At 36.8% G+C, this 72,089-nt stretch overlaps 1 protein-coding gene across 1 annotated transcript; it reads left to right on the plus strand.

Annotated features, from left to right (window-relative positions):
- Nucleotides 1-12,958: 12,958 nt before the first annotated feature.
- LOC115984719 (receptor protein-tyrosine kinase CEPR2-like) lies at nt 12,959-26,086 on the plus strand. Its single transcript, XM_031107735.1, has 5 exons — nt 12,959-13,215; nt 15,628-15,776; nt 16,095-16,412; nt 16,679-17,095; nt 26,061-26,086. Exons 1-5 carry the CDS (start codon nt 12,959-12,961, stop codon nt 26,084-26,086), a joined length of 1,167 nt encoding a protein of 388 aa, XP_030963595.1.
- The last annotated feature ends 46,003 nt before the right edge of the window (nt 26,087-72,089 follow it).

Here is a 72,089-nt window from a genome sequence, read left to right on the forward strand (position 1 = left end):
AGATTACAATGCTTAGATTTGGAAAATAACACACTTAGTGGCAAAATTCCAAGCAATTTATCTAGTTGCACCAACCTTGAAGAACTTATTGTCGATTACAACCTTCTGACTAGAGAAATCCCTGGAAAGCTTGGCACCTTGTCAAACCTCCAATCCTTTTTTATAAATAGAAATAATATGATAGGAGGTATCCCACCAATGGCGACACCACGTGCAACTCAGGGTGCTCCCAGGAACACCCTGACTTGAAAAAAAACCTGAAATTTTTAATTTTTAAATTTTTTATATTTGCTTTGTATTAGGAACACTCTCAATCATAAAATTAGGAACACCCTCAAATTATTAAAAAAAAAAAAAAAAACCCAAAAAAAAAGTTGAACTAAAATCTGGAAAAAAAAAAAAAAAAAAAAAATTGTGCCCACAGCAAGCCCAATAGATTACAGAGGTAGCAAACCCACGGATTCTAAAAAAAAAAAAAAAATAGAGCAACGCCTCAGTCCCTAAAGGTCTAAATCAGAAATCACTAAAGGCTTTATAAATTAAAAAAAAAAAAATCACTAAAGACCTAAAGCAAACCTAAAGACAGAACAACGCCTCAGTCCCTTAGAGCAACGCCGCTTGAGCCTCAAGCCAACAAACGGAGATCAGATTGGTCATGTCGCCAGTGGCGGAACCACGTTGGTGGGGCTGAGGGGTGAGGGGGGAGCCACATCAACGACAATAGATTCATCTAGCTTTTCATCCATCGCCGCAAGTCCGCTAGAATCTCATTCCAACATACCTAAAGCAATAGAGCAACATACGCATGATGCAACGGTGGCAACCATAACAAGTGAGTCTTCACACTTTTCTCAGTTTCTAGCATCCTAATCTGATCTGCTCTTTTTTTTTTTCCTCTGTTTTTCTTTTCATTACTTCTTTGGTTCTTCCGTTGTTTACGAAGTAGAGTACTAGAGTGTTATATTTTGCCCAACCAAGAAACACTTATCAATTGCATGTTGCCTCTACCACGTGTATGGTTGAACTTGAAGTCTTCAAAAGCAATTGATAATACCCACACAAGTGGTTAGATATGGGCCATATGATTTTTCCTTTTCATACTTATTTGTTGTTAAAGAATTTTATATTATATAACATTATGAATGAATATAATATCCTACAGTATATCATATCTAAAATAATACTAGAAAATTTAATTAGTTGTATTTAATAAGATTTTTTATACATTTAAATTTTATATGAGCATTTTAGACATTGAAATTTGAAAAACAATTTGTCTACTATTGGTATTTGCTGAATCTCAATCATTATACTTAGTGGGTTATAATTTAATTGATAATATGGGCAAAGATAATAATCATTAATTCATTCTTCAAAAGAAAGAAATATAATAACTCATAAAATAATACACTTTTAGGTTTTAATTGGGGAAGTAAATGCGCATGGGGAGTGTGCTAGTGTAACTAATAAACAATAATTTAATTAACCAATAATTAATTGGGGGAAGCAACTAATAAACAATAATTAATAATTTAATTAACCAATACATTATAAAAGACAAACAACAATTAATAATTTTATAATTAATGAAACAATAATATAACAAATTATAGTTTATAAAAGACAAACAAATTAATGAAACAACTGAACAACAATAATTAATAATTTTATTATTATTGTAACATTGATAATGAAACTATCATGCAACGATTTCAAAATATGAAAACTCATAAAAGGCAATTGTAAACTTTATGTATTTGCGTATTTTTTTATTGTTGTTGTTGTTGTTGTTGTTGTTGTCAATATACAAATTTTTCTTTTTATTAGATTGTGTAATTTATGCTTATTGAGAAACACCCTGAAAAAATTTTCTAGAGTCGCCATTGTATCCCACCTTCTTTTGCAAACTTGTCATCACTATATGCCTTTGTAACATCTGATAATAACTTGCACGGGATTACCCCTACTTTTTTTGATCAACTGACCAAACTTAAAGTATTTTTGTATGGTTGCAAATGGGTTGTCTGGTACAATTCCTCCCTCAATATTCAATCTTTCTTCACTAAAGGTATTTGATGTAGCAGACAACCAAATCCAAGGATATCTTCCATCTGACATAGGTATCACCCTACAAAATATCAAAAAAATTATTATTGCCAACAACCAATTTACTAGATCTATCCCTATTTCGATATCTAATGCCTCAAATCTAGAGAGACTTGAATTGAGTGAAAATAAACTTAGTGGAAAAGTTCCATCTTTGGAAAAGCTAAAAAGAATTTCATGGTTTTTCATTACTCTTAACAATCTTGGAAATGGAAGGGAAAACAACTTGAATTTTCTCTGTTCTTTGACAAATGCCACCTATTTGACTTTTTTGGCTATAAATGAAAATAAATTTGGGGGAGAGGTGCCTAAGTGCATTGGCAATTTTTCAACTACTCTTATTGAATTATTTCTAGAAAATAACAAATTATCTGGAAAGATTTCCACTGAAATAGGAAATTTGATCAATTTCGAGAGACTTGATATGTGGAACAACAACTTATTAGGTAAAATTCCCTCAGAAATCGGAAAGCTTCAGAAGTTATAAATTTTGGCTTTAAATACTAACAATCTCTATGGTTACATTCTGAAGAGTATAAAATTAGGGATGACAAATCCTTTTAAGTAAACCTGACGGCACTGGGTTAATGGGCTGTCAGAGATAAGGCAACAAATGGGGCATCAAATGGATGGGACACATGACGGATGGACTCCTCCCCATAATAGATGGATAGTCCCTCGATATTGATGGATTCAAGTCACATGGATAAAAGGTAGACGGATATCAAAGCCACATGGCACCTACATGGGTTTGAGTGGGCTCCAAGGAATTCTAAATGGAAATATCTTGTGCCCTATAAGTAACCCTAGTCAGTGAGATCCCAACATGGGAAGAATCTCATGATATACGCACATTTATAATGATCTTTCTTGTAAGGAAACACCTTCCCACGCAAGAAACGGAGGTCGGTTCTACACTACTATAAAAACCCAAAGCCCTCAGAAGACAAGGTACGCATAATTCATCCTAGCTCTGGCACTCTAGAGTTGTGAGAAGTTCTCTAACTTAACCTTTGGAGGGTCTTTGGCCGGTACCACACCGGTACTCTCCTAAGGTCTTCTTGTTCTGTATTGTGCAGGTGTTGTCTTGAGCACGTGAGGACCGTGTGACTTACTGACGATTTTCGACATCATCAATTGGAGGACCAGGAAGGAAGGACCAAGAAGGAACTAGCATCGCAAAAGGAACAGCAATGCCCCAAGCAGACAAGACCGACAAGATACCAGCCATCCATCCGCCATAGATACGGCTCTGCCTCACATAGCCGCGGAGATGCAGATGATGAAAGAATGGATGGACTTCATGATGAACGCACTTAGAGGACGGATGTCTAGTGACCTCGATGACCTGGTCCATCGAACTGATTCACCATTCACCGTATCCGTCACGTCGTTCCCCCTTCCACCAAAGTTTTGTATGCCTCAAGTGGAAAGTTACGACGGATCTAAGGACCCTCTAGATCACCTGGAGTCCTTTAAGACTTTAATGCACCTGCAAGGTGTGGCAGACGAGATTATGTGCAGGACCTTCCCCACTATGCTGAAGGGCCCTATAAGGAATTGATTTAGCAGATTGACGCCTAATTCCAATGGTACCATTAAGGAGATGAGCACCCAGTTTGCCTCACACTTTATCGGGGGGCACAGATATAAAAAGTCCACAGCATGCTTAATGAGCATTAAAAAACAGGAGGATGGGACGCTGAGGTCTTATATATCCCATTTTAACAAGGAAGCACTCTCAATCGATGAAGCTGATGACAAGATACTCATGGCCGCATTCACGAATGGGCTGCGGAAGGGTAAGTTTCTATTTTCCTTGTATAAGAATGACCTAAAAACCATGTCAGATGTGCTCTACAGGGCTACTAAGTACATGAACATGGAGGACGCATTGCTGGCTCGTGTAGAGAAGCCTAGAAAGAGAGAAAGACAGGAGGAAGCCTGATAGGATAGGGGGCAAAAGATGGTTAGGACTTGAGATAGAAGGAAAGACAGATGCCCCAAGCCTCCCACCGGAAGATTCATAAGCTTCACCCTCCTGAACACCCTGATTGACCAAGTCCTAATGCAAATCAAGGATGAAGGAGCCCTGACATTCCCAGGCAAGTTGAAGGGAGACCCTAGCAAGAGGTCTAAAGACAAGTACTGCCATTTCCACCGAGATCACGGCCACGATACATTTGAATGCTATGACTTAAAGTAGTAGATAGAAGCTCTCATCAAGTAAGGGAAGTTGCAGAGGTTCATCGGTAAGGAAGGGACGGAACAACCTCAAGGACAGCCTGCTCGGAGAGAAAACGAGCGCCCTAGGGCACCTTCAAGAGATATAAGGATGACTATAAGGGGCAATGCAACTTCCAGTTCTTCCAAGAAGGCACGCAAGACCTACCTACGGATGGTTCAAAACGTCCAGTTGACCGGGTACATCCCAAAGATGGCACGAAACAACAACCTTGTAATTGGGTTCATAAAGGAAGATGCCCAACATCTCCATCACCCACACGACAATGCACTTGTAGTAAGCATACATGTAGGGGATTACAACACACACCGAGTCCTTGTGGACAATGTGAGCTCTGCCAATATCCTATACTATCCGGTATTCCAGTAAATGAGGATAGGGAAAGAACGTTTGATTCCAACCAATGTACCACTCGTTGGATTTTTGAGGAACAAGGGTGCACCCCTAGGACCGGTCACCCTACCAATAACGATCGGTGATTATCCTTAGCAAATCACTAAGGATGTCATATTCCTAGTTGTTGATTGTTCATCTACATATAATACCATATTGGGTCACCCTACTTTGAATTCATGGAAGGTCGTAACCTCAACCTATCATTTGATGATAAAGTTTCCCACCAAGTACAGAGTAGAAGAAGTAAGGGGAGATCAAGTGGCGGCATGCGAATGCTACATGGCCATGCTAGAGATGGATGATCATTTGCAGACTATGTATATAGAAGAATAGCGAACAATAGCAGAACCGGTGGAAGGATTGGAAAAAGTACTCCTTGATGATTCTAGACCTGAACGAACGACCAGGATAGGCACTTTGGCTACCCAACCAGTGCCTCAAGCACTTACAATGTTTCTAAGAGAAAACTAGGACGTATTCTCCTAGAGCCATGAGGACATGCCCGAAATTGATCCATAAATCATAGTCCACAAATTGAATGTATCACCCTCTCTCTCTCTGCCATCCAGCTAAAGAAGCAGGTGTTCGCACAGGAGCGAGACAAAGTTATTGTGAAGGAGGTTTGCAAATTACAAGAAGTAGACTTTATACGAGAAATGTACTACCCCGACTGGCTGGCCAACATGATGATGGTCAAGAAAGCCAACGGAAAGTGGAGGATATGCATAGATTTCACGGACCTAAACAGGGCCTGTCCCAAGGACAGCTATCCTCTCTCGCGGATTGACATCTTGGTAGACTCAACAGTAAGACACCAGTTGTTAAGTTTCATGGATACATTCTCTAGTTACAACCAGATCAAACTGAATGAGACTGATCAAGAGAAGACTTCATTTGTCACCAGCCAAGGTCTCTTTTGCTACAAGGTGATGCCGTTCGGGCTTAAGAACGCGGGCGCCATGTACCAAAGGCTGATGAACAGAATGTTTGGGCATTTGATTGGAAGGAATGTGCAAGTTTACGTGGACGACATGCTGGTAAAAAGCATACGAGAGGATGACCACTTAAGCGACCTCCAAGAGACCTTCGACACCTTTCAGTCTTACAACAGGAAACTGAATCCAAGCAAGTGCGCATTCGAGGTGACAATTGGAAAGTTCATAGGATTCATGGTATCCTAAAGGGGAATTGAGGTCAACCCGGAAAAGATACAGGCCATAATGGAGTTAGCCACGCCAAAGAAGGTCAAAAAGGTACAAAGCCTGAACGGCAAGGTAGTTGCATTAAACAGGTTCATCTCAAGAGCAACAGATAAGTGCCTACCTTTCTTCCGCACATTGAAGAAGTCATTTGAATGGACGACTGAGTGCCAGCAAGCGTTTAAAGACCTGAAGGCATGTCTTACTTCTCCACCATTGCTAAGCCCGTCTAAGCCAGGGGAAGAAATATTCCTATACCTACCCATCTCTCTGACCGCTGTGAGTGCGACTTTGATCAGAGAAGAGGATGGGGTGTAGAAGCCCATGTACTTCACAAGCCAAGCACTCCAAGAAGCAGAAGAGAAGTACCCCCCAATGGAAAAGCTCGTTTTCGCGTTAGTAACTACGATGTGAAAGCTCAAAACGTATTTCCAGGCACATACTGTGGTTGTCTTTACAGATAAGCCCTTACATAGAGAAATGAGCAGCCCTGAAACCGCGAGACGGATGGCATTATAGGCAACCAAGTTGAGTGAAGTCGACATACAGTATCGACCACACACAGCTATAAAGGGGCAAGTAATGGCTAACTTCATCGCAGAATTCACTCTGGTAGGCCAAGAGGCAGAAGGGAGCCCACAATGGAGCATCCCCACAAACAAATCCTCCAATAGGCAAGCAGGTGGAGCAGGTGTGGTACTCCATAGCCCGGAAGGAGATAAGATCGAATGCATGGTCCATCTTGATTTTCCTACAACTAATAACGAAGCAGAGTACAAAGCCTTGATAGCGGGGTTGGATCTAGCCAAGGCGGCAGGAGCAGAAAATACGGTCATATATTGCGATTCCCAAGTAGTAACCAGTCAGGTTAATGGCGACTTTGAATGCAAGAACGAGCGGATGAAGAAGTACCTCGAGTAGGTGAAGGATCGAGTTTGTAACCTCTAAGTGAAGTTTGTTCAAATCCTAAGGGAGGAGAACGAACATGCCGATCGACTTGTTAAAACTTTTTCAACAGAGTACATGCTCATCCCCAGTCAGGTATTATCCTTTGTCCAAATTTCACCAGTAATAAATGGCGTCGGTGTGGAGGAGATTGGTTCTGGGTACTATTGGACAACACTAATAACCTCCTACCTAAAGGACAGTGTCTTACCTGACGACAAGGAGGCTGCAAGGAGATTGAAGGTTCAAGCAGCACGCTTCGTTCTGATTAAAGATGTTCTATATAAGAGGGGCTTCTCCCAACTGTGCCTGAGGTGCATTATCCCCGAGGAGGCAAACTATGTCATGAGTGGAGTCCACAAAGGAGTCTGCGGAAATCACTCTGGATCACGGTCATTGGTACTTAAATTAATCCAGGAGGGATACTACTGGCCAACCATGCAAAAGGATGCCCATGTATATGTCAAAGCTTGTGACAAGTTTTAGAGATTTGGCAATCTCATTAGGCAACCAACAGAAGAGCTCACCCCAATGATGGCCCCATGATTGTTCACTCAATGGGTGTTGGATATCATGGGCCCTTTCCCAATAGCGGTTAGATAGTTGAAGTTCCTAGTAGTCGGTATTGACTACTTCACTAAATGGGTAGAAGCTGAAGCCCTAACCACCATTACGGAGAAGAATGTGCAAAGCTTTGTATGGAAAAACATCATTTGTAGGTACGGTATACCTAGAGTGCTTGTCTCGGACAACGGAAAGCAGTTCGACAAGAAGGCATTCAGAGACTTTTGCTCGCAGCTAGGGATCAAAAACCATTACTCATCGCCTGCCCACCCTCAAACCAATGGACAAGTTAAGGTCACGAACCGATCCTTACTCAAAATCATCAAGACTCGGCTCAAGGGGGCGAAGTGTATATGGCCGAATAAACTACCAAGTGTTTTATGGGCATATAGGACAACGGTAAGAATGCTTACAGGGGAGACACTGTTTCGTCTAGCATACGAAAGTGAGGCGGTCATCTCAGCTGAAGTAGGACTTACAAGCTACAGGATAGGGAACCATGATAAAGGCAAGAATGACAAAGCTATACGCCTGCAGCTTGACCTGGTGGACGAAGTCAGAGCAACAGTTGAGCAAAGGTTAGCATGGTACCGAAACCTCATGGCCAAGCACTACAACTCCAAAGTCAGACACAGGGACTTCCAGGTTGGAGATCTTGTCTTGAGAAATGTAATAGGCGCCACAAAGGATGCCTCTCGAGGGAAGCTAGGACCTAACTGGGAAGGGTCGTACAAAATTGATTCATGGCATAGGAAGGGAACATACCACTTGGAGACATTGGATGGGCAAAAGTTACATCACCTATGGAACATAGAGCATCTAAAGAAGTACTACCAGTAGGCAACAACTTGAACAATAATACTCTCCTCATTTCCAGTTTATCGCTTTCTAGTTAAGTTTTTATTATTTATAGTTTCTTTTGAGCCCGAAGGGTAGGTTTTTTAAGAACAATTTTTACACATATATTTACCACAATAAGAGGAGTTATTCAAAAATATCGTGTATGCTATCTACATATCTACATATTCATTTTAAAGTCAAAAATGGATGGGTTCATCACAAAAGGGTGATTTAAAAATATTAAGTCCACATAGTGGACGAGCTCATCCTACAATGGGTGGTCTAAAGTTGTTAAGACAACACAGTGGACAGATTCGTCCTAAAAGGGGTGATTTGAAATTATTAGTCCACACAGTGGACGAATTCGTCCCAAATGGGGTGATTTGAAATTATTAGTCCACACAGTGGATGGATTCATCCCACAAGAGATGATTTGAAATTATTAAACCCAAAGTGGACGAGCTCATCCCAAAAGGATAATTAAAAGCATTGAGTCCAAAATAGTCAGGCCATCACAAAGGATGATTTGAAAATTATTAGGTCGATAAAGTGGACAAATTCAACCATGCGTTGAAATAACAAGTCCATGGAGGACGGTTTGAAAATTATAAATGGACGAACTCAACCACATGTTGAAATGACAAGTCCATAAGAGGACGGGTTCGTTCAAAAGGGTGATTTAAAAATTACATAGTCCATATAGCAACCATGTTCATCTTGAAAAAGAAGATGATATTTATCAAGTCCATGAAGTGGATAGATTCATCCCAATAGCTCAAGTTTGTCTGGACCACAAAGTGGACAGAATTAACTTATAGAGAGCTAATATTTGAATAAAAATATTTTCCTGGGCCACATAATGGACGAGTTCATCTTTGAGAAATAGCTCACATTAAAACCAGTCCATAAAATGGACGAGATTATCCAAATAAGATGACTCAAGCCCATCAGGCTCACAAGGTAGACAAGTTCAAATACATTTGCTTAAGTCACAAAGCAGACGGATTCGTCACCCTAACCAACAAGTTATGTTCATAGAGCCATAAATTGGACGGAGTCGTCCCAAGAATTAATCTACAGGTATCAAGTCCAAAAAGAGACGGATATCTTGAAAGGAAAATAACCAAAATATTTTAAAGGCCCAAAAAGGTAGAAGTTTACTTGCAAAAAACGACAGTTAAAATAAATACCGTTCTTCTCATAGATCTTTACATAATGAAAAAATAAAAAAGCTATTTAAAAAGAAAAAAACTACTACTAAACCGGAGGGGGGGGGGGGGAGGTTTCTTCATCCTTCTCCTCCATATCTGCACGTCTTCAGGTTGACAGGTATCACCCTTGATGGAATTGACTTGGCCTTCAATGGGAGCAGACTCTCCATCACCACAAAGGTTGTCAGCAAGGGCATCATTAGCAAATAATTCATCAGTGCTCTCGGAGTGGATGAGCTGAGCTGGGGTTTAAGCCTAGGCATCAATGGAGATATGTGACAGGTCCAGGTCTGGGAAAGAAGCTTTGACTTGACAGAGGCAGTCATCAAAGCCATCCTTATAAGTGCCACCGAGCTCCGTTAGGAACGCATCGGAGTCATGATACTCCCGCGTCACGTCTTCCTTGGCCTAACGGAGTTGATCCTTGATAGTTTTGATCTCTTTTTCCTTGTCTTCAAGGACCTACTACAGCACCTCCGTCTGCTTCTCCAACTCACCTCGGACTTGCTCCGACAAGGCAAGCTTCTTTTCTTGGAATGTCCTCTAGGCTTTCAACTCAGCCAGCTCATCCTCCGTCGACCTTACCTTCGCCCTGACACAGTCCAGTGTCATCTCGTGGTTTAGGCAACGGCCCATCAACCCTTCCATCATTAACATCGCCTGGAAACAAAAGAGGATTAGTAATAAGGTAAGTTGAAGGAAAGAGAAAGGTGACAGACACAGTTACCTACGCAATGCTAAAAAGACCCGTCTCACCCATAGTTTCAGTTGCATGGTTGCTTAAGTCCTCATAGTCGTTAATTGTGATGATGGATGAAAACTACTCCAGCGCATATTGGGAATCCTCGCGGAGGAGGATGGGTGGTTTTTCAGTGATGGGAACATGACCCGTCATAAGTCCTTTGCCCCTTCTTTAGCCAAGCAGAGTTGTCGTCTTCTTTGTTTCAGCCTTTAAACCGACGACAGACTTCGGGGAAAATTTGGGCTTTTTTGGAAGACGGTCAGTCTTCTCCGACAACTTCCTCTTGGTGGACAAGTTGGTCGGACCCTTTCCCTTAGAGAGTTGACCCCCTTCTTGTTTTTTCTTTGCAGCAGCTTGCTACTTGATGTAGGCCCTTCTCTTGCTTTCTTCCATTTCTGCACAAAGATGGACAGATATAAGGAGTTAGATAATTTAAAAGCAAAGAAAGAAACCAAAGTGTTGGGCGACAAGCTTACGCTTGCAAACTTGACTGTCATAGTGACGGGCAGTTACAATAGGTTCTGGGCCGTCACAATACCAGTAAAGAGTATCTAAAGTGACTAACTTAGCCCACGTCCGTTTTGACAGCTCGGTTTTGTTGAAAATTTTTTCCAAAAAACTTCATTGTTCAAGTGTGACTTGTGGACGGTCCTGAGCTACAATAGGAGACAATTAGAGTAATAAGTAAAGCTAACACAATTAAAAACCTAAATACAAACGGATGCATACCAGACGGGGGCATTATACCCCATGTTTTTTCGACGAGCATGCACTCTTGGTCACCAAGGTGACACATCCACTCGTCACCTTCCATAAAAAAAATAGCGACTCTTCTAGTTATTAGAGTCGGGGGTGTCACTCACAAGCCTTAGCAATGGGCTCCTTGGCACAAAACTATACATGCCTTTGGACTAAATGATCTCAGTCGGACGGTAATAGTGGAAAAACTCTTCCACTGTCAACCTACGCACCCCATCAAACATAGCTCCATATAAGACCTCCACGCCTAGGAAAACCCTCCAAGCATTTGGGGAGATTTGGGTGACGACTAACCCTAGGTATTGAAGGAGGCGACGATGGAGGGCACTCGGTGGGAATCTGAGCCCAGCTTTCAACATTTGCTCATAGACTCTAACATCTTCGACACCCTCATAGTAACACTTCTCTTATTTGTAGGGTAAACGGATGGGTATGTGGACGGGTGTCTGGTACTTTTCCTTAAGTGTATTGAAGTATGTTTGTTTGATGGTAGAAATGAAGTCATTAACCCTTCACAATGGAAGCATAATAAACTCCCTAAATCCATCAGGACCTATGACAGATTGGATTGGGGGTTCAGCACCATCTAGGCCATTAGTAGAATCACCCTTTGACCTATCTGTGTCCAAATCCTCATCCCTTGTGGAAGGTGAGGTGGTCAATGGATTCCTTTCGTCACTTGGGGTGCCAGGGTCATTCTGACCTGACAGGAACACCTCATCATAGCCTACCCCCTTGTGGACCCACGATTGTTCACTCAACGCACTAGACATCTATCACCTACAAGTGACGGGTAAACCCTAAGACACTGACGGATCTACATAGACGACGGGTGTGTAAAAAAACTAAAAGAATGACAAGGGAATTCAACAGAAGGTGAAAAATACTTACCAGTTGAAAATAAACAATAGGAGAAGTATAGATGACAAGCGCACCAAGTAGACTGTATGCTAGTTTGTCAAAGGAGACGACAGTGCTCTGTTTATGAATTCGCTGCAAAAATTAAAGAATGAGAAGCAAAAAAGCAGGTTTATATAGAGGGAATGGTACGGAAGACGAAGGGGCGCTTCGTTCCAAGAGATTAACCACTAAAGAAATGCCATGTACCCCTACGACATTAATGACCCTAGGCCAGCCTGATAATCTGTGCACGCTTCTCAAGAGACAAGTCAAACTGTCACTCCATGGGTCCGTCCAAAGGAGGTGATAGACCCATGGAGTGAGGGGGCAACTAAAGAGTATAAAATTAGGGATAACAGATCCATTTAAGTAAACCTGACGGCACTGGGTTAATAGGCTGTCGGAGATAAGGCAACAAATGGGGCATCGGATGGATGGGACACATGACGGATGGACTCCTCCCCATAATAGATGGATAGTCCCTTGATATGGACGGATTCAAGTCACATGGATACAAGGTAGACGGATATCAAAGCCACGTGGCACCTACATGGTTTTGAGTGGGCTCCAAGGAATTCTAAATGGAAATATCTTGTGCCCCCATGAGAAACCCTAGTCAGTGAGATCCCAAAGTGGGAAGAATCCCGTGATATACGCACATTTTTGATGAGCTTCCCTGTAAGGAAACACCTTCCCACATAAGAAACGGAGGTCGATTCTACACTACTATAAAAACCCAAGCCCTCAAAAAACAAGGTACGCATAATTCACCCCAGCTCTAGCACTCTAGAGTTATGAAAAGCTATCTAACTTAACCTTTGAAGGGTCTTTGACCGGTACCACATCAGTACTCTCCTAAAGTCTTCTTGTTCTATGTTGTGCAAGTGTTGTCTTGAACACGTGAGGACTGTGTGACTTATTGACAATTTTCGGCATCATCAGTTGGAGGACCAAGAAGGAAGGACCAAGAAGGAACCAAGAAGAGCTAGAAGGCAGCAATGCCCTAAGCAGACAAGAGCGACAGGATACCAGTTGTCCATCTGCCACAGATATGGCTCCGCCTCACATAGTCGCAGAGATGCAGATGATGAAAGAACGGGTGGACTTCAAGATGAACGAACTCAAAGGACGGGTGTCTAGCGACCTCGATGACCTGGTCCATCGAACTGATTCACCATTCACCGTATCCGTTACGTCGTTTCCCCTTCCACTAAAGTTCCATATTCCTCAAGTGGAAAGCTACGACGAATCTAAGGACCCCCTAGATCACTTGGAGTCCTTCAAGACTCTAACGCACTGCAAGGAATGGCAAACGAGATTATTTGCAGGGCCTTCCCTACTATGTTGAAGGGCCCCATAAGGATTTGGTTCAGCAGATTGACGCTAGATTCCATTGGTACCTTTAAGGAGTTGAATGCCCAATTCACCTTACACTTTATCGAGGGGGCACAGATATAAGAAGTCTACTGCATGCCTAATGAGCATTAAGCAACAGGAAGATGAGATGTTGAGGTCTTACATAGTGGACAGATTTGAAATTATTAGTCCACAGAATGGACGAATTCATCCCACTAGAGGTGATTTGAAATTATTAAACCCTAAGTGAACGGGCTCATCCCAAAAGGATAATTAAAAGCATTGAGTCCAAAATAGTCGGGCCATCACAAAGGATGATTTGAAAATTATTAGGTCCATAAAGTGGACAAATTCAACCACGCGTTGAAATAACAAGTCCATGAGAGGATGGTTTGAAAATTATAAATGGACAGACTCAACCACGCGTTGAAATGACAAGTCCATAAGAGGACGGTTTCGTTCAAAAGGGTGATTTAAAAATTACATAGTCCACATAGCAACCAGGTTCATCTTGAAAAAGAAGAATGATATTTATCAAGTCCATGAAGTGGATGGATTCATCCCAGTAGCTCAAGTTTGTCTGGACCACAAAGTGGACGAATTTAACTTGTAGAGAGCTAATATTTGAATAAAAACATTTTCCTAGGCCATATAGTGGACGGGCTCATCTTTGAGAAATAGCTCACGTTAAAACCAATCCATAAAATGGACAGGATTATCCAAATAAGATGACTCAAGCCCATCAGGCTCACAAGGTAGACAAGTTCAAATACATTTGCTTAAGTCACAAAGTAGACGGATTCGTCACCCTAACCAATGAGTTATGTTCATAGAGCCATAAATTGGACGGAGTCGTCCTAAGAATTAATTAACAGGTATCAAGTCTAGAAAGAGACGAATATCTTGAAAGGCAAATAACCAAAATATTTTAAAGGCCCAAAAGGGGAGAAATTTACATGCAAACAACACTGCAATAGATCCAATGTACAGCGGCGGTCCGAAAAAATGTCACAATATGCAACATATAGCGACAGTTTTTGCACACGCCACAATAGTACAGATTTCTTGTAGTGTGTGCCTCACAATGTTGCTTCAAGTTTTTGGACACTCGCCTTTTTGCCTTTTTGAAATGATTATGGGAATGCATGGACAAATTTCACATTTGACACATTTCCAAAACTTTATCGAACTTCAATTAAAAAAAAAAAAAAAAAACCAAATTGAATTTTAACAATTTCACATGAGTCGACCACATATATTTGAAAAAGTTGAAATTCGATAAAAAAAATTGACACATAAGTAAGGTGTGGATTTAAGTGTAAGTTGGGGTGTGTCCTCAGCATTACTTTGGAAAAATTTATATTGTATGTTAATGCAAATGTGTGTATGAATTTGATTGGGAAGCTTTTTAATTTTTTGAGAATCTTGATTGAAAAACTTAATGTACTACACTTGAGAAATTGTACCAATATTTTAACTATATTTCAACCATATACGTATATATAATATAAAAATTGCTTTAGTGGTCTATGAGTTCCTTTTATTCTTACTTAGACGTAGACCACTTCCCCCAGATAATAAAAAAATATTAATGGGGTATGAGGGAGTAAATATTAGCCAGCAATTAAGTCTTATTCAAATATCTTTCATATTGAATCAAGAAGATTTTCCTGCCATTAATTATTTGGTAACGGCATAACGGGACCATTGTGCATTACATGCTTTGATTACGATTTCCTAACCCCAAGTCCTTGAAGTCTTTTGGGTTGGGTCCGCACCGCACCAAATGCCGAAATGTTCGTTCGTCAAATCTTCACAGTTCACCCTCTTATAAATGTGCTTTTCCTTGAGTGCTAAGCAGTGAAATCAAAACCCTTTGTTTTGTTTCAACAAACCAATACCAACTCCTACCAACCGCAACCTTTCCATGGGGCTTTCCCAGTGGAATTCAGCTCCCCCATCCTCACACTCCTCATCCTTTTATATGCGTGCCTTTATTCTTCTCTGGTGGTGTGGCTTGTTAGTCACCTCTGTGGTTGGTGGGAATAATGAGACGGACCGGTTGGCGTTGCTTGAGTTCAAAGCCAAGACCATTGATGACCCTCTCTAGGTTATGAGCTCTTGGAATGAAGTCATCCACTTTTGCCAATGGCAAGGGGTCACCTGTGGTCGCTGACATCAAAGGGTCACTGCTTTAAACCTACGATCTCTAAAACTGGTAGGCTCTATATCACCACATGTAGGAAATTTAAGTTTTTTGAGAAATCTAACCATCCAAAACAACAGCTTTCATAATGAAATCCCTCTTGAAATTGGTCGTTTGTATAGAATGAAATTTTTACAATTGCAAAATAACACTCTCAGTGGAAAAATTCCTAGCAATTTGTCTGGTTGCACCAACCTCGAACTACTTTATGCCAGTCACAACCTTTTGATTGGAGAAATCCCTGCAAAACTTGGCACCTTGTCAAAGCTTCAAAACTTTCTTATTTTGAATAATGATCTGACAGGAAGTATGCCACCTTCATTAGGAAACTTATCATTTCTAGAATTCTTGTATATATCTGAAATTCATTTGGGTGGGATTATCCCTAATTCTTTTGGTCAATTTTCCAAGATTAAACTTTTTGGTGTATTCAAATAAGTTGTCCGGTACAATTCCTCCTTCAATCTTCAGTCTATCTTCATTAATAAAATTTCATGTGGGACTCAACCAAATCCAAGGGCATCTTCCGTCAGTATCACTCTACCAAATATCGAAATTTTAAGTATTGCCTACAACCAATTTACTGGATCTATCCCTATTTCAATATCTAATGCCTCAAATTTAGATACACTTGGATTGAACCATAATAAACTAAGTGGAAAAGTTCCTTCTTTGGAGAAGCTAAACAGACTTTCATTTTTTGCCATTACCAATAATATTGCCATTGATGTTGTTAATGCATTGGATTATCTTCATCATAATTGTCACACAACAATTGTTCACTGCGATCTCAAGCCTAGCAATATTCTTCTTGATGATGAAATGGTTGCACATGTAAGCGACTTTGGCTTGGCAAAATTGCTTTTTGATGCTACCCAATATTCTTCTATTAACCATTCAAGCTCTATCGGAGTAAGAGGAGCAGTTGGTTATACTCCTCCAGGTGAATACCATCATCCTGTATTAAATTTAATTGTTTTTGTCTTTCTCGTTGTCTATTATTGTGTTTTAAAACCTAAAAGGACAAATTTAACAAGGATGCATTGTTGCTAGAAGATATGATGTGTTATTTATCAAATTTCTCTTATTTCTTGGCTGATTACATGCCACTGAAAAACCTCATTTAATACCTGTTAGGTTATAAATCTTTTTCCTTCTTTTTCTGATACAAAATGGTCACATTTACATATATGTTATGTGTAATTGTAGAATATGGTGTGGGAAATGAGGTGTCTACATATGGTGACGTCTATAGTTACGGCATATTATTGCTGGAGATGTTCAGAGGAAAAAGACCTATTGATAACATTTTTCAAGATAGTTTTAACCTTTATGACTTTGTCAAAGCAGTTATGCCAGAAAAAATAATTGACATTATAGATCCTATCCTTCTTCAAAAAAGAGTATTGGGGAAGACAACGATGAATGACCTTCCTCACAATGAAGGTCAAAATGGAAGTCCAAAAAGTCAAGAATGTTTGATTTTGATACTTGGAATTGGAATTGCTTGCTCTGTGGAATTTTCAAGAGACAGGATGAAAATGAGTGGTGTTATCATTGAGCTTAATTCAATTCAACGAAAACTTCTTGCAACTAATATACGCAAACAAAAGCTTCAAGCCACAGGTAAATTATGCTTGCCTTGTAGATGTTATAAATTGGTTGCAATTAGAAAGTCACATCCTCTTAGGAATATATTTTATTCTAGCAAAGCGGAAAAGATTGTTGTGCCATTTGAAATTTGATAAGCTAGTTATGCTATACCAGCATATAACACATACAAGCGCATGAATGTATTTAAAATTAAACATAATTTTTATTATAAAAATATAAATAATTACTCAAATTATTGAAAAAAATAGCATGTGACATATGCATACATATAAATACATTTAAAATTAAACACAATTTTAAATCATAAAAATATAAATAATTAGTCAAATTAATTTTTTTTAAAGTAAACATAATTAATCACTTATTAAAATTCTTACCTAAATTTAATACTACTTATGATCATTTTTTTTCTAATTTTTATTAAGATAGAAAGTGTGGTGATCTTTGTTGTGTGGTGATTTTTATTGAGAATATGTGATTGGTTTTTTTTTTTTTAATTTATTTTATAGTTCATTAATATTAGATTCTTAGTATTTTGCATTCATTAACTCACTTGGCACAAAGATTAAAAAACTTAAATAGACACATGACTCAAACTTAAATGGATAATATAATGTGATCCCCATATAAATTTAGACATATGGCACAGAATTAGATTCTATTTGAACTTTCTCTGAGCTCATATCTGCTGGGAAATTTAGACCCCAGTTGATAGAATTAATAAGTTTTAAACTCAAGTTGTTAATTAGATCTATTATGAATAAACCTTGTTCAAATAAACAAACATCAATATCAAGTCAAAATCATGCACAACGAAATAGTAAATAAGACAAGATATGATGACCTAGGAAAACTAATGAAACAAACTAGTTTCACAGATAAAAACCTAGGGGGATATCTTCTCAAAAAGAAATCCACTATAGTAAAGAGAAATTTCAAATTTAGTACAAAACCTTTGTCTCTATACTCTACAATCTCAGTAAATGAACTTATAACAAAAACCTTCTACCACTTCAAAACCTCTGAACTCTCCAATATATGAACACTCCACCCATAATCACAATTGGACCTCTAACTGACTTCAAGAATCTCTTGAAGGTTTTCCCCATAGTAGTTTGTGGTAGTTGCTATGACTTCAGATTTTTCACCAATGGAATCTTTAGATCTACTTTGAAACTATTTGGTTTTATGAAATAGAGAAAACTTGGTTACAAAGAGGATTCTGGCATTTTACCCCTAATTTTGAAAAAAATTAGCAACATGCCCCTGTTTGCAAACTATATAGGAGCGTGCTCCTGTTTCAATACTCGATTATCCTAAAATCGAGTTCAATTAAATACTCGATTTGTAGAAAATCGAGTTATGCCCGATCAAACTTAAAAAAAATATAAAAAAAAAATTTCCATGGAACTTGAGTTTCAGGAAATCGAGTTCCATGCAAAAAAAAATTTTATAAGTGTGATTGCTCTATATTCAGGGAGCCATATAGTGGCGTTTTTAATCCCTATAGTGACGTTTTAAAGCCCTATAGCGGCGTTTTCCTGCAAATATTTTTAGAAGTGTGATTGGCCCATATTCACGGTGCCCTATAGTGGCGTTTTTAAGCCCTATAGTGACGTTTTAAGGCCCTATAGCGGCGTTTTTCTGCAAAATTTTTATAAGTGTAATCGCTTTGTTCTGGGTGCCCTATAGTGATTTTTTTAGGCCCTATAGTGACATTTTTAAGCCCTATAGTGACGTTTTAGAACCCTATAGCGGCGTTTTCCTGCAAAAAATTTTATAAGTCCCCATACCAAGTTCAAGGAGCCCTATAGTGGCGTTTTTAAGCCCTATAGTGACGTTTTAAAGCCCTATGGCGGCGTTTTGGAACTCGACTTCCCTAAAATCGAGTTCTACGCTTTTTTTTTTTTTTAGTTTTATTTGAAATAACTCGATTTTCTACGAATCGAGTATTTTAATGAAACTCGATTTTAAAGTAATCGAGTATCGAAACAGGGGCATATCCCTATATAGTTTCGAAAAAGGGGCATATTGCTAATTTTTTTCAAAATTAAGGGCAAAAGGCTAGAATCTCCTGGTTACAAAACCCTAGCCACATAAATGGAGTGTTTCTCTCTTTGAAAGGCCCTTTAATAGATGGCTTATGATGTCCTTTAAATACTAGTTCAAACGGATCTCAATTCAAGCTTTAAACAAAATAAGTTATGGGTTTTTTCGCGTTGCTAATTTTTGCTAATCCGCGAAGCTCGATAAATCAAGTTGTTATCGAGCTTGTGTCAAGGAGGAAGTAAGTTTCTAGCTTCTATCAAGAGGTATCGAGCTGCTATTGAGGTACATGCTAAAAAAGTATTAAAAATGTGTTTTTCTTGAACTTTTCTTGAGCAAAATTTGTTTCTTCAACTTGGTCTTCAATTACAACTTTAAGACACATCAAAACTCAATAATAAAAAATAAAAAAAACACATAATTTGGCATGGTTGACAATACCAAAACACATAACCCTAACAACATCAAATGTGCTAAAATGTTATTTTAATCCCCCAAAATACTAAAAACTCACAACATCAACGGTGTCAAACTTATAACTTTTAACACCTAGCTATAGTAAATTTTCATCTCTAACAGTTTATTGAAACTAAATGGTAAACACACAAAAATGTTATTTAAATGAAAATTAGAGAGAGACTTGAGTGGTAAAAAAAATTAATAAATAAAGAATTTTTAAATGATATCGTAAAAGAGTAGAGCATTTGATGTTGGCTATATTGTAAATTTGAGGATTAAAACAGATAAAATAGTTTTTTGAGTTATTAAAAGCTAAGTTTGTTAGCATGTTTGATATGAATACTTTACTCTTCTATAGCTCTATAAACTGTAATACCCAAACACTAGATTTTTTTTTTTTATTCTTTAAATAGCTTATTCAAAATCAAAAAAAAAAAAAAAAAAAAAAAATCCAAGGTGAAATGAACTCTATTTTTAATTTGTTGATTTCTTCCATTGAAGTTTTTGACATCACAAGAAATTGGCTCACATCTTTTTACTCTATAAATGTATCTATTGATGATATAAGGTTAAATTATTGCTAGTTATACTCAATTACTGACACAGCCATTTGAATGTTACAAAAGTAACCAATTTGTTAGAGTTTGCATGTTTTGTAGCCAATGCCATGCACGATATATATTTTGAATGATGAAATTTATTAAGAAGAGAGCTAAAGGAAAAAAAAAAAAAAAGCGGGGGGGTTTGGGAGTTGGGACCATCATTCTTGATCTGGGCCCAACAAACAGATTGGAGAAGAGCAGAGATGGAGGTTTGACCCGTCTAGTTACAAAATAGGGCCTACTGGGCTACTAAGTTATCAAACTACAGAGTGGAAAATCAGGTCGTTTTTCACTCTACCATTATCATTTTGACCCACTAGGCCTTTGGACTTGTGGCCGTGAGTTGGACAGATATTTTTTTAATTACTATTATTAATATTAAATTGAAAATTAGAACAACACAAACACAAATAAGAGCAAATTTATAACCAAATAATCATGATCATAACACCAAATTAACACAAACTATATGAGGAGAATTAGGGTTTGGGTTTTATTTAGGAAGATGGGTAAAAAATTAAATAACAAAATTGTATATTATATTTTTAAAATTTTAAATATATATACTAATTATAGGTGGTTCAAGTTAGATTAGGTAGATTTGTGAATTTTATAACCCAAACCCAATCCAACTAACTATAAAAACAAATTTCATAACCTAGCCCAACCCACCAACCTCTAAAAATCAACCCAACCCAACGGGTTAGGTTAGATCAGGTCGGTTTTGGCAGATTGGTAGGTTAGTTGCATACCCCTAATCAGACAATAATTAATCTTAAAATTGATCAACCTTTTTTTTTAATGTAATTGACTGAATTGGATAAAAGTAATTTGCAACTTTTTTTTAGTAGGATCATTCTCGTGATGTTTCAGTTTTTCCATTTGTGGGCTGAGTCCACAGCCACAATGCTAATAGTTAATACGGGCCCAATGGGCCAATATAAGATCCATTTCCGATTAAAAAGGATTTTCCACATTGGGTGCTATATGGGCAATTATCCATAACCTTTATGGGCTGAGTCAAGGTTGGGATTTCTTTGATAAAAAATGTGTTATATCATAAATGAGCAACCAATAATTCTAAGCAGAAACACATGGTATTCTATTTTTCTTTTTTCTTTTTTTGAGAATCACATGGTATTCTAATTTATAACTAACTATTCATGTAAATATTAAGCGATACTTTGGTATAATAAAAATCCGTAAAAGAAATAATATACTCATTATATTGTTTTTATTTGTTAAAGGTTTGTTTACACATGAATATGTTATTTATTGACTTTATTTAAAAAATTAAAATTACACTTATGATTCAAATTAAATCATTTTCGTAACTAGTACAGACATGTGAATTATGATATTTTGTAAATAGAGACTCATCATATTATCAAATTATAACATTTCTATATATATACACACACAAAATTTTAATAAAAAGTAATAAATTACCATATTAACAATTAGCTTCTTTTATCGTTTTTTTTTTTTTTTTTTTTCACTTTTGAAAGGAAATAATAATCATATTTTCCTAATAAAAAAAAAATCATATTTTCTCTCTCTTTGGGATGACAATTGGACAAAGTTGGGTGGGTTTTGAATCCACGAGGGGGATTAATTGCTGCATTGGTGGACAAAACAACTTTGTAAATTTTGAAATTTTACCTATTTTGCTCTCCCATTTTATACCAAGATGTAGATTTACAAATTTGAGAAAAACCATCAAAACACACACACACATACATATTAATTTTATATGAAAATTAATATCAAGTTTGTAGCATAGGATTTAAAAATAAATAAAAAATCATTATTTTCTTTAAAATGAGGTTTAATTTATCTAGGATAAGGCAATGCATACATTGTTAGCTAAAGTTGTAATCTAATTTTCAATTTTAATTTTGTTGTTAAGAATGAGATAAAGATTGTTTAGTATGTTACCATAAGAAAATTATAGAATATTCCGGAGTATAATAAATGTGTACTCACTCTTCTCATGCAAATGAGGGTTCATTAAATCCACTTCAGCCCATTTAGTCCATTATGCTCTCTCTCTCTCTCTCTCTCTCTCTCTCTCTCTCTCTCTCTCTCTCTCTCTCTCTCTCTCTCTCTCTCTCTCTCTCTCTCTCTCCATTTGTTTGACTTAATCTTTAGTTTGGAAGTAAGAATTTTATTTTATTTGAATTTGCTTATCAATTATTTGAGTAATATTAATTGTAATTATGTGATAAATTTTGATTATCATGGTAATCTTCCTAGGAGAATGAGAAATTTGAAACTTAAAAATTTTAGCTGTGCCAAAAAAAAAAAAGAAAATACTAGACTCATCACACGTGCTTTGCACATGCAATAATGGTTTTTATTTATTTTTGGTTTAATCTTATAATGTTGAAAAGTGATATATAAATAACTCTATGTATTTTTATTTTTATTATTTTAAAGAAAGAGGTAAGATAAGATGGAATAATATTTAAAAATGAGATAGAGAATTGTAAAATTTGAAACCTAATGGGACATTTGAATTTATTGATTGGGATAAAAATTGTGATAAGTAAAAAATTTTGAGATTTGAACAAAGAAAGATGATATATGTTACTGTGGATGGATGGAGATTTGTGATAACTGTATAGAGTTTGGATAACAAAAATTTTGGAACGTTTTAAAGAATTAAAAAAAAAAAAAAAAAACTATAGAAATTTCGGGATAAGAATGAGTAGTTTTACGTGAGGTAGTGTGGTTTTTTTTTTTTTGAAAAAAGTTTTTTTTTTTTTTTTGGTTAAACATAATTGAAGTATTTGAATTCAAATAAATAACAAATACAGATAGGAGTCAAACATTTGAATACATATGACTGGTGAGAATAATGTTTTATTTTTTTTCCTTTTGTACGTGAGATAGTATTACTATTTTAACCTTTTCTGTAAGAAAAAAAAATTAAAATAAAGGGTGTGTTATTTCAGAATACGTATGAGGATATTTTGGTACGCCAAAAATTGAAGACGAAACAGAGGAATCCTCTTATTAATCGTATAGATAATGCACAAGAACAACAGTTAGAAGAATATGGACAACTTTACCACAAAAAATAATAAAATAATATATTTGTAAAAATAGAGAAACAAAAATTACTTTTAAAAACTGTATAATTCTTAGGGAGAACAAATTATCTACAATAAAATTTAAAGAATAATTATATACTCCCACATAGGTCTGCCAACTAGTTTATCCTAAAAATTGAGTATGAAAAAATCTTAAGGTTATTCTAATGATCTTTAGCAATACTTAAGATATTTGTAGTCATTGTTATCCACTTGGATTAGTGCTTTTTTTTTTTTTTTTTTTTTAATGTGATTGCTACGACTTAAATAATACTCCCAAGTGCAGAATTGTCGTAAAGTAATAACTCGGTATGTCCGAGGTCGAATCCACAGGAAAAATGGAATTGATTAGCAAACCATAAGAGAATAAAACTAAAATAATAAAGTTTAATTGAAGAGATTTTTTTATGATTTAATAAAGTTAATTTAAATTGAGAGAAAATAACAATATATTAAGGTGCTAAGGTTTAGGAATCCACACACAACACATCTATTGGTAGTCTTAACAATATATATTTTATAACTTAACTAAAATTCATATGAAGGATGATCATAGTCGGATGATTTTACAATAAAAACTCAAGAATTATTCATCTAAGGTAGTTTCATGAAATTGATTGATTTTGGGCAAAACAAAACTAGTGAATTAGTTCGCAGGGAATACTAAGTATTTAGCATGCTCGAAGTCTATGATAAATCAAAGAATTATACAAAAATTAAAACTTTTCTAAATGAGTAAATCAATAAAAAAAATTAAAAAAAAAATAACATAAGCATTAAAACCATAAAATAATTGTTAAGAACATACTAATAAATAGTTGGGTTTCACCCCTTGCCTTAGCAAGACTTCTAGCAAGTTATAACACAAATAAAACTCTAAAAACTGTAAGGAAACTTTAAGAAAAATTAAATTAAGTTCTACGGCGGCCACCTCCTTTGAATTTGGCCCTAAAGAGCCTTTAATTAGATTAAGGAATCCTATTACAAGTTGAATTCTTGTTTGGAGAAAATTACAGCTTTTTAGGCTTCACTTAACCGACATTTTCAGCCCATTTAACATCAGAATTCAGATTTTTGGTAAACTATAAAGTTGTGGCCTTTTATTTTTAAGTTCCAGCCCAACTTGAATCATCTCGATTGGACATCTAAGCTGAAAGTTATGCTCCGAATACTAATTGGTGCACAGGCTAGAACCCTAATCCGAATTGGACTTGGGTTTTGTGAAAAATTTCCTTTGATTCCTTACTCCAATTGGACTTGAATTTAATTGGGTTGGTCGTCTTTGACTGCATCATGGCCTTTGTAAAATTAAGTCCATTAGTTTTCTTCTTTGCATAAATCCACTTATCTAATTTCATTATCCTACAAAAGACATATTCACACATTAAAATTCAATTAAGCACAAAATTGATTATTCAGCATTATTCCAAAACCAACTATAAAGTTTTGATTTCCAACTATATTGTGTTGGCTTTAATTCCACGCCAAATTTGATTGTAATTTCTTCAATCATTTTCTCTGTATGTATGTGGATTTATATGTAAGCGATAAGTGTAAGAGATTGGTAAAGAATCAAGCTTCAAATGATGAATCAGTGGATTTCGTGACTAGCTCGCAAGAAGCAACCCGTGAAAAGGCCACATGTGGAGCACATGACTGAAAGATGAAGAGTTGTGCCAGACTGTCAATTTCGTGAGTGTTTCACGAGAAGGGCCAACCCGCGAAGTACCCACCGAAGTTTCTGTTTGGCAAAAAGTTGTGATGCTTTACCAAATTCTTTACCCGGATTATAAATACCCTCATTACCCACAAATTGTAAAGAGTACTTTTCAAAGAGAAAACCCTACAAATACACTTGAGAGTTAGAGATTGTTATACCCACAATCATCTACACATTTCCTTGTGGTTTTCTTCAACTCCTACCTCTCCATCTCTAGATCCTTGAAAGTTTGTTAGCCGAAACACTTACCACACCCATTATGAGTTTCAAGTGAGATTTTGGTACTATTGGGAAGCATTGGAAGGAGCCATTCATTGGTGAATGCAATCGGGTTGAATTGCGGGATCCAAAAAAACTAGAGAAGACAAAACTCCGAGAAGTCCGTTGGTAGCAAGAGCTTGGAGGGCTCAAGTACATGGGGTAGACTAGGCTTGGAGGGTCTTTTGTTATTCGTGTACTCCAACTTTATTTTCTAGTGAATCGATTTCAACTTGGAGGGTCATGGAGAGGTTTTTTGCCGAGTTCTTCGGTTTCCTCTTAGATAATACGTCTCGGTGTTATGTTGTGTTTCCATCTCTCTTCCCTACTCTTTAAGTTTTCATTTTATTGTTGATGATGGATGAATAAGGCTTAGGGTGGCTTTATAGATTCATTGCGCTCATTACTCTAGTTATGCACTTAGCTTAAGTTAGAGTAAAAGAAATCTAGCCGTAATTTTTAATTAGGGGTCTGAACAAGCTCTTGGGTTTTAGCACAAATCTGAGCTTTCACCAACCATAAAATGCATGAATTTACTCAAAATAAGTATGATAATGCTTTCTAATAATGATATAAATATGCAAAATTAAGCTATCATCAGTGATCTTATAAAATTGTCATTTTAGAATTTGAAAATATGATTTTGGAAATTATAGTTAAGTGTTTTTCTCCATTGAGCATTTGGATTATTTTGGTCTAAAATTGATGTTTTTTTAGTGCAAATTATCAAAAAGGACTTAAGTCCAACACAATGGTTATCTTCATATTTCACTTTTAAATATGGTACATAATTGTAGGGTGTCTGAGGACCAAGGAGGGTTGAATATGAAGTAACACAAACGATTCCACCCACAAAGCATATTCAACCTGAGGACTTCATCAATCCAAGAAGGGAAGGAGATGCGAGATAATGTTGTATGAGGGCCCGCTTAGAGGAAGAAGTATCATGGAAAGGGGCCAAGGCGGTGGGAGGGAGCTTCCTGTAAAGGTTTACCTTCCATGTCCGCATTGAATGCACTGTAACAACCTTATCAGGTGCATTAATGAGGAAATGACACCTGAATAGTAGTTTTATAGCTAAGTAGCTCATTCTATCACCTTTAGTAGAACTTTGATGGGAACAAGTGTCCCAAGGAAAACTCTGAAGCATACAGGTGGAGGGTTAAGATGCAAAGAAAAAGAGTATATAAAGGAGAGAAACCTCCCAGTCAAAGGGGGGATTTTTCCAAACGAGTTAAACAGACAAGAAAGTGAACAGGGCTTGGCCTGAATTAGAAATTATAACAAATTTATATAAGAACCAAATCCTCAGACTTGCCTGAGGACAGCATTATTCTCAATTACTATTTGAACTGTTCTTCTCTATTTACATTTGATCCTTCGGCCTTAGACATGAACTTAATCTAACTCACATTAGAACTGTTTTCCCACTCTCTCTACAAATTCTATTGTTTGGGCTTATTTTCAAGGACGACACACCACTATTCTCAGTGGGCTTAGGTCGTCAATTTTCTAGCACCTACAATTGGCACCGTCTGTGAGAACTGCTTGTAGTTTTCCTAAGTTATGGCTAACCCAGAGCACAATAGGGAAGAATCTGTTGGTTCTCAACGTGAGGAAAATTTTGTTAATTTGGAACGAAGGAGGGATAGGGAGTATAATCCCATACCTAGTGTTAAAGTGGAAACACAACATACAGAGCGCACTGAAAAGAGTAATTCAAGAACTAGGAGCCATGTTTCGCATGAGCAGGAAACGTGGAACTTAAGGGTCGAGATTGATCATTTGCGTAGAAGGTTGCATCAAAGGGAACGTGACAGGAGAAATCCCACACCCCCATCAAGTGAAGGATCCGAGGAAAATAGGGACCAATCTTATTGGCAGAGATCCAGGACTCCTCCTAGTGAATCTTTCTCCACATCCTCACATTCGGATAAGCTAGAAAATCATAGGAACAAGCGAGGAGAAAGCTCATCCCATCGGAGTATGGGGAAAGATGCAAGGAGAAAGGCCCTTTGCTAAATTTCAAAATCACCCTTTGTAAGGAGAATTGACAAAGCCAAGCTCCCTCATTGCTTTACACAGCCTACATTCACCATTTACAATGGAAAACCAACCCTGTGGAGCACGTGAGCCATTTCAATCAGAGGATGGCTGTTCACTCCAAGTATGTGGCTCTTATGTGCAAAGTACTCCTTTCCAAGCTCGGGCCCGTGGCTATGCGATGGTTCGACGCATTAGAGGAAGGTTCAATAAGATCTTTTGAAGAGTTGACCTAAGCGTTTGGAGCAAGATTTGTAACGTGTAGTAGATATTGGGAAAAATTTAACGAAATAGATGGGGATTTCAAAGATAGGGATTTTGAAGATGTGGCTATAAGGAATTTTAAGGTAGGGCTTCCAACAGAGCATGATTTGAGGAAGTCATTGACAATGAAGCCTTCTCGTAGTATGCGCCAACTTATGGATTGCATTGATGAGCATAAACGGGTAGAGAAGGATTAGACCCAAGGAAAGGGAAAAGCCAAAGTCTTCCTCGAAAAGAGGGATCCTCAGGCAGGAGTATATAATCATAATCGCCCTAGAAGGGATTTTTCTAACCAATCATCAGGAGCAGGAGCGCAGATGTATAAGGAACCAGTTTATCAAATCCTCAAGAAGACATAGAATGAGCCATACTTCAAATAGCCCAATAAAATGGGTGGAGACCCATCCAAATGAAACCAAAGCCTCTATTGCCAACCGAGGGTTACAAAACTTTACGTGACCATTTGGGTTAATTGGTGAAGGCAGAGAAATTGAAGCAAATTCTGCATCAGCCCACAAGACAAGTAGGATAACCCAGGGCTGGATATCAAAGAAACGGGGCTCCTCAACCAGCCCTGGGCACAATTAACATGATTTTTGCCATACCCAGGGGCGATGCTGGCTCATACTCGGGGGTCATGTCCGTAGCTTCAAACTCAGACCTGGGGGATCAAGTGCAGGTGTCTACAAGGGCTAAAAGGGCAGCAATGCCAACTTTGGGCTTCTTAGAGGAAGATAAAGAGGGAACATTCCAACCTCATGATGATGCATTAGTGGTGATCCTTCAGATTGAGGGGTATGATGTGAAAAGAGTCCTTGTGGACCAGGGAAATGGTGCTGAGATCATGTACTCAGATTTGTATAGGGGGTTAATCCTCAAACCCGAAAGTCTAGAGAAATATGAGTCACCTTTAGTCAGATGTGATGGAAGAATGGTAATTCCCTGCGGAATGATCAGACTACCTGTGCAAGCTGGAGACGAGGAGGTACAAGTTAACTTTATTGTGGTAGAAGCTTATTCTCCTTATACTGCTATTTTAGCAAGGCCTTGGCTTTATGCTATGGGGGCAATGTCGTCTACCTTACACTTGAAGGTCAAGTACCCCACGTAGGGACGAGTTAGGGAGTTAAGTAATGGCAAGACAATGTTTGGTGGCTGCAGTTAGGCAGCATTCCCTAGATCAATCTCCAATTGGGAGGGAGCAGGTCCCATAGCAACTAAATGGTCCTAAAATTGAACTTGGGACCGAGTTAAAGGGATTGCTATCTGAGGAGTTGGAAAAGATTTTGATTGGTCAGGACAAGGAGAGGTACTTTCAAGCTAGGGCTCAGTTAACCCCTATAAAGAAAGCAAAACTGGTAGAGTTTTTGAGGAATAACGTGGATGTGTTCGCATGGAGTACTTATGATGTGTCAGGGATTGACCCTAAGTTTATATGTCATTGGTTGAATGTAAATCCTAGGGTAGTGCCAAGGAGACAACCACCCCGACGCTCTTCAAAAGAGCATGCCGAGGTAGTGAAGGAAGAGGTAAATAAACTTAAACAGGCTGGGGCAATCAAGGAAGTCTTTTATCTTAAATGGTTGGCTAATACTGTAATGGTGAAGAAGAAAAATGGGAAGTGGCGTGTGTGTGTAGATTTCATAGATCTGAATAAAGTTTGCCCAAAGGATCTCTTCCCTGTTCCTCAGATTAACCAGTTGGTGGATGCGACGCTTGGACATACTCGGCTAAGTTTTTTGGATGCCTTTCAGGGATACCATCAGATACCTCTAGCGTTGTTTGACCAAGAAAAAACTGCCTTTCGAACCCCTACGAGCAATTATCATTATCAAGTGATGCCTTTTGGTCTGAAGAATGCTGGGTCTATGTATCAAAGAATGGTGACACGAATATTTGAAGCACAGATTGGAAGGAATGTGGAAGCATACATTGATGACATGGTGGTAAAAAGCAAACAGGTCTCTGAACATTTGAAAGACCTAGAAGGTGTATTCTCGGTGCTGAAGAGACATAAATTGCGACTAAATGCATCTAAGTGCTCTTTCGGTGTCAATTGGGGAAATTCATGGGCTACATGATTATGCACCAGGGAATAGAGGTTAATCCTGATTAGATCAAGGCCATTAAGGACTTACATCATCCTTGGAACCCCAAGGAAGTACAAAAGATAACAGGGATGACAACTGCTTTGAATAGATTTATTTCTCAGTCAGCAGATTGATTTTGGCCATTCTTCCAGCTCCTTTATAAGTGGAAGAACTTTGAATGGACCAAGGAGTGTGTAGTAGCCTTTGAAGAATTGAAGCAATATTTGTCACATCCTCTTGTTCTCTCCTGACCCAAAAAGGAGGAATTACTGTTTGCTTACATAGTAGTCACAAATCACATAGTAAGCTTGGTTTTGGTTATAATGGAAAATGGAGTGCAAAAGCCTGTTTATTATGTCAACAAATCCATGCAAGAGGCAAAGACCCGTTACTTGCCCTTGGAGAAAGCGGTGTTGGCCATTATACATGCTAATAGGAAACTCCCTCATTATTTCCAGGCGCGTACTATTATGGTACTCACGCAACTCCCTTTGTAGACGTTGTTATGGAAGTCTGATTATACGGGTAGGATTGCTAAGTGGGGGACCATGCTCAGGGCCTTCAATGTTAAATACTTGCCTCATACTGCTATAAAGGGGCAAAGTTTTGGCAAACTTTGTTGCAAAGTTTACCGAGGATGTTGTGGAAGATGACAGGTCGAGTCCAAATGCTTTGGTGGCTTCAGCCTCTTCTACTGCAACTTGGGAGGTGTATACGGATGGAGCGGCTAACCAAAAAGGCTCCAGAGTAGGGATTATGTTGGTAATCCCCAAGAAACTAGTAGTGGAGAAGTTCTTGAGGTTAGGCTTCCCAGCTAAATAAGAAACTAAATATGAAGCCTTATTGGTTGAGATGGCAATGGTGAGCAAGATTGGAAGGGAAGTTATAGAAATTTACTTGGATTCTCATTTAGTGGTAGGGCAAGTCAATGGAGAGTTTAAGGCCAAAGATCAACGAATTCAAAGGTATCTCGTCAAGATCAGGAATGCCCAATCTTGTTTTAAAATTTTTTCCTTAAGGCAAATCCCAAGGGGACAGAACTCCTATGCAAATTTGCTGGCTATGTTGGCTATCTCTTCAAGATCAGGCCTACCTCGGGTCATAATTGTAGAGGATTTGGTAGCTCCTAGCCATGGTGATCAACTTTCGATCAGGGTGCATAATATACAAGTTGGGCCGAGTTGGATGGACCCTTTAGTTTCATTAATAAAGCAAGGTTATTTGCCTAAAAATAGAGGTGAAGCTGAGAAGATACGTAGGAAGGCCCCACATTATTGGCTGTCAGAGGAGCAAAAGTTGTATAAACATTCTCACTCGGGACTGTATCTTTTATGCGTTCATTCAAAGGCAGTGGAGCCCTTGTTGGAGGAATTGCGTGAGGGAATTTATGGAAGTCATACTGGAGGGAGGTCTTTATCTCATAGAGCCCTTACTTAGGGGTATTGGTGGCCAAGTTTGCAAAAAGTTGTCCAAGATTATGTTAAGAAGTGTGACCAGTGTCAAAGATACGCCCTGAATACTCATCAGCCTAGAGGGGTCTTAAATCCACTCTCTAGTCCTTAGCCATTTGCCCAGTGAAGTTTGGACACAGTAGGACCATTTCTCAGGGCTGCCGGAAACCGAAGATGGCTCCTTATCGGAGTTGACTATTTCACCAAGTGGGTGGAGGCCAAGCCTCTTTCTAATATTAGGGACGTGGATGCGAAGAGGTTTATTTGGAGAAAAAATGTTACAAGATTTGGGGTCCCCCATATGCTAATATCGGATAATGGGCTCCAATTTGACAGCAATGCCTTCAGAAGGTATTATGGGGAGTTGGGTATCAAAAATAGGTATTCTACCCCTGCTTATCTACAAGGAAATGGGCAGGCCAAAGAAATTAATAATGCCATCCTAAGGATTTGGTCTTAAGGAAAGTGGTGGGAGCAGAGAAGAATCCATCATGGGGAAAGCTAGGCCCCAATTGGGAAGGCCCATACAGAATAATATCAGCGGCAAGGATTTGGGCTTATTACTTAGAAGATTAAGATGAAAAAGTTGTTCTGCGTCCATGGAATGTAAATAACCTGCGTAGATAATATTATTAATAATACAATGGCTTGTACTTTTTTCTCATCTATTTTGTTGAATGATGATCAGTCTTAAGGTCATTTTTTCTCTTCCATTGAAATCCACCCTGATGTTAAGTGTTAAACAGAACCTTGATCATGTTTGACTCCTTGCGTCATAGAACTTGGGTAAATTAACCCTTATGAGAAATTAGTTAAATGTTAAACAGAACTTTGGTCTTGTTCGACTCCTCAAGTCACAAGCCTTGGGTAAATTAACCCTTATGAGAAATTAGTTAAGTGTTAAATAGAACCTCGATCTTGTTTGACTCCTCGGATCACAGGCTTTGGGTAAATTAACTCTTATGGGAAATGTGGTTAAATATTAGATGGTGTCTCGGTCTTATTCGACTCCTCGAATCTTAGGCCTTGAATAATTTAACTTTTATGTGGACAAAGGCCAAGGGTCAGGTGAATCTTAGTTTTATCGGACTCCTCGGTTTGGGAGTCCTGGGTAGATTCAAAGGTTGAGCAAACTTAACCTAAAAGCAAGTGGGATTAAAACCCAAAATTTCTAAGTAAGAATTTATCCGATCTTGATGGATGTGCAGAAAGAGTTAAAACAAAAGGAGTTTAAAGTATTTAAGGATACTTGCGAATATCATAAGAGTACCAGAAATTACTTGGTGAGATAAAAACGAAAATTATGAAAATGAGGAGAAGATAAAGGTGAAATATATTCATTTAGGTTCAGGTACAGATTACAAAAAGGGGCTATCAGTTAAACTGAACCCATGTTAGAGACTAATCTATACTCCTTGTTGGAAGAAGTCAAGCGATGACCTCCAACTCTTTGTCTTTTTTCTTCTTCTTCAATTGTTCAACTTCAACCACCTCTTCCGATTCTAACTCCATTATGGGCGTAGGAGCTGGCTACTCTTTGTCTTTTCTGGAGGCGGGCATTGTAGTTGAAGTTGTGGTGGACTTGGGTATCGAAGAGGTAGAGCTTGGGTTAGAAGGAGGAGGGGCAGTGCTTGGAGCAAGACAAAGAGCGAGGGGATAATATACCTTGTTAGCCCCCCTCAAGTCAGAGTCTGCCTTAACTCCTGCAGTGTTAAGGGCTTCGCTCCAGACTTCTGCCCAAAAAGCGGAAGCAACATCCCTGAGCTAGGCAGTCTTTGTCATCTTGGCATCATAGGCAGCCTACTTAGCCTTTGCCCTCTTGGCATCTTTATCTTCTAGCTGTTTTTGCTGCTGCTTGGTTTTCTTTATGGCCAAGGCCAATTGCATTTCTGACTTTTTTAAGGAGACACGCAACTCCTTGGCCTATTTTTCAAACCCTGCCAGGGCAGCTTCAGCACTTTTGCGCCCTTTTTCAACTTCGGCTAAGTGAAAAAGGGCCTCTTTGAGTCTTTTCTCGAAATTAGCAAGGGCTTTCTCAGACTGGGTAAGCTTACCTTTAGCCTCACAGGACTTGGACAGAGCATGATCCATATACTCCTCAACAATGAAAGACGCTTGCACCGCCTATAAAAAATGGTACCAATGATTAATCAAGCAAGAAACAAAAAAGGGCGGTAAAACAAGAAGATAGAATCTCACCTTTGCAAGGTCTCTCTTTAATGAGAGGAACACCTCACGTTTCCTCAGCCCTTAAAGCTCTCGCATATCCTCAGGAAGGAGAAGAGCCTTCTCCAAGCACTCAGAAACCAGCCCCGACCTTCCTTTCTGGGATCCCTAAGGGATGCTTCAGAGGTCACGGGGTCTTTCGAGCTGATTACAAAAGCGGGATTCCATATGGTTAGCTTGGGACGTTGCTCTCCTTCAGTGCCTTTGCCGATCCCAAGAGTAGCACCTTTCTTTTGGTGAGCCCTTGTAGTTCTGGGCTCTTTAGCAAGCGGTTGTTAAGTGGCATGGGAGATCTCTCCTTCTTTGGAGCCCTCAGCTGCCTTTCCTCTCTTCCTTTTCTTTTTAGCCACATCTACAGTTGTGGCATGAGTTGGAGCAGGTGTTAGTGGCTAAAGAATTATAGGCACTATGGGAGAGTCACCCCCGGCATGAGTGGTGAGCAGTACCAGTAAATCGGGAATTTTCTCTTCCAGAACCAGGGCTTTTGGGATGTTTGATGCTTCTCAACTAGTACTAACTTGAGTGATAGCAAGGTGATAGTGAGTGGGGGCTAGGGAGTCTTCGGGGTCTTTTTGATAAAAGACTTCGAAATCTTTGTCCAAATCCTCTTGAGTAGGTTCGGGTGTGCATTCCTCCTACTCATCATCAAAAGGAATAGGTTGATCCTAGGAATAGAGCAGCTTGGCTGAAAGCAGCACTGGCAATTGGACATCTTGGGTACTGAAAGGAGGAGGCTTAGTCAAAAATCCAGGAACAACTACCTCGATTAAGGCTAGCCTTGAGTCCTTTGCCCTAATTATATGCTTGGGACATTGGAAACGATTGAAGATGGGCTTGAATCTAAGGATCACGAGTACTACTTGAAGTTGCCCATCTTGGTAGAGAAAATCTCTGACTTGAGAATTCGGTTAAGATTGGCAAAATTCACCAAACTTTTATTTGAAGCAGTGTGGAAGTCGTCTACAAAAGAATAAAGAAGTTATAAATCACAAAATCGTTTATTAAAAAAAATAAAAACAACAACAACAACAACAATGACAGATTATGGGAAGAGGTATGCCCTAAATTATTCTAAAGACATTGGGAACCCCACTTGGTTCCCCATCTTGGGTAGGGCAATGCAACTCATCATGCCATTCACCCGAGACAATGAGGAAATCTTTGTCCATGCCCTTATTCGACTAAAGTATACAAGAAATCAGCCTAACAAAGGGAACTTTACACTTAAAATAATAGCATGTCTCTTTTCCCTTTTGGCTATTGTATACCTAGTTTACGTCATGTCACATAAGGTTGGTTCCCATTTTTTGGTATATCATGTCTACACTACTGAGGACCCTAAAAAGGTTAGGAGAGCATTGGGTTGGGGATAGTCTAAAGTTAATAAGAAAATCCTTGACCTTACCCTTGGTAATTTCCATCCCACCTTCTATAAAGGTGATCATAGGAATAACCATTGTTTCTAGTGGTTTATTTATGACTAACCATTCTCCTAACTCATAGTGTTAGAGTTCAACATCATCAGGGATCCTATATTTAGCCCTAAAGGCAGCCATACCTTCGGGGCTGTCAACAAGTCTAATGAATCTACCCATAAGTTCCTACAGGGTCAAAATAAAAAAAATTTAAAAAAAATTATATATATATATATATATATATATTTCTTTATGGCATGGGATGGAGAACCAAACGCACCTATAAGCACTGGAAAGTGTTTTCCTCAGATCGCTACTTCAGTGAAAAATATTAGAAGGCAAGTAAATGGGAAAAGGTTGTTCCCATCCCCTCCTTATATAGGAGTAAAAAATGAGCAGTAAATTTATCACTCATAAATTACGGAAAATAAAGACCGTAGGATCCCCATCGTACCGTAGAATGTTGGGGGACAAGCAGCCGCTTGGTGCAATAACTGCAGGATCATGGATACCGAAGCATTAGGGATGTGCAAAAGATAGGTGAAGCAACATATTCACGTGGGAATGTATTTGGCATGTATTGCACCACCTGTGGTAGCTAAAACCTTCCTTTATCCATAATAGCAAGGTTTTAGGGGGCTAATGTAGAGTGTCCGAGGACCAAGGAGGGTTGAATATGAAGTAACACACATGATTCCACCAGCAAAGCATATTCGACCCGAGGACTTCATCAATCTGAGAAGGGAAGGCGATGTGAGATAATGTTGTATGAGGGCCCACTTAGAGGAAGAAGTATCGTGGAAAGGGGCCAAGGCGGTGGGAGGGAGCTTCCTGTAAAGGTTTACCTTCCACGTCCACATTGAATGCATTGCAACAACCTTATCAGCTACATTAATGAGGAAATGACACCTGAACAATAGTTTCACAGCTAAGTAGCTCCTTCTACCACCTTCAGTAGAACTTTTATGGGACAAGTGTCCTAAGGAAAGCCTTGAAGCATACAGGTGGAGAGCTAGGATGTAAAGAAAAAGAGTATATAAAGGAGGGAAACCTCCCAGTTAGAGGGGGATTTTTCCAAAAGACTTAAACAAACAAGAAAGTGAACAAGGCGTGACTTGAATTAGAACTTGTAACAAATTTATATAAGAACCAAATCCTTGGACTTGCTTGAGGACAACATTATTCTCATCTACTACTTGAACTATTCTTCTCTATTTACTTTTGATCCTTCGGCCTTAGACCTGAACTTAATCTAACTCACATCAGAACTGTTTTCCCACTCTTTCTACAAATTCTATTGTATGGGCTTAATTTGAAGGACAGGGCACCACTATTCTTAGTGGGCTTGGGCCACCAATTTTCTAGCACCTACAATAATAACTTCTCCACCCACAAAGTTGTTCACAAATTGGCTCCCTATTAGAGAAAGGCACCCAAAATTTTTGACCACGAGTAATATTTTTTTATCTAAAGAAATATGAGTAGTATATTTTTTCTTTCACTCTTATACATCTCAAAAATTAAGTGATGTTAGAAATATTACAAATTTTATTACATAAGTCGTACAAATTGATATGTTACCAATCACAAGAAATAATACAAATTTATCATATTGTTGAGATACCACCAATTAAATTCATTGCACATCAATTTGTAAGTTTTTTATACTAAAATTTTTAATAGTTCAAGCATTATTCCAAAAAAAAAAAAAATATATATATATATATATATGGATGAAAAATGGTAAAATTACTACAAAAATATTACATACTAATGTAACAAGAATATGATTAGCACCACTTAAACAATATAATAAATAAATATTTTAATCGCCTTTTTCTTATTGGTGACATGTGGGTTTGTAAGGCTTATATAGTAATATTTCTAATATTTATAGTATCGCTAAAGTGAATTACTCATATTAAAAGTAAAAATAATGGTTTAGGTGATATTTAAATATAAAAAGCCTCATTTTAAAATTATCATCTTAAGCCTCAGATTGTATTAAGTTGACCCTATAAATCACAATAATATTACGTCCTGAATACGTAACATCTAAACCACTAAACCATAAATAAAAGAAGTGGAAAATTTAAAATCTAAAGAAATTGAAAAGTTGAGAGAGAAAGAGATGATGATTTGCCAAGGTGATAATTTATCTGAAAGCATGTGAAGTAATTGGCTTGAAGGGAGCAATGGGGAGAATGGGGAAGGGTAAAAATTGAAAGAAAGTCTAAAAGAGGAATGTGGAAAATAACGCCTAAATAGTTTGAAAATGGAATTTGTGACATTAAATCTCAACTAAAACTCCAAGCAAAAAAAATGCAATTTCCCCTAATTAAGGTCACCAAATAAAGGAACTAGTAAATTTCTTCTTCAAATTCTAGCATCTAACTAAATTATGTTTCCAAATATTGCTTCACACAAATACACTTGAAGATCCACCTCACTCTCTTCCATCTCATTTCACCATCCCAACTATACGAATTGAATTACAGTGCAATAGTTAAGGTTATTACATAGTGCACTAGATCCAAATCCAAATCTATTAACATGGGCTCGTGTGGCTATGAATTGCCAAGTCAATTAACCAAATACAATGTGAGAAGGATTTCCCCAACTGACCCAACTATGCAGCAAAGTTAGAAGAGAATTCCAAAACCTAACAGTGTAGCTGTATCAAAGAAAATAGAAAAGAGAGGCAGTCGCTTCTAGTCTTGTGTTTCCTTGTGAGAGAGTGTTAGAGTATAATTGGGATTTGGATTTCTAGAGTGTTATTGTACACTATTGTATCACCCTATTTTTATAATGAAATGTTTCCATCGTCACTGTGGAAATAAGAAGTTTGCCGAACCCCGTAAATTCTTGTGTTCTTGTGTGCTTGTGATTTATTTTCCATTTATTTCTTGTGATTGATTTGAGTCCTCAAATGCTATTTGCAAAAAAAAATCCAAATCCAAATCCAAAGGTCATGTGGAGAAAAATCTTGGTAGTTGTGTGAAGCTGGAATATATAACCATAAGACGAAACCTCTTCCCAGCGATCGTTCCTCCATCTTTAGAATCATTAAGAGGTCTTGAATTCCTAGATCTTTCTAACAATAATTTGTCTGGCCAAATTCCAAAATTTTTAGGGCACTTTGTCTTCTTACAATTTCTGAATCTATCTTACAACCATTTTAAGGGTGAGGTGCCAAGGGAGGGAGTTTTCAAGAACATGAGTGCAACTGCAATTAAGGGAAATGAGAAGCTTTGTGGGGGCATACCTACGTTTCAACTTCTTAAATGCAAATACAAGAAATCCAAGAGGAGGAAGTTGACCCTTACCTTGAAGTTAATAATCTTTATATATTTTGGGCTTCTTGGAGTACCTTTGATTTTTTTCACTTCTACTTCTTTATTCTTTAAGAAATAAAAGAAAAGAAAAAAACATCAAATGATTCAAGAGATTTTTTTCCAAATATATCTTACCAAAGTATTCTAAACCCAACCAATGAGTTCTCTTCTACCAATCTAATTTGTTTGGGTAGCTTTGGGTCTGTGTATAAAGGAATTCTTCATCAAGGTAAACATATAGTTGCTATCAAGGTGATCAACTTTTCGCGTCATGGAGCTACCAAAAGTTTCGTAACTGAGTGTAAGGCTTTATGAAATATTGGGCTTCAATATCTTGTAAAGGTGCTTACATCATGTTCTGGTATTGACTATTAAGGTAATGATTTTAAAGTTTTGGTATATGAGTTCATGGTAAATGGCAACCTAGATGAATGGTTGCATCCAACTTCAAGAATAAATGAGATGCTTGAGGAACCAAGGAGTTTAAGTCTTCTTCAAAGGTTGAATATTTCCATTGATGTTGCTAATGCATTGGATTATCTTCATCATCATTGCCAAACACCAGTTATTCACTGCAACCTTAAGCCTAGCAATGTTCTTGTTGATGATGAAATGATTGGACACGTAGTTGACTTTGGCTTGGCAAGATTTCTTTTTGATTCAACCCAAGATTCTCCTATTAACCATTCAAGCTCCGTTGGAGTAAGAGGAACTATTGGTTATACTCTTCCAGGTGAATATCATTATCCTTTATTAAATTTAATTGTTTTTCCTTTCCCATATATTTTTACTTTATTTTAAAACCTAAAAGCGCAAGTTTAAAAGATTGTACTCTAGGTAGAAGATAGAGTGTTACATATAAAAAAAATTATTGATTTATCTTTATTATTTCCTTCCATATGGTATGGGAAATGAGGTGTCAGCATATGGTGATGTCTATAGTTTTGGCATATTATTATTGGAGATATTCACAGGGAAAAGGCCTACTGATAAAATATTTCAAGAGAGCTTAAACCTTCATGACTTTGTTAAAGCATCTTTGCCTGAAAGACTACTTGACATTGTAGATCCTATTCTTCTTCAGAAAAGAGAAGTGGGGGAGATAAGGATGAATGACATTATGGGCAATGAAGGTCCCAATGGAATTCCAAAAAGTCAAGAATGCTTGATTTTGATACTTGGAATTGGGGTTGCTTGTTCTGAGGAATTTTCAAGAGAAAGGATGAACATGAGTGCTGTCATTACTGAGCTTAATTCAATTCGACGAAAGCTTCTTGGAACTCATATACGCTAACAAATGCTTCAAGTCACAGGTATATTATGCTTGCCTTGGTAGATGTTGTAGCATATCCTCCCACACCACCTGATCTAATTTGATAAGGCTACTCCAAATGTTTAAATTACAATTAGAAAGTCCCATCCTCTTAGGATTACTTTTTATTCTAGCAATGTTGAAAAGATTGGTGCCACTTGAAATTTGATAAGCTCATTATGTTATATTTGGTATCCAAGTAAGTCCATTACTCTTATATAGAACCCCTTTCCTTCTCCCCTCTGTGTGTGTGTGTGTTTGTTTCTCAAAAAAAAAAATAATGGATAATTGTCTCACATTGCTTAAGAGAGTGTGTTGTGTGTAGTATAACTTGCCCCATCCTCCCTTAAAAGTTACCATGGCTTTTGAGTAGAGTTGTGGTGTGCCTTTGTGTTAGAACCTCTTTTCCTCGCCCTTGTGTGTGTGTTTGTTTCTTAAAAAAAAAAAAAAAAAAAACAAAACAAAACAAAACAAGTTTTTTCCAAAGTGAAATGAAGGCTATTTTTAACTTGTTGATTTCTGCCATTAAAGTTATTGGGATCACAAGAAATTGGCTCACATCTTATTGCTCTTGATAAATGTCTCTATTGATGACATAAGGTTAAATTATTTCTAGTTATACTTAATTATTGACAAACATTTGAAGGTTACAAAAGTGACGGTTACTCTATAAGTATAAATGGATATATGCTTACGAAGGAACAACGATCTAGGGAATTTCTACTTGCTGCAAAATTTCTCACCCCTCGGGTCCTAAATAGGGAAGCAATGGCTTAAACTTTCAAGCAATTGTGCAGGTCAACTAATGGATTTAAAATCCGAAACCAAGGTGACAATATGGTGCAATTTGTTTTCGATAATCCTAATGATGTTGATAGAATTATCTTGAATCAACCTTGGAGCTTTGACAAACACATTGTTTTGCTGCAAAGGTATACTACGGACGACCCAATCTGTGAGTTAGATTTCACAAAAACTTTGTTTTGGGTACAAGTTCATAATATCCCAATCCAATACATGACGATGGAAGTAGCAGAGAATATCTGTTAAACACACTACAACAAAATGTATTTTTAGCGATGAAAATTAGTGAGGAAATATTTTTCATCGCTAAAAATACAGATTTAGGGACGAAATATGAATTTCGTCGCTAATAATGGAAAAAAATTATAACATTTAGCGACAAAAAATAATTTTCGTCGCTATTGTAATCTGAAAAATGGGCACCAGCAGGGAAACCTTTGCCATGAACTTAATTAATCTATAGCGACGAATTATTTCATCGCTAAAAGTTGAAATTTTTAGTGAAGAAATATTTCGTCACTATAGGTATTGTTGTGGATAATATTAGCGACGAAAATTATTTTGTCACTATAAGGTGGAATTAGCGACGGAATAAAATCGTCGCTAAAAATAAATCACAAGTTTTCATTTCATTGTTGTAGAGACGAAATTAAAATCCGTCACTAAAAATCTTAACAAAGTCTGGGTTCTTTAGTGATGAAACTCCTTTTTCGTCGCTAAAAACATAAAAACCATATCGTTTGCGATGAAGAAATGGGCATTAGTGATGGAAGTACTTCGTTGACAAAGATGTGGATATAAATAGCCACATTTCATTACCCACCTACCTGTATCATTTCAGTCAAAAGAAAAAATACCCAGCCAACTCTTCTAGAGTTTTCCCAAACCAAAAAAATACCCACCGTCGTTGATTTGAAGAAACCAACTATCGCTGATGTGAAGACCATCACCAATTTGAAGAAACCAACCATCGCCAATGTGAAGACCATCATTGATTTGAAGAAACCAACCGTCGCCAACCATCCCTTCGCCTTTCGAGCTCCGACCATTCGCCTTCTAAGCCCCAACCGTTTGCATTCCGAGCTTCGACCATTTGCTTTCTGAGCTCTGACCCTTCGCCTTCCCCGAGCTTCATCCCTTCGCCTTCCTTGAGCTCTGACGACCCTTCGCCTTCCTTCGCGCGGGCAACCCTTCGCCTCCCTTTGCACTGGCGTCCCTTCGCCTCCCTTCGCATTGGCGAACCCAACCCAACTTGTAAACCTCACTCTTGGTACACTATTCTTTGTGGGTCTTTCTCTAATTTCTGTTTTGTTTATGAATTTTTTATTGTTCTTTTCTGGGTTTCAATGTTGCAGACGTTGATAAGTTTTACTAGCAATGCAATTTCAGTGCGTATTTTTTTTTTGTTCTTTCTATATTTTTGTTTTTCTAAACAAAAACAAAAACAAAACAAAAAATGTTTTTTAATATTATGTGACATGGGTTTGTGGTGAATTTTATTATGAGTCTACAATTGATGACTTACTTGGTGTTGACTATACTTTTTGATTGTATAACTTGTGGGTTGTTATATGTATTTGTAATTTTTGAGAGTTTGTCAAAAATTCTTTATTTTTTAAGAAGGTTCTTAACCTTTGCTGCATGTTATTCTTGTTTTCAACAGTTGATACCATATACATGTCCTCTTTACTATTGTTTTGGTTTTGTATTACTTTCTACTTATGTTTGCTTTAGTGACAAGAAGTCACAACTTGTTATTTAGGGAAAGGCCAATCTAAATTCAAGATTTCAAGGGCCGAGGTACCTTGATAAATTTACCCTGTTTGGCCTATGGTACATTGGATATCATGGTTTCCTGTCCATAGCTTTGGCTTGATGAATAATTGTGAAACACTTTGAGTCTACTAAGGGATATCAAGGATTATCAGTGCATTCTTGTTGTTTCTAGTGTGGAGATAAAGAAGACCTAATAGTGCTTTTCAATATATGCATATCTTCATTTGTAGCATAGATGGCTTATGTGTTTATATTTTGGAGGTACCAATTTTGTTAACTACTTTTGAGTTTAGTCTTTCGAGAGAGCCAAACCCAACACTTTGTTTTGAAAAAGACACAAGTGAAGTGATCTCAAATGTTGTTGTGAACAAGAACTGGACACTGGTCATATATAATCATAAAGGTAAGATTATTCATGGGTCTTTTTTTTTTTTTTTTCTTTTGTATGTGGGCTAAAGCTAACTAAAAGTTATCTTTCTTTTATCTCCAGCTCTCTTTCTCTTTTGTGGTTGAAGAAATTGTGAGGAACAAGGTGAAGAACACAAGTTGACTTTGGACTTTTTTAGAAAGTTGTAAACTTAGCTTGAGCGAAGTAAGTAAATTCAAGTAAAAAACTTATAAAACTTTATACTTGTGATATTGGAAATTGAATTTGTGGTGAGTTGTTGTGTTGGAGCAAGCGGGTGGCTTGCATGATGTTATAAGGTGACTTAAATACATATTGGGAGTGTTTTTTATTTTTTGCAAATGTGAATGAGTATTTTTTATTAGATGTAATGAATAGTATTTTATTTTATTTAAATACTTGTAAAACTCTATACTTGTGATGTTGGAAATTGATTTTGTGGTGGGTTGTTGTGTTGGAGCAAGTGGGTGGCTTGCATGGTGTTATAAGATGGCTTAAACTAATATTAGGAGTGTTTTTCATTCCTTGCAAATGTGAATGAGTATTTTTTATTAGATATAATGAATAGTATTTTATTTTATTTAAATACTTGTAAAACTCTATACTTGTGATGTTGGAAATTGATTTTGTGGTGGGTTGTTGTGTTGGAGCAAGCGGGTGGCTTGCATGGTGTTATAAGGTGGCTTAAACTAATATTAGGAGTCTTTTTCATTCCTTGCAAATGTGAATGAGTATTTTTTATTAGATATAATGAATAGTATTTTATTTGATTTAAATACTTGTAAAACTCTATACTTGTGATGTTGGAAATTGGTTTTGTGATGGGTTGTTGTGTTGGAGCAAGCGGGTGGCTTGCATGGTGTTATAAGGTGGTTTAAACTAATATTAGGAGTGTTTTTCATTTTTTGCAAATGTAAATGAGTATTGTTGATTAAATGTGATGAATAATATTTTATTTGATTTAAACACTTGTAAAACTCTATACTTGTGATGTTGGAAATTGGTTTTATGGTGATATGTTGTATTAGAGAAAGCGGGTGGCTTGCATGGTGTTATAAGTGATTTAAACTAATATTGGGAGTGTTTAAGTATTAATATAGACCTGTGCATTCATGAATGTGATAAAACTTTATCTAAGTCATTTATAGAATTAGATGTTAGAATACATTATGCATGAGTTGTCCTTATTTTACTAAAATAGTATTCAACTTGCAATTGTAATCAAACATGGATAAAAGTTGGATGACAATAGGTAAAACACCTGATGGCAGATTAAGTCGTCCATATATTGAAGGGGTCAATGCATTTATTAATTTTGCAAAGGCGGTTGTGGACTTGAGTGGTAATATTCCGTGCTCGTGTATTCACTGTGTGAATTGCTATCGACAATCTCTTCATACTATGCGTATCCAATTGGTTCACTGTGGGATTATGCAAATTGATATAATCATGGAGAATCTCGTGTATTGAACGAGAACATTCATGATAATGAAATGTCGGATTATGATCATATGGATGATATCGATGCCTTGGTAGGTGACCGAATTAGGGGGGAACCAAGAAATGCAACCGAAAATGAGGAAATGCATAATTTTGACAAATTTGAGGAAGATGCAAAGCGTGAGTTATATCCGGGTTGCACTGATTATAGTATCTTGAAGTTTGTTATTGAGATATTGAATGTAAAAGTAATGACCAACTTAAGTAATAAAGGACTTGATATGATGCTAGAATTGTTGACAAAGGTTTTACCGAAAGGTAACTTGGTTCCAAGGTCAACTTATGAAGCAAAGAAGATATTACGTGACTTGGGCATGTCATACGAGCATATAGATGCATGCAAAAATGATTGTGCACTATTTTGGAAGGAAAATGAAAATCTTGATAAATGTCCAGTGTGTGAAGCACCTAGGTACAAAGGTAAGAAGATTCCTCATAAGGTATTGCATTACTTCCCACTAACACCAAGATTGAGGAGATTGTACATGTCAGGCCAAAGAGCTAAGGACATGAGATGGTATATAGACAAACGTGTGGATGATGGGATAATGAGGCATCCAGTTGATAGTGAGGAGTGTAAGGAGTTTGTTTTAGATGAAGTAAATGTTTATTGTTTTGATCATAATCTAATAAATATCTTGAATGTTCTTTATTAGGAAAAATCAAGAAAGAACTCTGAAAATAGAAACAAAACTTCAGGCAAACATAGATGCGAGACAAAGACACTTGCTATTAGGGTTAATGAGGAGGTGCGTGTTTTTTCATTTTCTTAAACCTTAGTATATTACATGTTGTGATTAATTAACTATATCTATCTAACACTCGAATGTTAATTAATCAGACAAATAATAATGGCAGTCAAGTTCCTGAATTGGCAAAAATCTACAAAGATGTTCATTGCAATCCAAATACAAAGAGGTGGATACACCATGAGGATGAAGCGACATATGTATATGTATCATTCCATCCTTATCATGCTTGTAAAGCTATAACATATGTAGTATTAATGTTGTGATTGTTTGTTTTTTTCTCTTTCAAATGGTAGGAAACTATTCTCAAAGTGCAAGAGGATCATTGTCAAGATCCTAATGCAATTCCCCTTACACAAGAGGAGATCTCAAACTTGGTTTTTAAGAAAAAGTCCAGTATTGTAAAAGGACTTGGTATGAGACCTTCCTCTTCTCTAGTAACCACTGCCTCATCTAAGGATGAAGGGGAGCGAGCTAGGGAGCAAGAGGCACGAGCTAAGCAAGAAGAGGTCCAAAAGAATATTCTTAATTTTTTTAGGAGCAAAAGTTATGATGACGCTCTTACCTATGGGGGTGGTTCATCTTCAAGTTAAAACACTTATTGGTTAGTACTTTATCTTCAAGTTAAAAAAATTCATTTTTTATGTATTATTTGAAACTAATTGTATTATATTACACTTGAAAATTTATATTTGCTTTCTACAACTTATACTTTAGGAGTTGTGATTTTAATTCATTGGTGTGGCTACTCTTAATGCATTGTTAGAAATGTTTCTTATAATATAGTTAATGTTTTTACTTTATGATTTTAATGTAGTAGTGTTTTTATATTTGTGCAGATTTCTTATTGGTGGCTTTAGGGGATTTACTTTTGGCATCACTTGAAGACATATGAGGACATCTTCCTTTGGTTCTAATTATATTATGCTACGCTTTTTGTATTGTTATAAAATATCTTGAGTTATTGTATGTGTTACAAACAATTATTGTATGGAAGGAGTTTGAATTGGATACTTGTTTTATTTTTTACTTGTGGAAGTTATGGATCGATTTTTTATAAATGTGTTGTTGAAATAAATGTGTTAATCAAATGTGAGGTTTTAATAATGTAATGACAGGTTACAGGTTAATATCAATGCCATGAAAATAATAAAAACAGAAAATAAGTTTTAGCGACGAATTTTTTCGTAACAAATATAGCAACAAAAAATTGTTGTAGTGACGAAATATTTCGTCGCTAAATGTAGTAGAATTTTGTAAGAGATGGTTTTAGTGACGAAAATTTTCATCACTATATGTGCCTGTATTTTCTTAAAAATAGTTTTAGTGATGAATTTTTTCGTCACTATATGTACTCAATAATAGTTTTAGTGACGAAATATTTTCGTCGCTAAATACTGTTTTTAGCGACGAAATATTTTCGTCACTAAATATGATTTAATAAACTGAAATGGTTTTAGTGACGAAATATTTTTGTCACTGAATACTATTTTTAGCGACGAAACGTTTTCATCGCTAAAAGTATTTTTTTAAAAATCAAATCGGACTTTTAGTGATGAAAGTTTTCGTCGCTAGGATTTTTAGCGATGGGGCTACAGCGACGAAACAAGTTTCATTGCTAAAAGTCCGATTTCATCGCTAAAGGTCCTTAGTGACAAAAAACTGGACTTTTATGACGAATTTTTTTGTCACTGAAAATACATTTTGTTGTAGTGACAGTTAAGGAAGTCCAAAAATCGTCAAAAGCAGTCAATGAAGAGGGTGGCTATTTTGTGCATGTTAGAGTTAAGGTGGATATTACAATGCCCTTGTGCCAAGGAAGGATTATCACTTTGGAGAATGATGAGAAGAAGTGGGTGCAATTTAAGTATGAACGTTTGCCAAATATTTGTTTTTGGTGTGGCTGCCTGAATCATAGTGACAAGAACTGTGAACTATGGCTGTGAAGCAAAGGGACTCGAACCCCGGACCAACAACAATTCAATTCAAGCTTGAAGGCATCCCCATTCAAGCCAAATGCAAATGAAGTCATTGTTGTGCCTGGTTTTTACGAAAGGAATTTTCCATTCACACGGAAAGCCTTTCGCGATGCAAGGTGGAAATCGGCAGCAAAGGAATTAGGTGTGGAGGTCCGTCAGGCAGCAGATTTTCAGGCGAACATGGAAACAGAGAGAACTGAGGAGAAAGACAAAATTAATGACAATAATGTGGCAGTTACAACTGAGATTGAAGAGGGTAACACGTTACAAATGGGTGAGGATATTGAATTGGGCAATATGAGTAGTCTAGTGATTGAGATTGACTCAAACTCTCCAGTTGTAACATAGGTGTCGGCTGATTTAATGGGGAGTCATAATGGGATGGAGATTAATGAGGAAGGAGTTACTCCTCATATGGCAATAATCACAGAAAATTTATTTGATATCCAAATAAATCAAATTGATGCAGATTTGGGAATATTTGACAATAATCACAATTCAAGGGGAGAAACAGATAGGGCTTTCAATGCAATTACCAATTCTGATGTAACTCAACTTCAACCAACCTCTCAAAGGCCCACACACAAGCCATGTGATCCTTTAATGAAACACTCAAATACTTTAGCCAAGGAAAAAAACCCAATCAACCCTACTCCCACGCACCCACTTAGAACCTAGAAAAAAAGAACTCAAAAAAAACTATGCAGCAAACCGTATGGGGGAAGAAGCAGACCGATGAAAAGAGAGAAAGGACTGATAATCCAGAGTTACCAACAAAATGTAGATTGGTTTCAAAGGATGGGGAAAGTAGTGCAATCTCAATGGTGAAGGCTATTAATCAGCCCCGCCAATCGCAATGAGTTGCCTAGTGTGGAATTGTCGTGGGCTTGGGAACCCATGTACAGAGAATGAGCTTGCAGAGTTGGTGCAGGCAAAAGATCCCTCTGTCGTGTTCTTAGCCGAGACATAGGCAGATGAAGCAACGCTAAAGAGTGTGTTGAGAAAGATTAAATTTGAAAATATGTTCATTACTCCTAGACATAATAGGGGAGGTGGATTGGTGTTGTTGTGGAGAGATTCAATTGATGTTACAGTGGAAGGCTTAGGTAGAGATTACATCGATGCAATTATCAACAAAAATAAAGAGGATGAATGGCGATTCACTGGATTTTATGGTGAATCGGAGACACAATGCAGAATTGAATCGTGGAATTTACTTCGAAGCTTGGAACAAAAATTCCAAATCCCATGGCTCTGTGCCGGAGATTTCAATGAGTTGACAAGAAGTGATGAAAAAGTTGGGGGAAATAGAAGAAGTCATAATCAGATGCAATTATTCCAAGATGCAATAGATGAATGTGGATTCATTGATCTAGGATTCACGAGCTCAAAATTTACTTGGAGAAAACAATATGCTAATGGTCAATCAATTTGGGAGAGATTGGATAGAGCTTTGTGCATGGGTAAGTGGCTGCAACAGTTTAGTTCAACTAGAGTTTTCCATCTTAATTGTTGTTCTTCTGACCACAATCCTCTCTAGATTGTTCCTAATGGTATGGATCCTCCTCCTTTGTCTAGACCATTCAGGTTTGAGGAGATGTGTTATCTAATGAGGGATGTGGGCGTATTGTTAAAGCTGTATGGCGTGATTAGGTACAATGTGATGCTAGACACCAAGTTAGTGGCGACTCTAGGAATTTTGTCCAAGGTGTTCCTGGACAAACCAGAATAGTAACCTATCCTATTCGACTTTGAACAAATTTCTAGTCATTTCGGTCTATTTAGGGTGTTTCGGGACATTTCAGTAAATACTGATTTGGCCGGCATGAAGTTTTGCTTAAAAAAAAAAAAAAAAATGTTCTTAAAACCAAAACAAATTTGCATTCTTTACACCGAAAAACCTCAAAAGGAAAAAAAAAAATGAAAAGAAAATAAATGAACAAAGGTACCTATGCAATAAACTATAAGTTCATTTGAAATATTAATAAAATTATTAATTATATTTGTTTAGTTGTTTTATTAATTTGTTTGTCTTTTATAAACTATAATTTATTGTATTGTTGTTTTATTAATTATAAAATTATTAATTGTTATTTAACCTAACATAATTTAATTTGTTTGTCTTTCATAATGTATTATTTAATTAAATTATTAATTATTAGTGTTTAGTTGCTTCATTATTTTTTTTTTTAATATCTCACCCCACACCACATGGTCCCATGGCCCCATGGCCCCATCTACACAAGATTCACACAAGAGGAGCCAATCGGATAAATTCACAAATCACATTACACTAAAAGACAAACTCACCAACACCACCAACACAGTGACACACGGATAAAGTCAAAAAAGAAAAGGGGGGGGGGGTGGGGGGGAAATAAATTGAATAATTATAAAGACTTAAAGATTAAAGAGAGAGAATCAGACTTAAAGACTAAAGACTAAAAGACTTGAATAATTATAAGAGCTCTCTCTCAGATCACAGTGGCACTGATAGGCCATAAACTAAATGACTCCTTGTGATAGAAATTAATTAATTAATTAGTCAAGTTATTAATTAATTAATTTATCATGCAAACATGTGGTAGCACAAACAAATCACCAATAAACTAATAATGTAGCGGAAAATAAATAACACAGTGATTTGTTTACGAATAGGGAAAACCTAATGGCAAAAACCCCACCGGGTGATTTTCAGGTCACCACTCCCGAAACTCCACTATTATCACAACAAGTGTTTACAAGTAAAGGAATCCAAGTACCTTACCAACCTACAGTTGAACCCTTACCCCAATACCTAATTGGACTTATTCTGTAGTGACAGTTCTCCTTTCTAATGCACAACTCCTAAGTACGTAACTAACCAATTGCGCAGATCCCAGTACGCGACTTACTCCTTTACACGAATCCCAGTACATGACTAACTCCACAGCAACCCTTTGATTGTTGTAGTTGATTTGCAGCAGCTTCACATAGAAACACCAATAAGATCTTTAATGTTGGTGCAAGAGACTTTGCTTGGTTATAGAACCCAAAGGCGTACAAAAAACGCAGCAAGAACTCTTTCTTTTGTAGGAGGAGGCTAGGGTTTCAAAAAGAAAACCTTATTAAGCTCTCTAGGGTTAGGTTTTTCTTTTTCCACCTTCTTTAAATAGGAGTTTAATGGGCTCTCCTATTCCAAATAGGTTTACACAAACCTTGGGCTTTCCTAGTCCTGTAAGAATTATACAAATCCATAAACAAATAGCCTTTTAGAATAAAACGTTTTTGGCTATAATCTGAAAACCTGTAAGCTTGATCGATCGAGGTATCTATCGAGATTTAATGAATCTCGACAGATCAAGCTTCTGTCGAGCAGGTATCGAGAATTACAGATTTGCATTTTTCTTGAGCAGTTCTTGAGTAGTCTTCATGTCTTCAATTTAACCACTTCTAATGATCATCTTGAACCTACTTAGATTTACCCAAATACAAGTAAAGTGTGTTTTGTCAAAGGATATGTCAATTACATAAAAATATGTTCCCAACAAGCACAACCCACTCCGCAGCAAAACCCAAAGATTAAGAGAGAAGTAAAGTGTAAAATACCTTGAGGGAGGCCTGAAGGGTGGCTTTGTGGGCCGCGGCAGCACGGCGAGGCGTTGGAGGCGAGGAAGGACTCGAGGCCAAGCATCAGTGTCGCAAGCTCTAATCCGATCGGACTGATCTCCGATCTCTGATGCCCGATCCAAGCTTAGTTGCTCAAGTTTCAAGTGGAGCCGTGGGGGCGCTGTCGCCGCGTCATGCCTGCTTGATGATGAGGTTTTAGGCAGTCCAGCGGAGGCGTTGTTGAGGATTTTTTTTTTTTTTTTTTTTTCTTTAGGTGGTTTCTAATTTTAATCGGCGAACGCGTATTCGTATTGGGTTTTTGTTGTTTGGATTTTTTTTTTTTTGGGAGAATACGTTTAGGTTGGGCCTGTTGGGTATTTAGTTAATAATGTATTTTGATTTAAAAATCTAGTTGGGGTTGGTTTTGTTTAGGACTGATGTTGGGCTTGCTTTGTAACCATTTTTTTTTTTTTCAAATTCTTTGTTACAATTTTTTTTTTTTTTTTTTAAGATTTTAGTTCAAAATTTGTTTGTCATAAAAATTTTAAGGGTGTTCCTGATTTTACTAAGGGTGTTCTTTTTTCTTTTTCTTTTTTTTTATGGGTAAACAAATAATAAAATTTAAATATATATAAATATATATATAATTTTTTATTTTTTTCAGGTCAGGGTGTTCCTGGGAACACCCTAAACCCAACGTGGCATCGCCATTGCACAAGTAATGAGAAAGGTGGATAAATGTGGATCCGAATTAACCCTCTAGAGTCACAGACACTTTGGGAATGTGAGAAGAGAACTAAAAGAGAAGAAAAAATTGTTGGAGAAGGTTGAACAAGTGGCAGTACACACGGGTAACAATTATCGGGTTAGAGAATTGAAGAAAGAAGTGACGAAGTTGATGATTAAGGAGAATATGATGTGGAGACAACGGGCAAAAAATTTGGGCTGGTTGGAGGTGATAAAAATACGAAGTATTTTCATAGCAGGGCAACTCAAAGACATAGGCGAAATAGAATTTCAAGGGTGCTTGACTCGAATGGTGTTTGGGTTACACAGCAAGAACAACTAGCAGATACTTTTATTGGGTTTTATCAAGATTTGTTCACATCCTCAAATCCGGTGATACTTGAGGATGCCTTGAATTCGGTACCAAACTTCCTTACCGTGGAGATGAATGCCTTATTGTCTCAGGATTTCATGGAATGGGAAGTGGAAACAGCTTTGAAACAAATGGCACCTTTGAAAGCTCCAGGACCCGATGGTATGCCCCTCCCTTTTCTATCAAAATTACTAGAATTTGGTAGGATCTGATGTCACTCATACTAATTTATCTTACTTAAATTCAGCCACCCTTCTCCACCCCATTAACCATACCTTCATCACCCTAATCCCAAAAATAAAAAACCCACAGTTTGTTAATGATTTTAGACCTATTAGCTTATGCAATGTTCTTTACAAAAAATTTTCTAAGGTATTAGATAATAGGTTGAAAAAAATTCTGCCCCAAATCATTACAGAACACCAAAGTGACTTCACAAAAAACCACTTGATTTCTGATAATATACTTGTTGCTTTTGAAGCTCTCCATAGTATGAAAAATCACAAAATTGGCAAAATTGGTTACATGGCCCTTAAACTTGATATGAGCAAAACATATGATAGGGTGGAGTGGTCTTTTTTGGAGGAAATTATGAGGAGGTTGGGGCTTGAGGAAAGATGGATAAATCTAATGATGCTATGTGTCAAAATAGTGTCCTATTCAATTCTTGTTAATGGGGAGCCAAAAGGTCTATTCCAGCCTTCTAGGGGTATTCGCTAATCTTTTATCCCCATTCCTTTTCCTATTGTGTATTGAAGGGTTACATAGCCTCATTTCCAAAGTGGAGAGTGATGGAGATATTAAGGGTTACTCCCTTAGTAGAAGAAGCCCAAGACTAACCCATTTGCTTTTTGCAGATGATAGTGTGCTCTTTTGCAGGTCAAATACAGAGGAGTGTCATAAGGTGTTGGAGATATTGGCTACTTATGAAAGTGTTTTGGGGTAGCAAATAAATCGAATGAAAACATCTTTGTTCTTTAGCGAGTCCACTACCGAGAGAAAAAAAAAAAAAAAAACAAAAACAAAAATCAAGGAAGCTCTTGGTTTACCAGAAATTTTGCACTATGACACATACTTGGGGCTGCCTTCACTTATTGGAAGACACAAGAAAGCCAGTTTTGATTATATAAAAGAGATAGTGTGGAGAAAACTACAAGGTTGGGAAGAAAAATTACTATCACAAGCAGGTAGAGAAGTCTTGATTAAGGTAGTTGTGCAAGCAATTCCAACTTATACAATGAGTTGTTTCATGCTTCCACAAGGCCTTTGTCATGAAATTGAGGGGCTTATTTGTAAGTTTTGGTAGGGGCAAAGGGGAGATCGATGGAAAATTCATTGGGTGAAGTGGGGTGTTATGTGTGATCCAAAGTCTGAAGGTGGAATGGGTTTCAAAGAATTATCTCTTTTCAGCAAGGCTTTACTAGCAAAACAAACATGGCGCTTGCTGCAAAATAAGAATTCCTTGTTCTATGGAGTTTTTAAAACAAGGTTTTTCCTAGATTGTTTCATTATGGAAGCAAAAGGCCATGGAGGTTCCTACGCTTGGAAGAGTATTTTGAAAAGGAGGAGTGTTATTGAAAGAGGAGCAAAATGGAGAGTTGGGAATGGTGAGTCAATAAAAATTTGGGGTGCAAACTGGCTGCCTACTACAAGCAGTTTTGGTGTTCACGGTCCCTTAAAGGCAGAATTCCAAGATGCCAAAGTAAGTTCACTAATTGACCCAGTTTCTCGTTCTTGGAATTCTCATGTTCTTGCTTCTGCCCTCAGTCCCACGGATGTAGAGCTGGTTCAGAAAATTTCCTTAAGCCGTGGCCAGGCCGAGGATGCTTTATTCTAGCCCTATGTACAATCGGGTCAGTACACAGCCAAATCCGGCTATTTTTTCCTCAAATCTGAGTCGCAGAGTACGCCCACAACTGATAACATTCCACCCATTCAGCCAAAACCACCATGGAAACAGATTTGGAGCCTTTCATTGCCAAGCAAAATCAAAAATTTCTTATGGCAAGCATGTCGCAATGCACTGCCAACGAAGGAAAATCTTGTGAGACATTGTGTTATATGTAACTGGCCCAACCTGCTCTTTCTGCACTACTCAAGCCGAGGATGTATTGCATGCTGTTTGGAGTTGTCCGAATGTATCACAGGTTTAGGATGGAGATCCTCAATGGCAGTCCCGACGAGGTTCAACGCACTCAAGCTTCTCTCAATTGCTGTCCACAGTACTGGAGTCCGATTGTGATACTGAGATGTTTGCAATGATAGCCTGGACTTTATGGTTTCAGCGCAACAAGTCAAGCTGCTCACCACCTGGGATCCCACTTGAGCAGGTGCTACAACGTGCCTATGATGGCCTTCAGGAGTTTCGGACAGCCAACCAACCAGCACGGCAACAGCGACCAAGGCAGGAGGCTCGCTGATCTGCTCCGCAAGCTGGGTTCTACAAGATAAATTTCGATGGAGCGTTGTTCACTTCTTTGGACAGAGCTGGTATAGGGGTCATAATACGGGATTGCAATGGCTTGGTAATGGCATCCTTGTCTCAACCAATTCCTCTTCCACTCACTGCATTGGAGACAGAAACAATTGCAGCAGCAAGAGCCCTGGAATTCGCACTAGAACTGGGACTGAACTCGGTTTTTTTGGAGGGTGACTGAAATACTCATGAAGTCATTGATGGAGGATTTGCTATCCGTAGCTTCATCTTTTGAATCAAGAAGTGAAAGTTATTGCGGAATCTTTTCAATGTATTAGGTTTTCTCATGTTCATACGGAGGGAAATAAAGTAGCTCACAACCTAGCTAGACATGTACGCCATGTCCCTGGTTTTTCTATATTGATGGAAGACGTCCCATCATATACCTTAGTTGCTTATGAGGCAGATTTGCCTATTTCTTAATATAAATTTTAAAGTCTTCTTTCTCAAAAAAAAAAAAAAAAAAAAAAATTAGACTACAATAGAATTCTATCCCACATAAAAAATAATTTTAAATAAAATCTAATTATATGGTAACTAGTTCCACAAATGCTAAATGAGTTAGGATTTGTTAATCCTACAAATGGGCATTCTTGCATCATGAATTTTCTTACTAGTAAAACATAAATGAAAGCTTAATTTACACATTAAGTCATTACTAGAATTACCTCCAAATTGATTTGCAGAAAATTTCCACCAATTCACTATGCATAGTTCATATGATCATCATGTGCTTTTACTCGCATGATCAAATTAATAATTATGTAACTAGTTTAAATAATTTAGTGACTCATGTGATTTAATGCACATATGAATTCCCACATAATGGTTTTGTAGGAGATTTGTTTTACAAGATTTGAAGTAAAATTTTGTCCTTAATTTAATAATAATGTTTTTATAATATTCTAAGAAATGTCTCATTCAACGTAATGTCATTATTTAAAACCCAAAGCTTATTATTCTAATATATTGAAATTATCTTTCATCACCACAGGTGCACAAGAATGATGACTTCTTATAAAGGTCTTCATCACGATAAGGTAAGCTTCCCCTGTTCCCCATAGCCATAGCTATCATGTATCTTTTTTGTTTTGTTTTTGTTTTTGCTTTTTTTCTTTCTTCCCCTTTTCCCTCCTGTATTAAGAATTTTGTAGCCAATGCCACGCACACAATGGGCTACTAATAAGTTACCAAGTCTTGGAGTTGACGCAAAAGCAAAAGAACATGCATCGAGCTACAAAGAGGAGAATCATGTTGTTCTTCACTCTTCCATTATCATTTGGGTGTTGTTGCTCTTAAAGTATTTGTTAAAGGAAAATATTAACAAATGTCCCTAGTGAACTATTTTAGAAAAAAATTTAATGTTTTGATAACTTTTTCAATTTAACTAAAAGTAATATAAAAACTTTTTAAAAATTTTTTATTAACAATTGCCCTAAGAGCATCTGTTAACATGTCCCTTTGTTAAAAACTATTTTAGGAAAATTTTAATACCATTTTTTATGAAAAATATAAAAAACTGTAAAAAAAGTCAATTATTTTTTTTGTTTCACATAAAAAGTTTTTAAAAATAGTTAATTACCAAATACCCTAAGTTCATCTATTAACCTTTCCTTTATCATTTCGACCCACTGTACCATTGTGATGTTGCAAGGCCTTTGAATGGTGTGCTTCGCTAGCTAGTATAGCTCAATTTGTTTTTTCCAAAAAAAGAAAAAGAAAAAGGAAAAAAGAAAAACCTCAATTTGTGACCTTTGTATTTCAATTTTCAGTAACTGAGATCTATTTCACACTACTCTCAGACAATAATTAATCTTAAAACTGATCAAACTTTTTTTTTATTAATAAAACTGATTGAATAGAATAAAAGCAATTTGCTACTATTTAGGTTCATTCTCGTGATGTATCACTTTTTACATTTGTGGGCTGAGTCCACAGCCATAATTGCGGATAATTAAAGCGGGCCCAATATAAGATCCACTTCCGATTAAAAGGATTGTGCACATTGGGTGTGCTATAGGCAATCACTCTCCATAACCTTTATGGGCTGAGTTGAGGTTGGGATTTCTTTGATCAAAAATCAAAAGAGTAGGACTTATATGTTGTTATATCATAAATGAACAACCAGTAATTCTAAGCAGAAACACAAATTTGATGTTGTCTTGTGCCAAACACAAACATGCCGTAAAAGGAAAAAAGGAGTTGACTCTCCCTAGTAGGAGTTTTTTTTCTTTGGACCGCTGGGTTCTAGGTCTTTCTAGAGCTTCTGTCTCTTATTCTCTCTAGATTGGGTTCCAGCTCCCTCTCTCGGCGCACGTTTTTTCGATTTTTCCGCTAGCGATCACAAGAGCTTCTATTGGCTGCCTTGCCCTGTGTGTGGGATCTCTGTGTGGGTTCCCCGTGCCCATTCTGTGGGTTCCCGTTGTTAATAGAGGTCGCCGCCTCAAGGTCTCTAGACGCCGATCTTCTTCATCGTAGCTCTATTGATTTGTCTGCCGTTGGGTGAGCTCCTTGGAACTCTTCTTGGCTGCCTTGCCCAGTGTGTGGGCTTTCGCTGTGTGGGCTTCCCGTACCCTTTGTGTGGGTTTTTCGCTGTTGATTGAGGTCGTCGCCTCATGGTTTTTAGGCGCCGATCTTCTTCACCGTAGCTCTGAAGATTTGGCCGCTGTTGGGTGAGCTTTTGCTTCGTGGACCAACCTTTTTCTTGAGCGAGCTCTCTGCAATAGCGGGAGCTTCTATATCATTTCATTAGCACCTCATCTTGGCTACAGGTAATTCAGTCTCTTAAGAGTCTCTGTTTTGGGCATCTTTGTGTTGGAATATTTGAACCTTTGAAGTGAAGCTGAATTATGAGTATATTAAGTTTTAATCGCTGTGGACTTGGGGTCAAAAGTGCTATTTGAAGAGTTGTCTAGGTTGATTAGAGATATCGACGATGGCTGCTTTGCAGCATCGCCGAGAGTAATGAACTCTCTAAGCTGGAATTGCTGGGGGCTCAGGAACCCCCGGTCAGTCAGAGCGCTGCACGATTTGGTGCGTCGCTGGAAGCCCAAAATTGTCTTCCTCATGGAGACAAAGTCGAAAATAAAGCAGATGGAGAAAATAAAAAACTGGATTGGATTTGCAAATGGCCTTATTGTCCCCAGCAAAGGCCATAGTGGTGGAGTGGCTATGTTTTGGACCAGGGATGTAAACTTGAATATCAACAGCTATTCAGGGAACCACATTAACGCCATTGTCAGGGAGACTGAGGAAAACTTCCAATGGAGGATTACTGGCTTCTATGGTCACCCCGATACTCATCGAAGGTACGAGTCTTGGCAACTTCTTGCTTTCTTGCATAGTCAATTTCTACTTCCATGGCTATGTTTGGGTGATTTTAATGAAATATTATCTATAAATGAAAAAAATGGGGGAATTTCTCGTCCCCAACATCAAATGGAAGGCTTTAGGAATGCTGTGAATTTTTGTGGTTTTATGGATTTGGGTTATAGTGGTGTTGATTTCACTTGGTGCAATATGCAAGAGGGTGAGAATAGAATTCAATTAAGACTTGACAGAGCCTTTGCTAACACTGAGTGGATTGGGAAATTTGATGGGATGAGATTTTACCACATTGTGGACTCAACTTCTGATCATTGTGCTTTGTTTCTTACTGATTCCCCCCCCCCCCCAAACGCGTATCCAATGCTAAACGATTCCACTTTGAAGCCTTATGGGCGAAGAATGAGGAATGCAGGAACATTATTGAATCCTCTTGGGGGATGGGGGTGGATTTAAGCACACCAGAAGGTATTATGGAGAATTCAAAGCGTTGTGCCTCTGAATTATCTAGCTGGAGTTCATCGGTCTATGGCCTTATCCCAAAGAAAATCCAATTAAAGTGAAATGCCTTAAGTGCCCTTACACAGCAAGATAAAAATGGTGAGCTGAGTTCTGAGATTAGAAACCTGAGAAGGGAGTTGAATGGGCTTTTGGAGGACGAGGAGCTATATTGGGGTCAAAGAGCCAAGGCACATTGGTTAAAGGAAGGTGATAGGAACACAAAATTCTTCCACGCCAATGCTTCAGATAGGTGTAAACAAAACACAATCCTGGGATTATGGGATGAACATGGCAGGTGGTGTGTGGAGAAGGAATCTATTGCCCGAGCAGCCGTAGACTATTTTGAAAACATTTACTCCACTGCTTTCCCCACTAGGGTTGAGGAGGTCGTTGATGCTATCCCCCCTAAGGTGACCGAGGAGATGAATGAAAGCTTATCTCTTGCTTTTACTAGAGAGGAAGTGGCTACAGCTCTCAAGCAAATTCATCCTACCAAAGCTCCCAGACCTGACGGTATGTCCGCTATTTTTAACCAAAAATATAGGAATATTGTAGGAAATAGCATTACTAATATGGTCCTGAATGTCCTTAACAACAATCTGCCCATGAATGAAATTAATAAAACTAATATTTCCCTCATCCCAAAAACAAGCAACCCAAAGAAAATGACTGAATTTAGACCCATTAGTCTTTGCAACGTTATCTACAAGCTTATCTCCAAAACTTTGGCCAACAGACTCAAAAACCTTCTCCCAGATATCATCTCTGAGAACCAAAGTGCTTTTACTCCAGACCGCCTCATTACGGACAACGTGTTAGTGGCTTTTGAATTAATGCACTACCTAAACCACAAAACAGCGGGAAAAGAGGGTTATATGGCTGTTAAGCTTGATATGAGTAAGGCTTTTAACAGGGTAGAATGGGTTTTTATTAAAAGGGTCATGGAAAAGCTTGGTTTCTGTTCTAAATGGGTGAATTTCATTATGCAATGCATTACATCAGTCTCCTATTCAGTCCTAATAAATGGGGCGGCTTATGGGAACATCACTCCATCTAGGGGCCTACGCCAAGGCGACCCCCTCTCCCCGAGCCTTTTCCTTCTTTGTGCTGAGGGACTCTCGGCCATCATTCACAAGGCAGCAAGAAATCACTCCCTTAATGGCATTTCTATTTCCCGTAATTGCTCAAACATTACCCATCTCTTCTTCATGGATGATAGCATCCTTTTTTGGGTTACCAAGTTCGAGCTTCAAACATGGCCAAGGTTGCCCAGAAGCTTGAATTGCTCGAGGATTTGATGGGAAATGCTTAAGGTGATGGCCTCTCTCATCTTGCCACTAAGACTATCCATTACAACCCTTCTAATCTTAATGCCAGAGAGAGTGTAGTGACGATGAGAGAGGTTGGGTGGTTTTTTTTTTTTTTTTTTTTTTTTTTTTTTTTTTTTTTTTTTTTTAATACGGGTTGGGTTTGGATAATATCCATACCCTACCTGAATAATTCAGGTAATATCCATACCCTACCCAATTAGGCTCTACCCATGAAGAACCGGGTATTACCCGAAACATTTGGATTGGGTAGGGTTGGATATCCATTACCTAATGGGTATGGTCATCCCTAGTCTTGATCATATTACAGGTAATTACTAATTAAAGCCAAAATCATGATATTTTTTTTGGAAAAATTACATTTTACCACTCTAAATTATACTCTATATTACAATTTGCACTCTAAACTTTTCGGATGCACATTTTACACCCTAAACTATGACCCTTGTTATACTTTGTACCTCGACATTAAATTTGTCGTTAACTTGGATGGAAATTAAAATTTTAGAGTGCAAATTGTAATCATGAGTATAGTTTCGGGTGTTAAAATATATTTTGTTTTTTGTTTTTAAAGCATTGAAAGTAAGGGCAATTAGGTTTTTAATGGTAAACCTGATGTTAGGGTGTAAAATGTAACAAAGATCATAGTTTAGAGTGTGAAACGTGCATTCAAAATGTTTATGGTATAAAGTGTGATCAGGAGTATAGTTTAGAATACAAAATTTGAGTGTTCATGTTTCAGTGAAATTGGAGGCTCGCAAAATATGGCAAAGATTGAAGTCCATGCAACTAAAATGCAGTAAAAATATCTTTTAGGGATGGACAAAATAATACAGTCACAAAACAATAAAATAATAATAATTTCCGATGTCAAAATTCCGCACTCGTCACTGACAACTGCAAGGCAACCAATTCTGACTTCTAGTCCTTGGCCACAGAAAACTTAACCTGTTCTGATTTGATAAACTTTACCTGCAATGGCTTCCATCAATAATAAAATGGTGCCGGTGAATTTGAAATTGGAGTCCGTATGAGTCCATAAAGATGAGTGTCAAATGGAAGAAAATGTGGCGCAATCTACATCTACTTAAGGCAGCACAGTGGCCATGTTTCAACCATGTATTTTCAACTAACATTATTTAAATTTTTTTTTTCATATTCAATCAAGAAGATTTTTCATTAACGGGTCCAATGACGGTTACATTCGTTGATTAAAATAACCCAAAGTCCTCACCTTCTTATCTTTTGGGTTGGGTCCGAACTACATGCAGAAAGTTGGTTCTGCTTCAATCTTCAACAATTCTTATATAAACTAGTCACTAACCCGTGCGATGCACAGGAAATGTATTGAGTACAATATATAATTTAATATTTGTTTATTTTACTACAACATCAAAATTGAATTTGTAAAATAAAATCATATAGCTACATTATTATTATTATTATCAACTTAACAGTATTTTAATATATGATACCAACATGCTTCAAGAAAATGTCCAACACTGAAAACAATTTCAAAAACAAACTCAACTAAACAGTTTGATGAATAAATATATTACAATCTATAATATAAGCCAAGAAATAAACTTTGAAACCAATATGAACAAAATCTACGTCAAACAAAACCATTTCGATCATTAAGAATATGACTCACTAAAGTCATGAAAAACACAGGATTCATTACAAAAAAAAAAAAAAAAAAAAAAAGCATCTTTAGTCTTTATAGATTTTGCTTAAGTACGCAGATACGATGATACATACTCACACAAAAATCATTAAAGAATGAATCAAAGAACATACACAACATGTACATACGCTATGAAAGTAAAAATAAGAAAAACAAAAGAGACGTAAACACGGACAATTAAAGAAAAAATATAGGAAAAAAAAGTTAGGAATGGAAATATAAGATAAAGATGGGTTACCCTCAAAAAGAATAATCCATGGATATTCATTGAAATCTTCTAGATAATTTCTGATAATAGAAAAAATAAAACCCAAAAGTTATGATGTTAAAACTTCCAAAAGGCCAAAAAAAAATTTAAAAAAAAAATCAGAAGATTCAAAGCTTCAAAAGTATTGAAATAAAACAATATATATATATATATATATATAATTACGCAATAGAGAAATACAATAGAAAGAAGGGAATCCATGATTATAGCTTTTCTACTATTGAAATTCGCTAGACAATTAAATGTATTGCAAAAAATGAACTTAAAAATTCATATGTAAACCAAACAATTAGAAGATTTTGAGCCAAGAATTTATTAAAACAAAACACAAATTATGTGACTACACAATGGAGAAATATAATAAACAAAAAAAACATGTCTACACAACATAGAAATATTAGAGAAATATGAGTTACCTTTTAAATATTAAAATTCAAAATATTAAAACTTTTAAAAGGTTAAAAAAATTTGAAGATTTAATTAAAAGATTCAGGCCCAGCAATTAAATAAACAAAACAAAAATTGACAAACTTATAAGAAAAAACAACAAATCTATAATTTTTATTGAACAAATCAAATAACCCTAACCTTGATGCATTGACCGAAGAAGGAGAGGAGTCCAATACATAAGTGGAATATGTGAATTGTGAAGCATGAGCCGCCCTCAAAAAAATCTTGAAGAAAAATAAGTTTTAAGGAGAAAATTGTGTTGCGGCAAAAGAAGATAATAGTAGATCTAATCATAAAATCTAAAATAAAAATAATTTAAAATAAAAATAATAAAAAAATAGTGGTGACCAACGGCCATACATATAAATATAAGATATTGACCAACCTTTATAAAAAGATATCAGTTTCAATATTCACTTTGTGGTGAGGGTCCTCAAACATCATCTTCTTTGCGAATAGTTTTTGGGGCTTAGGTTTTCTACGCAAGCAATTCTTAAATAGGAGAGAATAGAGGTGGTGGGAGAGTGTCCTTATTTGACTAGAAGTTTAATTTGCATTGGAAAAAGAAAACAGTGATGAGGTGGAAAATTTAATTTAATTTAAATATTGTGCTGACGTGGAAAATTGTGGGAGCTTTAAAAGCTTCGGTTATATATATATATATATATATATATATATGTATGTATGTATATATAGATGTGCTTTTCCTTATGAGCACTAAGCAACGAAATCAAACCCTCTCTGTTTTGTTTCTACATACCATATTGGATATGGGGCTTTCCCACTGGAGTTCAGCTCCACCATCTTCTTCTTCTTGCATGCTTGTCTTTATCCTTCTCTTGTGCTGTGGCTTCTCAGTCACATTGGCGAGGGGTTACTTGTGGTCGTCGACATGAAAGGTTCACCACGATAAATTTGCCATCTTTGAAACTGTTAGGCTCCATATCACTGTATTTTGGTAATTTAAGCTTTTAAGGAATCTCACATTGCAAAACAATAGCTTTCATTTTGAAATCCCTCTAGAAATTGGCCACTACGCAAATTGCAATTCTTAGGATTGCATAATAACACACTTAGCAGCAAAATTTCAAGCAATTTATCTGGTTGCACCAACCTCAACGGCCTTAATGTCGGTTACAACTTTCTAACTGGAGAAATCCCTGCAACGCCTGGCACCCTGTCAAAGCTCTGGTTTTTTGCTATTTACTACAATAATCTAACAGGAAGTATCCCACCTTCTTTTGGAAATCTATCATTTCTAGAAGTGTTTTCTTTGACTTCTAATAACTTGGATGGAACTATCCCGGACTCTTTTAGCAAATTAACCAAGCTTTTTTATTTTAATGTGCAAACAAGTAGCTTGTCTGGTACAATTCCTCCCTCCATCTTCAATTTGTCTTTAATAATAGAATTTCATATAGGCGGCAACCAAATCCAAGGGCATCTTCCATCAGGCATAGGTATCACTCTACCAAATATCTTTTTTTTTTTCATTTACCAAAACCAATTCATTGGATCTATCCTTGTGTCAATATCGAATGCCTTAAATCTAGGTTTTCTTGATTTGAATGCAAATAAACTAAGTGGAAAAATTCCTTCTTTGGAGAAACTAAATAGAATGTCATTTTTTGTCATTACCTTTAACAATTTTTTTTTGGTAGTGCACTTACAGACTATTGACGCTACTGACCCACTCAATACCCACTACTGGCGGGACCATTGACCATTACATGCTTTGATTACAATTCGATTCCCCAAGTCCATCTAGTCTGGGTCGGCACTACAAGCAAAAGTCTTCTTCGATCCTATGTATTCTTAACCTTCGTATAAATGTGCTTTTCCTAGAGCGCTAATTAGCGAAATCAAACCCTCTGATTTGTTTCGAATAAACAACACCCACTTGTTAACACACTTCTACCAACTTCTTCTTCAACCATATTGCATATGGGTCTTTCCCACTGGAGTTCACCTCCACCGTCCTCGTCTTTTTGCATTCATGTTTTTATGTTTCTCTGGTGTTGTGGCTTGTTAGTCACCTCTATGGCTGGCGGGAATAATGAGACGGATCACTTGGCATTGCTTGAATTCAAAGCCAAGATCACTCATGACCCTTTCGGTGTTATGACATCTTGGAATCACAACATCCACTTTTGCCGATGGAAAGGAGTTACTTGTGGTTGCCGACATCAAAGAGTTATCATGTTGGACCTGCGATCTCTGAAATTGATAGGTTCCATATCACCCCATGTTGGAAATTTAAGTTTTTTGAGGAATCTATCCATCGGAAACTACAACTTTCATAATGAAATCCCTCCAGAAATTGGCCATTTACACAGATTGAAATCCTTAAGAGTTGGAAAATAATACACTTAGTGGCAAAATTCCAAGCAATTTATCCAGTTGCACCAACCTCAAAAGGCCTTTATTTTTCTCGCAACCTTCTCACTGGAGAAATCCCTGCAATGCTTGGCGCCTTATCAAAGCTCTCAATTTTTGCTATTCGCAACAATAATCTGACAGGAAGTATCCCACCTTTTTTTGGAAACTTATCGTTACTAGGAAAGTTTTCCGTAAATTTTAATAACTTAGGTGGGAGTATCCCAAAATCTTTTGGCCAATTGACCAAGTTTAAAATGTTTGATGCGAGTTCAAATAGGTTGTCTAGTACAATTCCTCCCTTAATCTTTAATCTGTCTTCATTAGAAATAATTGATGTAGGATTCAACTACCAAATCCAAGGGCATCTTCTGTCGGACATAGGTATCACACTACCTAATATTTGATTTTTTTCCACTGCCTACAATCAATTTACTGGAGCTATCCCTGTTTCAATATCTAATGCTACAAATCTAGATACACTTCAACTGAATGATAATAAGGTAAGTGGAAAAGTCCCTTCTTTAGAGAAACTAAATAGAATTCTTTTTTTGGTCATCACCGTCTTGGTAATGGAGGAGAAAATGACCTGTGTTTTCTTTGTTCTTTAACAAATGCCACCAACCTGAGTATATTGAATGTAAATTCCAATAACTTTGGGGGAGAATTACCCAAGTGCATAGGCAATTTCTCAACTATTCTTTACAGCTTGCTTTTAGATAATAATAAAATATTTGGAGAAATTCCTATTGAAATAGGAAATTTGATAAGTTTGGAGAGCCTAGAAATGTGGATGAACAAATCATCTGGTAATATTCCCTCTAAAATTGGAAAGCTTCAAAAATTACAATATTTGGATTTATATCATAATAATTTCTCTGGAAATATACCATCTTCTTTTGGAAATTTAACTATTGTGACAAACTTGTATGTGGAAGAGAATAATCTTCAAGGTAGTATCCCTTTAAGTCTATGCAAGTGGAGAAATTTGGTAGAGTTGTTTCTTAATAACAACAATCTCAGTGGTTTGATATCCCCACAAGTCATTAGTCTTTCATTCTCACCAATTTTTCTAGGTTTGTCTAGCAACCGATTTACTGGTGTCCTTCCAATGGAAATAGGAAATTTCAAAAATCTAGAATTGTCACGCCCCAAACCCAAAAAGGTCTAAAACATGAGAAAACATCGCAAGGGTACCTGTAGATTTTTCCTTTTAGCAAATCAAACTATAGGAGATCTTTATTTTCCTTTCTTTTTCACAGGATAAAAATATATAACCATACTAAAATCTCCACATTACAAGTCAGAGCTCTATAACACATTTACAAGCAATAACTAAAAATCATTTACCTCTACATAATACATGAATATATTACAAAACTCATTAAATTACACAAAGTCACAATCTTATCAAGATTAAGGACCTTAACATCGAGTTTAGGCCTACCACGCCAAAGGCTAACAAACCTCAAGCGGTCCACCTCCAATAGAATTAATCAAGGTCTCATTGAATATAGCAAGATCAAATCACCAACCATTTACAGCAAAAGTCTCCAAATTTAATATAGCACTCTAATCATCACCAAAGAAGTAAGCTCTATACCCAAGGTATAGCTAGTAAATCTGAAAAACTGTTAGAGGGTGGGATGAGCTAACGCCCAGTAAGTAGCATAATTAATGGGGGTGGGGGAAATGCAAGTTTCATGATAATGAACAATTTACAAAACATGTTTTAGTTTGGGAAATTGCTAACTGAATACTGCAAGATCATTTTCAATAATAATATAACAAGAATGATTAAATGATGAAACACAAAGTTTCTCAAAATAATACCATGAAACTGTATATTATAATCTGTGAGCACTAATAATATAATTTCCAAAGCCATAAAATCTACATACGGTAATTTTATCACAAATCTACCATACTACCACATAGACCGGTCAGGGGATCCACCCATTCACAACTGGCATGATATTATCCTCTTTGGTATACAGACTCTTGGCCCCATGGACAGCAGCCTCACCCATACCCTCAAGGTTTTTCTCTCCCCCCATGAGCAGCAAAGAGAGCACGTCAAATAGGACCTCTCTTGCATGTGGTCTCTTGGCCCCATGGGCAGCAGGCTCACCCACACACAATCAAGGAACCTCTTCCCCCCATGGGCAACAGGGAAGAACGTGTCATCCAAAGTGAAAGGGCACTCACCTGGATTTGATTCCATTGTCACAAAGCCTACGGAAACCAAATCGGGTGATCACCGAGAAATCACACATGTCATGGTGTTAAAACCACATAAAGCTCACAGGTATACATTTCCTTTCAAATATATAGTTTATAACCAAGTAGTTTCAGAAAAACCTTAAATAATCTAACTTCCACAAAGTTTGTAAGGTTTTCAACTTCATTCTTGTCAAGAGATTTTCTATCAATTTCCCAAATAATACAAGACAAGATGAGCATCTTTAAATTTTGTAATAGATCATAAAATCTATGATTTCCTTATCAAAGATTAAATAAAAGATGCTCATATTTTCCATGTCAACAATTCATACATTCCCCAAATGCGATACCAAATATGATGCATTTTCATATATATAATCATATATATATATATATATATATATATATAAAGGTTACGACACAATAGTTTTTAGGAAAAATAGTTTCCATAGGTAGTTACCAAAAGCGTGTCTAACCCAAAAACAACATTTATACAACATGATTATTTTTCAAAAATCCCATTAAAAAGCTACTTCCCTTGCAACCCACAAAAAGCCTAATTCTCCAAACTCCAAAGGAGATTAGCTAGAATCTCAACAATATCAAGCAAATCTAACACAATAAGCATAAAGCTTAAAATTGTATCTAATTACAATTTAGGAATTGCCAAATAAACACTTAATTAGACAAGCCTAGTATTTAACCTCATCAATAATAATATATTCCACTTCCAAAGTTTCTCAACAAATTGATTCACAAGGCATAAATTCCTATTTATAAAGTTAACCCATTTAATATCATCTCCAACATCATAACTAGCTTCCATAAAACTTACACTACATCATTAAGAGACCCATGAAAACAAAATCAAAATATCTTCCAAGACAAGAAATTTAGAACTTCAACTAACTCCAAATAAATCCAATGGCAATGGAAAAATTAGATTTACCAACCATCACATGTTATAACTCAAAACCCCTAAATTTTTCACCATAAATACACATTAGATAGTCATCATTAATACAAACCATAAACCCACTCATCAAATAATTCCACCAATACAAAACCCATACATATAAACACATAAATATCACTTCCAATGCTCATAAATCACATGGATATCATTATCAAAACTTAGACTAAAGAATCTCAAGTAAAAGCATATAAACCCACCAAAAATTTTAGAAATATTTATCTCAAATAAAAGATGTGAATGTGCTTAGAGGTTCCTAAGGATTTTCTGGTGATATTGCCAGAAAAATGATGGTGGAGATGGTGATAAGGAGGTACCGGTGAGAGGATGAGAGAGTGATAGAGAGGAGTTTATGAGAGAAAAGAAAATAAGAAGAAAGGATGGCCGGCCAAGAGGATAAGAGGTAACATGAGAGATGTGTGGTGGGGGTTAGTGAGTTAGGTGAGGCACGTGTGACTTAAAAAAATCTGATCTTTATCCTTTTTTTTTTTTTTTTTTTGGGTCTGGTTGGGACGTTACAAGAATATTTGAATATTTCCGAAAACATGTTGTTCGGTGAAATTCCCGCAAGTCTTGGAAGCTGTGTAATGTTGGAATATCTGGGCATGGGAAGAAACCTCTTCCAAAGGACAATTCCTCCATCTTTGGAATTTTTAATAGGGTCTTCAATGTCTAGATCTTTCTAATAATAATTTTTCTGGCCAAATTTCAAAATTTTTGGAGGGCTTTGTCTACTTGCAATTTTTGAATTTGTCTTTCAACCATTTTGAGGGTGAGGTACCAGCAAAAAGAGTTTTCAAGAACACAAGTGCAACTTTCATTAATGGAAATGATAAGCTCTGTGGGGGCATATCTAAGTTTCAGCTTCCTAAATGTGAATACAAAAAATCCAAGAAGTGGAAGTTGACACTTTCCTTGAAGTTAATAATCTCTATATTTTCTAGGCTTCTTGGAGTAACCTTGGTTTTGTTAGTTCTATTGCTTTGTTCTTTTATAAAGAAAAGAAAAGATACCGCCTCTAGTGACTCAGAAAATTTTCTTTTGAATCTATCTTACCAAAATCTCCTAAATGCGACCGATGGGTTCTCTTCTACCAATTTAATTGGTGTGGGTGGTTTTGGATCCGTGTATAAAGGAATTCTTAATCAAGGTAGACATATAGCTGCTGTTAAGGTGCTTAACCTTTTGCGTCATGGAGCTTCCAAAAGTTTCATAGCTGAATGTGAGGCTCTACGAAACATTAGACATCGAAATCTTGTAAAGGTACTTACGTCATGTTCTGGTATTGACTATCAAGGTCAAGATTTTAAAGCTTTGGTATACAAGTTCATCGCAAATGGAAACCTAGATGAATGGCTACATCCAACTTCAAGAATAGATGAGGGTCATGAGGAACCGAGAAATTTGAGTCTTCTTCAAAGAGTGAATATTTCCATTGATTTTGCTAATGCCTTGAATTATCTTCATCATCATTGCCAAATGCCAATCGTTCACTGCAACCTCAAGCCTAGCAATGTTCTTCTTGATGATAAAATGATTGGACACGTAGGTGATTTTGGCTTGGCAAGATTTATTTTTGATGCTACCCAAGATTGTTCTATTGATCAACCAAGCTCTATTGGAATAAGAGGAACAATTGGTTATACACCTCCAGGTGAATATTTTTATCATTTCTTAATTTTAATTGTCTCTTCATAGTTCCCAGTGATTAATACTATAGTTTCGAGCATGAAAGATGGTTTTTTAAGGATGCATTATAGTTAGGAGATAGATGTGTTTTAACAAAATGTTCCATTTCTCTTTATCTTTCTTTTTCTTTTTTCTTTTTTTTTCTTTTTCTTTTTTTTTTTTAAATTTTAAGTTACATCTCATTGAAAAATATCATTTAAGATTTGTTCAATTATTACCCCCCCCCCTCCCACAAATTATTGGATGAAAGCATACTCATATTACAATGTATATAATGTGCAAGTGCAGAATATGGTATGGGAAATGAAGTGTCAACATACGGTGATGTTTATAGCTATGGTATATTATTATTAGAGATGTTCACTGGAAAAAAAGGCCAACTGAAAACACTCTCCAAGATAACTTAAACCTTCATGAATTTGTTAAAGCAGCTTTGCCAGAACAAATAATTCACATTATTGATCCTATTCTCCTTCGAGAAAGAGGGGATGAGGAGACAGTGATGAATGAAACTCACAGTGAGAGTCGAATAGGAAGTACCAAAATTCAAGAATGCTTGATTTTGATACTTGAAATTGGGGTTGCTTGTTCCATGGAATTTCATAGAGAAAGGATGAGCATCAGTTCTCTTAATGCTGATACTTTCTGTTTCGTCGAGCCATGGGCTTGCGGTCCTCCTTTGAGTGTGGGTTCAATTGGATGAATCTGTCAAGTCAAGGTCAACATACGTAGCAGCAAGGATGGTGCATCGCCTATTTCTCGTTCTCTCTCGGGAGCCAAAACGAAACGCCTGCTACCTACTGTACTGGACCTTCGACCAGGCATTCTACCCTTGTCGAATCGGAACCAACCACCACTGTATTGCGCTCGAACAGTTATTATAGTTGAGCTGCATTCAATTCGGCAAGAACTTATTGGATAGAATTAGTATCACAAACAAAGATTTCAAGATACAGGTAAGTTTTGTTAGTCTTTCGTAGGTGTTATTATCTGGTAACATGTGCTTCCACACCATCTATATGGCTATTCCAAATGTTTTAAGACGGGGACAGGGCATTATATAGAAATCATAAAGCCACATACCTTTATGTTTGTACTTGTTAACCTAAACTGAAAAGACATTAGTACCATTGTTGCGGTTTCCTCTCACTAATGCGTTTAAAGTTATCCTAGTTTGAGTTCTCTTATGGATTATTGCAGGTGTCTTTTGAGGGGAACCCCTCACATAGAAGACAGACATTGGTTCAAGAAAGCGAATAGATGTTCTGATGCTTTGGCTGCTTTGTGTAGAATAAAAGCTGGGGATATCGATTTTTTTTTTTTTTTTTCCTTTTCTATTAAGAGTTAAGACTCTCGTTGATTTTAATAATTTGGGGGACATTAGTCTTCCCCCTGTATCTTCTGTTTAGTACCACTTGATACTGTAAAGGTCATTCTGCTATATTTACCTTGTTCCTTCGGTTTAGTACCTCTTGAAATTTGAAAAAGTCATTCCTAAAAGTAGTAATCGTATTAATTAAACTAATTCCCTTGGCCTTCAAACCGACCTGTTCCCCCCCAGTAACTTCAACTTCTTGTGTATTCATAGGTTCCTGAGTCTCAATAAGATTATGATGTTATCATCGAAAACACCGTGTCAAGCTTGATTCCCAACCCAATATATCAACACCTATAGGGTCTACAAGATCAATCAAAAAACATGCACTAATTTCTTGATCTCTGCCGCCATTTCATGCCTCAGTTGCTTCTATTTGTAACATACAATACTATCATTAAATCCAATTATTTCATCCAATACTCACATGCACGTAAAAGTAAAACAAATAATTTTTTAAGGTGTGTTTGGACTTTGGATGACATGATTTAGGCATTTGGATTTGAATTTGGATTTGGGTAATTAAAATCCAAATAATTTGTTTGGAAAGTTTAATAAAGGTCAAGGATTTAGATTTAACAAATTTACCAAGAATTTTAAACTTTTAAAATGCTTGGATTTGAAATAATTCCTAAAATCAATGGATTTGAAATCCCTTGATTTCAAATCTATTAATTTCAAATCCAAATCCAAATCCAAATCTAAATTCAAATTTCCAAACGCAACCTTAGATTTTTTGAGAATATGTAAGGAAAAAAAAAAAAAGGTTTGAAATCAAGTCGACTCATATATACATAACTCGGATCTAGTATTGGTGAGATAGGTGTATCGATGAGCCACCAATTGCAACAGCCATGTCTGCAATCTACATCATGAGCATCAACGCAGCCCTGGAGAGAACTGACGATTACAGTGTCATATGTGTCTGCATGCTACAAAATACAAGAAACTCTAATTGACTACAGTTACCAAATGGATAAGTCCAATTTCTAAATCTAAAGTTAGGGCACGTTTGGTAGACTGTAATAGACACTGTAATGTAATAGTTATTTCTATGGTTTAGCTATTCAATAGTTTGGTTATGCTTTTATTACAGTGAATAGTCATTCCTTATGAATAGCTATTCTTTAAAATGAGGAATAGTTATTCCTCTTTAAAAGAGTTGTAACAGCTATTCCTTAGTAGATGTAATAATTTATAACATTAATATATTTCTAAATAAATAAACTTTTCATATCCACCTAACAATTATGGAAATAAAAAAATCATCAAAAAATAACTCATCCCTCTAAAATTTAAAACATATTATTTTCTAGGAAATATAATTATATGAATGAGATATTTACTAAAATAGATCATAAGTTTTATTTTGATGTTACAACTCATAACCAAACTAATGAATAGGTTTAGTTATTCCATTATAACACATTTTATTTCTGGTAATAAAGATTACCATTCATGTTGTAATCTATATTCAGTGTACCAAACGTACCCTTATTTCCAATGCCAATGATTCAAAGCAAATTATTCCTAAACAAACTAAATTGAAGTGCTCTGGTTCGAAGTAAACCTAATCATGGGCTATTTTGTAATGATACTTACTCATCCCCACAACACATTCCACTTTGCTTTATTTTATTAAACCGAACCTCCACTAATCATCCAATTTTATTTATTTTGTGTACTTAGTTTTTTAAAGAGAACTTCACTACTTGTCTCATGGTCCGAGAGTGCAGTACCGAAAACAAAAATGGTCATAATTGGACTTTTAGCTCATTTTGGGTTGGGCATAATTTTAGGCTTGAGCCAGTTTCGTAAAACTGAGCTCATTTTGGGTCGGGCCCAATCTTATTTTAAACTAAAAACTATGTTTCTAGGCCTAAGCCCGATTGGCCTTGCTGCGAGTTCATGAGTTGGGCCTATTTGCCCTTGTTGGCTATAAAATGATTTTGGTCCAACTGCTATTGAATGAGAACTCAGATCTTTGGGAAGCCGGAACTAATGGATGATTGATGCAGATTGTTACTGATGTAGCTTTGAATGATCCGAAGTATTTTTTCATGTGAGTTGGGGGTAGATCTCAAGTTTTTAGGTCTCTATTATAACGTCAATTAATTAG

The sequence above is a fragment of the Quercus lobata genome, chromosome 4 (assembly GCF_001633185.2).
Source record: "Quercus lobata isolate SW786 chromosome 4, ValleyOak3.0 Primary Assembly, whole genome shotgun sequence".
NCBI lineage: Eukaryota > Viridiplantae > Streptophyta > Magnoliopsida > Fagales > Fagaceae > Quercus > Quercus lobata.

What these genes read in the sequence shown, in the direction of transcription:
- LOC115984719 (XM_031107735.1), top strand. Translation starts at nt 12,959, where the DNA reads ATGGCTCCGCCTCACATAGTCGCAGAGATGCAGATGATGAAAGAACGG. An exon ending in GAATAATGATCTGACAGGAA is followed by an intron (nt 15,777 to 16,094) that starts GTATGCCACCTT and finishes CCTCAAATTTAG; the next exon opens with ATACACTTGGATTGAACCAT. An exon ending in ACAAAAGCTTCAAGCCACAG is followed by an intron (nt 17,096 to 26,060) that starts GTAAATTATGCT and finishes ACATAATTGTAG; the next exon opens with GGTGTCTGAGGACCAAGGAG.